This window comes from Erinaceus europaeus, chromosome X (genome assembly GCF_950295315.1).
Source record: "Erinaceus europaeus chromosome X, mEriEur2.1, whole genome shotgun sequence".
Taxonomy (NCBI): domain Eukaryota; kingdom Metazoa; phylum Chordata; class Mammalia; order Eulipotyphla; family Erinaceidae; genus Erinaceus; species Erinaceus europaeus.
Window position 1 is genome coordinate 71,158,093 of NC_080185.1, and position 72,089 is coordinate 71,230,181.

Sequence of the window (72,089 nt, forward strand, 5' to 3'; positions counted from 1 at the left end):
GGAGGCTCAAAACAGGATGCTTACGCTGGTCCTTGCACTTCCTGCCATGTGCACTTAACCTGCTGTGCTACACCCAGCCCCCTCAATTAAAGAATTTATGATGCCTTCTTTAGACACGTCAACCATTATTGAGCACTTTGACTTTGAGTTATATAATTTCCCCTTGTTTATGGATACATGTACATCTGTATCCGGTACCCTAAACCCTAGCCTAATCTGTTATCTGTTACTTAGTTCAGTGGTGTGCCATCTAATATAAGTGTAGGTAGTCCTATGTGTTAGGAAAGGTCTCACCAGATTTGAAGAGTTGTGAGGTTGACTTCTCAGGCTGGTATCTCTGGTTACAGTCCACAGTAGGAATTCAGTAGCAACATCATGTGGGGTGACAGCAACAGTAGCAATTTGGTTGAAGTCGACAAAGTTGGTATGGTGGTAAGGAATCATAGAGAAGGAATTTCAAGAAGTATGGGCATGTCCTAGAGATAATTAGGTAGACTTCTTGAAATAAAAATTATTTTAAATGGCTTTTCTCAGAACTATTTCATTAGGTTTGACATTTTAAAATTACTACTTTGACTAATTTCATTATTCTAAGTTTTTATTTGCTCTTTAAAACATTTCTTATTGTGAAAGTCATGTTTTTTTTAGATATAACTGATGAGTTAGCACTTACACTTACTGAAGTGCCTCCTATGACTCCAGTTATCTGCGAGGATCCCATACATTAAGAGCAGTCATGCTTTATTTTCATCATAATGGGTCAAATTGTTCTTAAATGTGATTTCTTTTATTTAGAGTGTTGTTTTATGATTAGTGTCATAGTTGGGGTGTTTTTATTCTTTTCACCAACATCAGTTATCTTTGTTTCAGACTTTCTAAAATTGCTTATGAGATACTTAACACTAGTTTGGACCACTTTTAATCTTTTGAGTTGATTTAACTACCTTGTAAGTTTCCTTTGATCAGTTCAAAAATCCTGGGTTCAAAATTTATACCACTCACAGTATCTTCTGATATGATTTTTAAAGATATCCTAAAATATATAATTATTAGTTAATTAAATAATAGCACATATTACTTTATGTTTGATACATAAAAATTGACAAACATCAACTAATCTATTACTGTTCATTTAACAAAGCAAATTAATTAAGTGCATTTGAGATGTTGCAAATAAAATCAAAGTGTATTAACAAAAAATAACCTACCACAAGCTGAAGTTCCCTTGTATTAATTCATAGATGTGAGCCCAACTTTCTAATATAAAAAGTGCCATTTTGAATAGCAGCTGTTTCTACCTATAATTTTATCTCCAGAAAGAATTTATATTTAGCATTTAATCTTTTAATATATTGAAGGGTCCAGGGAAGTAGCTCAGTGGTAGAGTGCCTGTCTTGCATGTGTGAGAGCCTGGTTTCATCTCCTACACCACAAGAGAACAAAAAAAAAATGAGTAAAACTCCGTGGATGGTGACGCTATACTTTGTGACCTCTCTCTTTCTTTATCTCTCTATTTCTGTCTCTGTCTCATAAACATTTTAAATATATATCAAAAGAAGAAAGAAATATATCACCAGGGTTAATCCTGGGGCTCACAACTCACCATTCTCCGTGACCATTTTTTTTTAATAGAGGGTGAGACGTAGAAAAAGATATGAAGGGAAACAGAGAAATATAAGGAGAGACACTTAGAGCACTATTGCACCACTATTGAAGCTTCCTCCTTGCAGGTAGGAATTAAGGATTTGTTTATGGAAAGTGAGCTCTATTGGGGTATTCCACCACATCCTCCCCCCAAAAAATCGTATCTGCTTATGTAATATGCAGTCACTTAATTTTTTTGGAGTTTAAAAAAATCAACAAAAACTGTGTTTCTATCTTTCAATTTTGACATCACCATGTTGAAAGGAATTGAGATAAAATTACATTATCAAACTTACTGGGGTTTTTTTCTAGATGCAGAGTTATTAAGGCACCATTGTTGGAACACAGTATACTACTGGTTATTCACAAATGTTGACTCACACCAAAAGATATACCAGATGGCCTTATTATCCACAATACTGGATACAACAAGTATGATGAAATTTTACCTTCATTTAAGTTCTGTTTTGTGTGTGTGTGTGTGTGTGTGTGTGTGTGTGTGTGTGTGTGTGTGTGTGTGTGTGTGGTCTTCTTTGGGGGAAGGAGTGGAAGTTAAGTTTTCTAGCTCAACATCTATTTTCTATAACCCTATGATATTAAGTTCTACTAGGATGAGATAGGATTTGCTCTGGGATATTGAATTTCTCCTAACCACCCTTTGATTCAATTGATGTTTCCTTGAGCATGCATTTTATGATCCCAATAATTAAGGAATTTGAATATTTTTCAAAGGCTCCATAATTATTTTTGATAGATATATTAACATAAAAGTAAATCATGAAAGAATATTTTGATTTCAGATTATGTTCGTGCAAGTTAACCCTGGAGAGACCCTCACCATTAGATCTGATGATGGGAGAATTCAGACTATTCAAGGTCAGTGATATCAAATAGAGTGATTCTTTTTTTAGTTCAGACAGTGAAAGGAGGGTTTCATACAAGATATTTTTTAATTATTTTGTTTTTATTTATTCCCATTTGTTGTCCTTGTTGTTTTATTGTTGTAGTTATTACTGATGTCGTCGTTGTTGGGTAGGACAAAGAGAAATGGAGAGAGGAGGAGAAGACAGAGGGGGAGAGAAAGACAGACACCTGCGGACCTGCTTCACCACCTGTGAAGCGACTCCCCTGCAGGTGGGGAGTGGGAGGCTAGAACCGGGATCCTTAGGCCGGTCCTTGCGTTTTGCTCCATGTGCGCTTAACCCGCTGCGCTACCACCCGAGTCCCATACAAGATATTTTTTAATTGAATGTTAATTCAATAATTTTCACTGGAAAAGTCCATATTTTTGAACTAATGACAACTGCCGGTAACTTCAGAATATTTTCCCATGGGAGTTAACCGCTGAGGTCTTCAAACAGTTCATGCATCCATAAATTTAACAAGCATTTCTTGTGTCTAATATGTGCCAGCACTATCACATACATAACAGACAGAAAATATACAAGAGGGATGTATTATTTATACAGGCATAGTAGTAATTTAACATATATATGATATAAGCACATGTATTATAAATATACATGTATATGTGCATATGTAGATATAGATAGCATATAGAATTGTTTCAGTAGTGTTATACATTTTTACTTCATATATTTACTACTAGCAATTTCAAAATGAGATAACTATTTCAATTTTGTGCCAATTTATATGTTAAACTTATTTTGAAATTTATGTAAAAAAAACTTTAAGAACATTCATGTGTGGTATGGTACAGGAGATGGCATAGTAAAGAAAGCATTGAACTCTCAAGCAGGAGGTCTGGAGTTTGATCCCTGGCAGCATATGAACCAGAGTGATGTTTGGTTCTTTCTCTCTTTCCCTCTTATGTTTCTCATTAATGAATAAATGAAATGTTTTTTTAAAGGACATTAATATTTAGTATGGGTGAAACTGGAATGAATCTAAGTGAAATAAAACAGAAGAAATATTGGATGGTCTCACTCCTAAGTGTGACTTAGAGCAAAGCAAAGGAAAACACAGGATAAATATGAATGAACTGTAATTTATCTCACCACGTCTGAGAACACAATAAAGGATTGCAAAGAGAGGAGAGAATTGTGGACACAGTACCCTACAGTGGAAGGAGACTATAATTTGGTAGTGGTTAGATGTGCTGACATCTATCTCAGAGAGAAGTGAAACTATACTCCTGTGACAACAGTATACTATAAATCAATATTTCCTTAAGAAAGTGATTTGACAAAAATATTGCAGAAAAAATCCATATTATACAAATATTATATAAATTCCATCTATTATACAAATTCTATCACATACCTATATTAATTCCTCCATTATGGAAACCAAACTACTGCACTGGGATTTGAATTAAGGTAAATGTTTTAGCTAGTATAACATAGTCATATGCAACTTCAGATGAACAAAAGAATGATGACACACAAAATTCTTCATACTGGCTAGTAAAAACTTGAAAATAACCCAGATGTCTAACAACAGATGAGTGGCTAAACAAGTTGTGGTGTAGAGACATGATACACTACTACTCAGTTGTTAAAAATAATGAAGTCATCCCCTTTGCATATTCTTGGATGGAACTTGAAGACATCATGTTATATGAGATAAGCCAAAAAAGAAAAAGGCAAATGCCAAATGACCTCACATGGACTGGGCATGGTGTATTGCATCAAAGAAAAGGACTTGTGGGGGAGCCGAGCAGTAAGGGCGGCTGGAAAGATCCCAGTTCGAGCCCCCAGCTCCCCACCTGCAGGAGCGGGTTGCTTCAAAAGTGGTGAAGGAGGTCTGCAGTTGTCTTTCTCCCCCTCTCTGCTTTACCCTCCTCTCTTCATTTCTCTCTGTCCTATCCAACAACAATGACATCAATAACAACAATAATAACTACAACAATAAAAAAACAACAAGGGCAACAAGAGGGAATACATAATTAATTAATTAATTAATTAATTAATTTAAAGTTTTTTTTTTAAAAAGGACTTGTGGAAGGAAGAGAAGGGAGGGACTGGAAAGAATCTTGGGGTTCTGACGCATGATGGTGTAAAAGGACCTATGCTAGTGACTGTTTCACAGGGAGATACGAACTTGTACCCTTGGGTCACTTACTACACTATAAACCATTAACTGCCTCAATAAAAATGATAAAAATAAAAATTGGAAAAAAAAGAATGTTATCACATGAGTAACATTGGGCCCATCATTATAGTAAGTTGCTTTAGAAGGTTTTTTTTAATCAATTTTATACCCATTTTTCTGACTTTGGGGGTACATAAATTCTATTAAATTGCTTTACTGGGGAAACTGAAGATTTACAAAACCGTCATTGTCACATGTGTACCATTTCTTTTTTTTTAATAATTTATTTCTTTATTGGGGAATTAATGTTTTACATTCAACAGTAAATACAATAGTTTGTACATACATAACATTCCCCAGTTTCCCATTTAACAATACAACCCCCACTATGTCATTCATCATCTTTCATGGACCTGTATTCTCCCCACCCAACCACCCACCCCAGAGTCTTTTACTTTGGTGTAAAACTCCAATTCCATTTCAGGTTCAACTTGTGTTTTCTTTTCTAATCTTGTTTTTCAACTTCGGCCTGAGAGTGAGATCATCCCGTATTCATCCTTCTGTTTCTGACTTATTTCACTCAACATGATTTCTTCAAGGTTCATCCAAGATCTGCTGAAAACAGTGAAGTCACCATTTTTTACAGCTGAGTAGTATTCCATTGTGTATATATACCACAACTTGCTCAGCCACTCATCTGTTGTTGGACACCTGGGTTGCTTCCAGGTTTTGGCTATTACAAATCGTGCTGCCAAGAACATATGGGTACACATCTTTTTGGATGGATGTGTTGGGTTCCTTAGGATATATCCCCAGGAGGGGAATTGCAGGGTCATAGGGTAGATCCATTTCTAGCCTTCTGAGAATTCTCCAGACTGTTCTCCACAGAGGTTGGACCAATTGACATTCCCACCAGCAGTGCAGGAGGGTTCCTTTGACCCCACACCCTCTCCAGCATTTGCTGCTGTTACCTTTTCTGATGTATGACATTCTCACAGGAGTGAAGTGATATCTCATTGTTGTCTTGATTTGCATTTCTCTGATAATCAGAGAATTGGAGCATTTTTTCATGTGTTTCTCTACCTTTTGGATCTCTTCTGTGGTGAATATTCTGTCCAAGTCCTCCCCCCATTTTTGGATGGGGTTATTTGTTGTCTTGTTGTTGAGTCTGGCAAGCTCTTTATATATGTTGGTTATTAAACTCTTATCTGATGTATGGCATGTAAAGATCTTCTCCCATTCTGTGTGGGGTCTCTTGGTTTGGGTAGTGGTTTCTTTTGCTGTGAAGAAGCTTTTTAATTTGATGTAGTCCCATAGGTTTATACTTGACTTAGTCTTCCTTGTAATTGGATTCGTTTCATTGAAAATGTCTTTAAAATTTATGCGGAAAAAAGTTTTTCCATTATTTTCCTCTAAGTATCTGATAGTTTCTGGTCTAACATCCAAGTCCTTCATCCACTTGGAATTTACTTTTGTATTTGGTGAAATACAGTGATTCAGTTTCATTCTTCTGCATGTTTCAACCCATTGTTTCCAACACCATTTGTTGAAGAAACTCTGCTTTCCCCATGTAATAGTCTGGGCCCCTTTGTCAAAGATTAGATGTCCATACGTGTGGGGCCTCATTTCTGGGCTCTCAATTCTATTCCACTGGTCAGTGTGTCTGTTCATGTTCCAGTACCAAGCAGTTTTGATGACAATGGCCCTAGAATACAGTTTGAGATCTGGGAGTGTGATGCCTCCGGTTCTGTTCTTTTTTCTCAAGATTGTTTTGGCAATTCTAGGTCTTTTCTGGTTCCAGATAAACATTTGTAGCATTTGTTCTATTTTCCTAAAAAATGTGCTTCGGATCTTGATGGGGATAGCATTAAATTTGTAGATGGCTCTGGGTAATATATTCATTTTGATGATGTTAATTCTTCCAACCCATGAACATGGAATATCTTTCCACTTCTTTGTGTATTTTTCAATTTCTTTGAGTAGTGACTCATAATTTTCAGTATACAATTCTTTCACTTCTTTGGTTAGGTTTACTCCTAGATATTTTATTGTTTTTGTTGCTATAGAAAAAGGAACTGATTTCTGGATTTCAATTTCTTCTAACTTAGTGTTTGCATAGAGGAATGCCACTGACTTTTGAATGTTAATTTTATAGCCTGACACATTACTGTATTGCCTGATGATTTCCAAAAGCTTCTTGCTGGATTCCTGAGGTTTTTCCATGTATACTATCATGTCATCTGCAAATAAGGAGAGTTTGACTTCTTCTCTTCCAATCTGTATGCCTTTAATTCCTTGCTCCTGCCTGATTGCTATGGCAAGAACTTCCAACACTATGTTGAATAGTAATGGTGATAGTGGGCAGCCCTGTCTAGTACCTGATCTGAGGGGAAATGCTTCCAGTTTTTCACCATTGAGTATGATGTTGGCTGTAGGTTTGCTATATATAGACTCCACTATCTTCAGGAATTTTCCATCTATTTCCATTTTTTGTAGTGTTTTGATCATAAAGGGATGTTGTATTTTGTCAAAGGCTTTCTCTGCATCTATTGATATGACCATGTGGTTTTTGGTCTTGCTTTTGCTGATGTGGTGGATCACATTGATTGATTTACATATATTAAACCAACCTTGCATGCCTGGGATAAACCCCACTTGGTCATGATGAACAATCTTTTTGATATACTGCTGAATCCGGTTGGCTAGAATTTTGTTCAATATTTTCGCATCTATGTTCATCAGAGATATTGGTCTGTAGTTTTCTTTTTTGGTTGTGTCCCTGTCTGCTTTTGGTATCAGGGTGATGTTGGCTTCATAAAAGCTGGCAGGGAGTATTCCAGTGTCTTCAATCTTCTGGAAGACTTTTAAAAGTAGAGGTATTAGTCCTTCTTTGAAGGTTTTGTAGAATTCATTTGTAAAACCATCTGGTCCAGGACTTTTATTTTTGGGAAGATTTTTGATAACTGTTTCAATTTCATTAGCTGTGATGGGCCTGTTCATGTTATCCACTTCCTCTTTACTTAGTTTTGGAAATTGGTAGGTATCTAGGAAATCATTCATTTCTTCCACGTTCTCTAGCTTGGTGGCATAGAGTTGTTCATAGAAGCCTCGCATGATATGTTAAATTTCTGCAGTCTCTGTTGTGATTTCTCTTTTTTCATTTACTATCCGATTTATTTGGATCTTCTCCCTTTTTAGTTTTGTGAGTCTGGCTAAAGGATTGTCGATTTTGTTTACTCTTTCGAAGAACCAACGTTTACTTTCATTGATCTTTTGTATGGTTTTCCTATTCTCAATGTTATTTATATTTCTGCCCTAACTTTAGTGATTTCTGTCCTTCTGGTTGCTTTAGGATTCATTTGTTGTTGTTCTTCTAGGTCTTTAAGATGTGCAATCAGGCTGTTTATTTGTGCCTTTTCTTGTTTCCTAATGTGTGCTTGTATAGCTATGAACTTCCCTCTTAGGACTGCTTTAGCTGTGTCCCAAATATTTTGATAGCTTGTGTCTTCATTTTCATTGAACTCTCGAAACATTTTGATTTCTTCCTTGATTTCCTCTTTGACCCAGAAGTTGTTAAGAAGTGTACTGTTGAGCTTCCACATTTTGGCACTGTTACTAATCTTTTGTTGATTGTTAAGTGTTAGTTTAATTCCACTGTGGTCTGAGAAGATGCTTGGGATGATTTCAGTGCTCTTGAATAGGCTGATGCTGTCTTTGTGGCCTAACATATAGTCTTTCCTTGAGAATGATCCATGTGGATTTGAGTAAAATGTGTATTCCAGTTTCTTGGGATGAATGACTCTGAAAATGTCCAATAGTTCTAGTTTATCTATCTCTTCATTTAGCTCCCTTATGTCTTTACTGATTTTCTTCCTGGATGATCTGTCAAGTTGAGAGTGTGGGGTGCTGAAGTCCCTTACTATGATTGTGTTACTGTTAATATATTGCTGTAGCTCTTTCAGTAGAAGTTTGATGTATTTAGATGGCTTCTCATTGGGTGCATAGATGCTAATAATTGTTAAGTCCTCTTGATTGACTGATCCTCTGAGCATTAAGTAGTGTCCATTCCTATCTTTTTTAATCTTATCTATTTTAAAGTTTATCATGTCAGATATGAGAATAGCTGTTCCTGCCTTTTTTGTGGGCCATTGGCTTGTATGATAGTTTTCCATCCTTTCACTTTAAGTCTGTGTTTGTCTTGTTGAGTTAGGTGAGTTTCCTGTAGACAACATATTGTTGGGTTGTGTTTTCTTATCCATCTTCCTACTCTGTGTCTTTTAATAGGTGAATTCAGGCCATTGACATTTATTGATATCAAAGATTGAAGATATTTTAACGCCATTCTTGTAGAGTTTTAGAGTGTTTTGATATATGTCCTATTTGTGGTGGTCTGGTTGTCTATAGGAGACCTTTCAGAACTTCTTTCAGGGCAGGTTGGTGATGGTTGCTTCCTTCAACTGTTGCTTGTCTGAGAAGGTTTTGATGCTTCCATCTAGTCTGAATGACAATCTAGCAGGATATAGTATTCTTGGCTGAAAGCCTTTCTCATTGATCACTCGATAGATATCTTGCCATTCTCTTCTGGCCTGTAGTGTTTGTATGGAGAAGTCTGCTGCTAATCTTATGGGTTTTCCTTTGTAGGTGACTCTTTGTTTTTCTCTTGCAGCCTTCAGGATCCTTTCTTTATCCTTATTCCTTTCCATTCTAAGTATGACATGTCTTGGTGTCTTTAGGTCTGGGTTAATTCTGTTTGGGACCCTCTGGGCTTCTTGAATCTTTATGTCTTTGGTGTTGTCTAGACTAGAGAAATTTTCAGCTATTATGGCCTGGAGAATGCTTTCTTCCTCTCCTTCTCTTTCTTCCTCTGGTAAGCCAATAATGCGTATATTGTTTCTTTTGAAGTCATCCCATAGTACTCTGTTGTTGTTTTCAGCATCTCTTAATCTCTTTTTGAGATCTCTTACTTCTTTTTTAGTTGTCTCTAATTCATCCTCAATCTTGCTAATTCTGTCTTCAGCCTCATAGATTCTATTCTCTCTGCCCTCTACTGCTTTCTGGAGTTCATCTATTTTGTTGCCCTGCTCTGATACTGTTTTAGCTTGTTCAGCTAGTTGCCTTCTTAGCTCAGAGATTTCAGCTTTCAGCTCTCTAATAACTATGAGATAATTAGAATTTTCTTCCATATTCTCATTTGTTGTTCCTGTATTTCTGATTACAATTTTTTCAAATCCTTTACTCACTCCTGTTATTATTTCCTTAGCTAATGTTTGGATGTTGAAATCGTTGTTTTGTGCTTCACCCTCTGGAGGACTTTTAGCTGGACTCTTGTCCTGGTTCGAGTCTACAATATTTTTTCTTGTTGTTTTAACCATTTTATATATTATGTTATGAGTTCCCTTTATCAGTACTTTTCAAATTATTGATCACTATTGCCTGGATTGACTTGTGTCTAAGTAATTTAATTAAAGGGTTTACCGTAGTGGAAGTTAACAGTTTTTTTTCAATCCCTGAGTTGGAGCTCAGTGGTGTAAAAGCCTCTTTTTTTTCTTCCCTGTAGGCTATGGGTGCCTGAGGGCTTTTAAACTATCAATAGGCTTCTTAGCTTAATCACTGACTCCTGACCAAGAGATAAAGCAGGGTGTGGCAGAGATAATCCAGTGGTTATGCAAAGACACTTTCACAGCCCCTCAGCTATGCCACCGAGGTATAGGTCTTCTCCTGAGTTTCCCGGTTAGATCTCTGTACCCTGGTGTCCCTCCCTGTTGCTGCTTCAGATTCTGAGGGTAGTAGCAATGGAGACTCAGAGTTGCACTTGGTGAGTCTCTGGGGAGTCCTTTCCTCCCTTCAGCTGTCCCCTTGTTGTGGAGCAGACTGGAGGTGGTGTCTCCACTGATAAACTGTTGAACTGTTAGCAGTCACTTAATCTCTCCTTAGGCCCCTCTCTCCTCTCTGTCACCAGCCACACGTGTTTGTACTCACGGGTGATTTAGTGGGTTCCTGTGGTCATTCTAGTCCCGTCTTGTTTCGGTCCGGGTGGTCTCCTTTGGTATTCCTAGTTGATCCGGGAGAGGAGAGGAGAGGAGAGGAGAGAAAGTGATCTGCTGCTCGTAGCTCCGCCTCCGGAAGTCGAATCCACATGTGTACCTTTTCATATCTCCCTATGATGGTGTCAACATGCCACAAATTCCACCAACTTGTCATCTTCCTCCACCATAGGACACTGGGTGCTTTTTTTTATTGTTGTTGTAGTTATTATTATTGTTGTTACTGGGACACTGGGTTCTTAATACCTTTCAAATTCCCTCCCACCTCCTACCTTCAGAGTCTCTGGATGTAGAGAAATAGACCACAGTGGGTTAATGTTCCAACCTGTGTTTCCCCTTTATTTACTATACTAATTTTAAAAATCAATTTCATTTTACTATTACTCAAAATAGAACTATAGCAGATAAGAAAGAATGATTAAATAAAAATAAAATGATTCTCCTTTAGGACCTGCTGATGTACCTATGATGTCACCAACTGGTTCTTTGCCACCGATATATCTTCCTTATGGCTACACGTCTCAGGTATACTACTGTGGGGGTTTTTTGTTTGTTTGTTTGCTTGTTTTAATTTTTTATTTATAAAAAGGAAACATTAACAAAACCAGAGGATAAGAGGGGTACAGTTTCACACAGTTCCCACCACCAGACCTTCGTATACCAACCCCTCCCCTGATATTATTTAGCCCTCTGGGATTATGGACCCAAGGCCATTGTGGGATGCAGAAGGTGGAAGGTCTGTCTTCTGTAATTGCTTCCCCGCTAAACATGGGAGTTGACAAGTCAATCCATACTCCCAGCCTGCCTCTCTCTTTCCCCAGTGGAAAGGGATCTGGGGAAGCAGAGCTCCAAGGCACATTTGTGTTGTTGTCTGTCCAGGGAAGTCTGGTCGGCATCACGCTAGCATCTGGAACCTGGTAGCTGAAAAGAGAGTTAATATACAAAGTCAAACAAATTGCTGGACAATCATGGACCTAAAGGCTGGAATAGTGCAGGTGAAGTGTTGGGGGGTCCTCCATTTTGTAGATAGCAAGTAGGAATATTTTAAGTTATATTTCAAAGGGCCTGTATCTATACTAGTGGGTTTGTTTGTTAGTTTGTTGCCTGAGCCTGAAATCTGATATGCAGGTGGATCCTAATTATTGTCTGGGGAGATGATGTCATGCCTGGGAAAAGGACCAGAAAGCTGGATCAGGGAAGAGAGTAGCTCACTAATATGGGAAAGGGGTATAAATACTGTTGTAAACCCCATTAATATGATGTGATCTGGGCCCATAATTAGCTTAGGAACCTGTGTGACCTCTGCATCCCTGTAGATCTGAGCTCACATTCTGTGGTCATGAGTAGGAACATTCCATGCTGCCCCAGTATTGACCCATCTTACCCAGGTGTAGCATAGAGTATGTTGTCCAACCTCCCTTCGGAGGATGGAACATTTTCTACCATTGTTGATCCAGGTTGAGGGCAAGGTCTTATAGGGGCCCACAAAGGGATCTATTTTGTTGTTCCTGATAGAAATGACCGGAAACAATGGAGAGAGGGATTTATTTGAGGTCTAGGCCCATCAACTCCATTTGGGAGACTCAGGACTCCCCGACTAGGGCCCCAGCTGGTGGAATGGCCTGATAGTGACTAAAGAGTCATTGTTAAAATATGCCAGTCTCTTGCCCTTATTCAGCTTTTGCAGTCCTTGCTTTGCTAAGGTTAGTTTTGGAGTGAGTGAGAAAACTGTAATAGGAAGTAGATGAGGAGGGTATCTAAGTCCAAGTAGACACTATTTCGTTATGAACTCTGACTCACTAAAGACTTGCTACTGACTCACTAAAGACTATTGTGTATTTTTGCTTTCAGGTATATACTTTGCCCTAATTTATAGATACATGTGGACATATGCTCTATCTTACGGGATCTGGCATATATCTAGGTTTTGGGATTTTGTTAGGAAGTGAACCTCCTGGAATGGAATTAGAGACTACCATGAAAGGAAAGCTCTCACCTGAGTGATAAGGGTAAAGGGTTGGCAATCCATGCCTGATGTCTCTGTACACAGTCTGAGGTGAAGCATGCTGAGGTGGTACTCCTTGCGTTGATTAGGTTGGGATCAGCGGATGCAATGTCATTTGGCCTGACTTGAGAGAAGCATGCAGGGAAGTGAGCCCCACCCCAGAGGTTCCAGGATTGGGAGAAACATAGGCTCTATAGACAAAGCGGGAGATTCCTGTTGCCTTAGGGTTTAAGAAGACAATAGATAGTTATTGCAATAATCACATTGTTTGGCAATTGGATTAACTTTGAAGAATCCCTTTGTTAGGATTTGCAGTATCATACACACCCTCACCATATTTTATGTCCTTTGACATTATTTGCATATAGCTATGCCACCAGTTGCTTTTGTTCTCCCTGGACTAAGATTCTAAGAGAGTCAACATATCAAAGACTCAAGCTATGTATTAAAAAGACAGTCTGTGCTTTAAAAAGTTTAAGATATTCAATCAATTTTCCCCTTTCATATTAATTAAATAGTGATTTATATGACTACAAATTGATAGGAGTGTACATAAACACCATTCCCACCACCAAAAGACTGTGCCCCATCTCTTCCCCCCCACCCCCCGCCCCATGAAGCTGAACATTCACCCTCACCCTCCACCCAGGGTTTTTTCTTTGGTGCCTTACTCCAAATTACTGTGGTTTTATTTGAGTTTTAGTTTTGTCATGTCATGATAATAAAACTTCTGGAGTACTATTTTTTTTTGCAAGTTCTTTTTTTTTTTTTTTTGCCTCCAGGGATATTGCTGGGGCTCGGTGCCTGCACTATGAATCCACTGCTCCTGGAGGCCATTTTTCCCATTTTATTACCCTTGTCGTTTATCATTGTCATTGTGATTGTTGTCATTGGTGTTGGATAGGACAGAAAAATGGAGAGAGGAGGGGAAGACAGAGAGGGTGAGAGAAGGATAGACACATGCAGACCTGCTTTACTTCTTGTGAAGTGACTCCCCTGAAGATGGGGAGCCAGGGACTCAAGCCAGGATCCTTACCCTAGTCCTTGAGCTTTGCACCATGTGGCTTAACCCACCTGGCCCCCTTTATTTTTTATATTATTGAATTACATGTCAACAGAAGTTTAAATCTAATTTGGTCTAAATCCAATCAATTAGAGAATTTATGATGTCTTCTTTAGGCACTTCAACCATTATTGAGCATTTTGACTTTGAGTTATATAATTTCCACTTGCTTATGGATACGTGTACACCTGTATCCAGTACCCGAAACCCTAGCTTAATCTGGTATCTGTTACTTAGTTCAGTGTTGTGCTATCTAATTTAAGTGTAGGTAAGGTCTCACCAGATTTGAAGATTTGTGAGGTTGACATCTCAGGATGGTATCTCTGCTTACAGTTCACAGTAGGAATTCAGTGGCAGCATAATATGGGGTGGTAGCGCCAGTAACAATTTAGTTGAAGGCAATAGAGGTGTTATGGCGGTAAGGAATCAAGAGGAGAAATATCAAGAAGTATGGGCATAGTCCTAGAGGTACCAAGACTAAAAGAAATGAGGATCTTAAAGAGAATGAAAAGTGTTTCTTATAGTCTTATAAAGAGCTTAGAGTATCAATAATTAATTATTATAACCAGGTTAGTTGGGGAGGTTGTTTTCTATGATAAACCAATGGTTAATATCTATATTAATATACTTGACTTCACCATGCTTTGAAGCCTCTTTGTATTTTAGATACTTACAAGGCTGAAAGATCTTGATCTTTATGGCCTAAAGTTGATTTAGATGTTTACAGAGCTATATTTGCAGATACATTTTCAGAGTTCCTTGAATAATGTAATTCTATTATGAGAGCTTGATCATCTTGCAACTCTAATATACTAAATCTTTAGGCAAAAGCAAATAATTGTGCTTAGGGCTATGGTCTATGCAGTTAGGGAACTTGAGATATTAAATTTATCCCCCCACATGTCATATTAATAGTGATAGGACTAAAATTTCACATCTTTCCCACCACTGAAAGTCTGTGCCCTCCCCCCTAGGTAACCACTATAGTCTTCCAATTTAAATATGGGTTGTGTTGCATCTGGTTGTTTATTTTAAGTGTGTGTATTCAGTTCTCTAAATTCCACATATGAGTGAAACCAACCTGTGGTTTTCCTTTACCTTTTTGCTTACTTCATTAAGCATAATGTCTCAACCTCCATATACTTTATCCCAAAGGTATAAGGGATAAAATGAGTAGTATTCCATTGAGTATAAGACCCATAACTTTTTATCCAACTATCTGTTGAGGGACATTTTGGATGTTCCCAAATTTTTGCTATTGTGGATAATGCGGCTATGAAAATGGAGGTTCGAATTAATAATATTATCTCTTTTGGATAAATGCCTACGAATGGAATTTCTGGATCATAAGGTATTTCCATCTGTATTTGCTTACAGATTCTCCATACTGTTCTCCATAATGCTTGTACTATTTTTCATTCCCACCAGCAGTGCATTAGAGTTCATTTCTCTCCACATTCTTACCAACATTTATCCTTTCCTGTTTTGTTGATTCAGGCCATTCTTATAGGTGTGAGGTGGCATCTCAATGTGGATTTAATTTGCATAGCTCTGGTGATGAATGAGTCATATATATATATGTGTGTGTGTGTGTGTGTGTGTGTGTGTGTGTGTGTGTGTGTGTGTATAATCTTGACAAGATCATAGGCTAAGAGAAGTATAATTCCACACAATTCCCACTACCAGAATGCCCTACCCCATCCCCCCCTTGAAATCTCTCCTATTCTTTATCCCTCTGGGAATATGGATCCAGGATCATTATGGGGTGAAGGAGGTGGAAGGTCTGGCTTCTACAATTGCTTCCCAGCGCTGAACATGGGTGTTGGCAGGCTGATCCAAACTCTCTCCCTAGTGGGACAGTGATCTGGGGAGGTGGGATTCCAGGACATATTGGTGGGGATGTCTGCCCATGGATCTGCATCATGGTAGCATCTGGAACCTGGTGGCTGAAAAAGTGTTAAGACAGAAAGCAGAAAAAATTGTTGATTAATCATGAATCTAAAGGCAAGAATACTGCAGATGAAGATTTGGGGTGTTCATTTTGGAAAAAGCTAGTAGGTCTATTTTAGGTATATTCCAAATGGCCCATGACTTTACTAGTTTTTGCCTGAGCCTGACATCTGATATGCAGGTGGACCCAAGGTATTGTCTGGGGAGATGGTGTCATAGCTGGAAAAAGGACTAGAAAACTGGATTAGGGAAAAGAGTAGCTCCCAAATATGGGAAAAGTATATAATTATCGTTAACCGTAAACCCTATTGATTTGATCTGGGGCTCATATTCATCACAGAAGCTGGGGGATCTCTGTTTTATAGATAGATAGTAGGCATATTTTAGTTATATTGCAAAGATCCTGTGGCTATACTAGTGTTTTGGGGGTTTTGTTTGTTTGTTTTTGCCTGAGCTTGAAACTAATATGCAGGTGGATGCTAATTATTGTCTGGGGAGGTGGTGTCATGGATGGCAGAAGGAACAGAAAGCTGGATCAGGGAAGAGAATAGCTCCCAAATATGAGAAAGGTGTATAAATATTGTAGACTGTAAACCCCATCGATTTGATGTCATCTGGGGCCCATATTCAGCACAGGAGCCTATGTAGCCTCTGTATCCCTGTAGGTCTGAACTCACATTCTGTGGTCATGGCTAGGAACATTCTAGGCTGCACCCATTGCCTGACCCATCTTCCTCTGGTGGTAGAGTATGTTGTCCAACATCCCTTCGGAGAATCGAAAAATTACCTACCATTGTTGATCCACATTGAGGGCCAGGTCCTGTAGGGGCTCACAAAGGAGTCCATTATGTTATACATAGTGGAGATGACCAGTGAAAGTGGATACAGGGATCTGTTAGAGGTCTAGGCCCATCATGTCTGTGTGGGAATCCCAGGACTCCCTGACAAGGGCGGCAGATGATAGGGTGGCCTGGTAGTGACCAAAAGATTCATCATTAAAGTTAGCCACTCTCTTGGCCTTATCCAGCTTTTGTAATCATTACTCTGTGTGACAAGGATAGCTTTACAGTGATTGAGAGAAGTGGAGTAGGCAGCAGGTGAGGAGAGAGTCTATGTCTAAGTAGAAACCATTTGATTAGGTACTTTATAATGTCTTTTTAGGCTCTTTCTACTTGCTTGCTGCATTTATTGACTCGCTGCAAACTATTGTGCACTACTGCTTTAAGGTATATATTTTCCCCTAACTTATGGATACATATGTACATCTACCATCTTTCATGGGCCCTGGTCTATATCTTGGTTTTGAGGCTTTTTTAGGAAGCGCACCTTAACCCTAACCCTAACCCTAACCCTAACCCTAACCCTAACCCTAACCCTAACCCTAACCCTAACCCTAACCCTAACCCTAACCTGTAGACCTGCTTCATCACCTGTGAAGTGACTTCCCCTGCAGGTGGGGAGCCAGGGGCTTGAACTGGGATCCTTACACTGGTGCCTACACTTCATGTACTCTTAACCTGCTGCACTACCGAATTTTTTTTATCTTTGTTGGCCTTTTGGATCTCTTCTGTAGTGATAGTCTATTCATATTATCTGCCCATTTTTGGATAGGGTCATTTGCTTTGCTGTTGCTAAGTTTGATGAGCTCTTTATATATTTTGGTTATTAGTCTCTTATCTGACGTATGGCATGTGAAGATCTCCTATTCTGTGAGGGTTCTCTTTATTTGGGTGATGGTTTCTTTTACTGTGCATAGGCTTTTCAATTGATGTAGTCCCATTGATTTGATTTTGTTTTAGTCTTCCTTCCAATTGAGTTTGTATCACCAAAGATGTCCTTGAGGTTTAGGTGGGAAAGTTTTCCACCAATATTTTCCTCTAAGTATTTGATAAGTTTCTGGTTGAATTAGTCTTTTGACAGGTGAATTTAGGCCATTCACATTTAGGGTGATTATTGACTTATGTGGTTTACTTATGTCCATTCTGATTTTTGTTTTGAGTTGATTTTAAATTATTGAATCTTTGCCCATTTGCTTCTATCTGACCTTTTATGCAGATGAGTTTCTGTGGTGAATTCCTTACTGATTTTTCTTGTGTTTTCTGTAAATCTCTGTTCCCTGTTTTGTTTTCTGGTTACCATGTGTGTAATAACTAGCATTGTGTATCTAGAAAAGTCTTTTTTAAGTTGATCTTGATTAACAAACATTTGATAGAGCTTCTATGTCTTTTAACTCTCTCCCGTTTGCTTGTTGTTCTTTCTTATTTTATTGTGTTCTTGTTTCTAGTCTACTGCTGTTCACCTTGCTTAGCAAGTGTGTTCCTTTGCTTCCTCCTTTCCTGTAGGACTATATTCAGTATTTCTTGTAAGGTGGGTTTGATTGTGGAAAATTACTTTAGGTTTTGGATATTTGGGGGGAAAAAACTTTATTTCTCCCTCATACACAAAGGATAATTTTGCAAGATATGAAATTTGTGGCTGCTGGGGCCAGGTGGTGGCACACCTGGTTAAGTGCACATGTTACAATGTTCGAGGACCCAGGTTTGAGCCCCAGTCTCCATCTGCAGGGGGATATCTTTATGAGTGGTAAAGCAGTACTGCAGTGTCTCTCTTTCCCTCTATCTCCCTCTACCCTCTCAATTTCTGGCTGTCTCTATCAATAAATAAAGATTAAAAAATTTAAAAAGAAATTGTTGCTGGAATTCCCTCTCCTTTAGTATCTTAAATATGTCATGCCACTCTCTCCTTGCCTCTAGGGTTTGTGAAGAAAAATCTGATGAGAGTCTGATAGTTCTGCCTTTGTCTGTAACTTCTTTCCTTTCCCTAGCAGCCTGCAAAATTTTTCCTTGTCATTGAGTTTTGATAATTTTACAGTAATGTGCCAGTAGGTCATTGGATTTACAAACCTGGGTGATTGGTCTGCCTCCTGAATAAGTATGTTCTGAGGATTGCATAAGTGAGGGAAATTTTCAGCAAAAATTTCTCTTAAAATTACCTCTGTACCTTTGAGATGGTCATCCTCCACAGGTATCCCTATAACTTATACATGCGAACTTTTTTTAGTTTTTTTATTTTCCCTTTTGTTGCCCTTGTTGTTTTAGTTATTATTGTTTTTGATGTCATCGTTGTTAGATAAGACAGAGAGAAATAGAAAGAGGAGGGGAAGACAGAGAAGGGGAGAGAAAGATAGACACACCTGCAGACCTGCTTCACCCCCTATGAAGCAACTCCCCTGCAGGGGCTTGAACCGGGATCCTTGTGCTTCACGCTTAACCCACTGCGCTACCACCTGTCTCCCACATTCAACCTTTTTATGGAGTCCGCAATTTCACAGAGAGTAGCTTCATCCTTTCTAAACCTTTCCTCTCTCTCATCTTTGAATTGAAAGAGTGGGATAATTGTGTTCTAGATTGGAAATTCTTTCTTCTGAATGTGTACATCTATTTCCTAAGCCTTCTACCTGAGTTTGAACTGCATTAAAGGTGTCTTTCAGTCCTTGCAGCTCTGTTAGAAATTTTTCTTTCATGCTTCCTAACTGCTTAGTGAATTGTTTGAAGTTTTTTCAAGCTTTGTAGCTTCTTATCAAATTCCATTCTGAGTTCCTTTTCTGTGTGTCTTAATTCCAAAGTAAAATGCTCTTTCAATTCTTGCTTAAGTTATTGTAGAGTTCTCATAATATGCTTTCTATAGTCAGTGGCTGATAGACTCTGCATCTGGGATTTCTTGGATTTCATCTGCTTTGCTTCTCTCCATATGGTGTGGCATATTATGGCGTTTCTTTCTTTCTTTTTTTTTTTTGCATGTATGGTGTTGGTTATTGTTGGCCAGCAGGTGATGCTGTTATGACCTCTAGGTTTCTCTTGTTTGTATAATCAGCAGCAGTGGGTGGAGGAGAGGTGTTTTGAGCTATCTTGTGGACTCAAAAACTATCTGAGTTTTCTGTCGTTGCCTTAAATTCAGGATGAAAAAAAAAGCCTGAGTCAAAGACTGAGAGGTTTTAAGCTCTGATTTCTTTTTTTTCTGGGTCTGATAACTGCACTACGATCCAAGATGATGCAGGCCAGCACTGTGCCACCTGCCAGGAGCTCTGGAATTGACTGTATTCCAACCTGCTCCCCTATTTTCCCCAACCACATGCGAGCACCCACCTGAGACTGTAGTTCTTTCAGCTGTAGATTAAGTGTCCAATTCTATCTCTTGTTGCGTTCAATTGTTGTTTTGGGGAGCGCACAGATCGGGTCACGGCTACTCCATAAATCACGTCTCCCAGAAGTTCTATTTACTTATTCACTTTGTTGTAATTATAATTTCCAAAAGCAAAAAAATTGCAGTGATATTTCATCAAACTTCCATTCTATTTCTTTGCAAATAATGTTTCTCATCTGATTAATTTATCTTACTATTTATTAATCCATTATTATTTAATTTTATTATACCTACTACAGGAATGATTTCTGTTTTTCCACTTTATCAGGAGGGGAGCGTTAGTCGTTTACAATATAGTTGCTGGAACATAAGTAGCATTCTTCATCTCCCTGTGGTAGGTGTCTAAAGGACAGTCTCACCCCCACCTAGGTCCTTTTACATCTTCATGCACCAGGACCTCAACATCCCAACATCCCAAACATTTCTCACCTTCAGCAGAGTCTTTCCATTGGTGCAATACATTACACCAACTCTAAGTTTCACCTTATATTTTCCCTAACTGCTTTTGTTTCCTTTTAAACATATTATTTTATTTCATAGGACAGAGAGAAATAATTTGGGTTTCCTACATTTAAAGCACAAGGTGTGATTCCAAAACTTAGTAGGAAAAACACAATAATTTGCATGAATTGTGATATGTTTATTTGATTTGTCTTCTAATTAGGTAGTAGAAGAAAATGGGATTCTCAAAATTATCATTGTACCTCAGACAACTGACTATTGCACACCCATGCCTGCTACAATACAAGTATCACAGTTCATATTACCACCTGACTCTATGCATCCACAAACTCCTCAATTAAGGTATCCCCCAGTTCAAGTAGACTATCCACCGTCTTACATCCAAGAATGTATGTCACAGCAGCTGCAACTTCTACCACCACCACCACTACCACCGCCACCACCAACTTTCATATACCACGAACACCACGGTAATATATTATTTTCACATGTTTTTTTTTTTTTACCAGAGCACTGCTCAGCTCTGGCTTATGGTGGTGCGGGGGATTGAACCTGGAACTTTGGAGACTTAGGCATGAGAGTCTCTTTGTATAACCATTGTGCTATCTACCCCAGCCAGTATATTATTTTTAATAGAAAATTTGAGTTTGTTAAACATAGAAGCTTTAAATAATTGTTAAATTGAAATTTTTAAGGGGGAAGGAGATGGAGTCAGTAAAGAGCATACTTTACCATGTACAAGTACCTGGGTTCAAATCCCTAGCTGCCACATAGGAGCATCTGCAAAGGGGAACTTCATGATCACTGGAGCAGTGATGTGGTGTGTCTCTTTGTGTCTCTGAATCTCTCTTCCTCCCTATCTCTATGTTTGTATCTCACCCTCTCTTTTAAAAGTTCACCAGGCTTGGTGGAATTATACAGACACAGAGTCTCAGCACAGGAATAACCCTGGTGGCAAATAAATACATATAGTAAAAGGTAGCAGTATTTCCATAAATGACTCCATTTCATGCATGTATGTCAGCAGTGATGACAGTAAGTACAGGCTGTTTCCTAACCCAAATGCTCATAAAATTTTCTGTAATATTTTGGATTTTGATATTGCATGTGATTTATGATATTTCAATCTATTGGAAAGCCATAAAAGAACATTTTAATCATTAATGCCACATGATGAAGATATAAATGGCACAATTATTTTTAGGAATTTTACAACATAAAAGCAGATTTACTCTCTAGGTCTACATTATCAGTATTTGCTCACACTTTTCTTTCTTTCTTTCCTTCTTAGCCGTACTTTTTAAAGGTCAACAAATTTTCTTTTTTTAATTTTTTATTATCTTTATTTATTTATTGGATAGAGACAGCCATAAATTGAGAGTAAGGTGGAGATACAGAGAGAGAGAGAGACACTTGCAGTACTGCTGCACTTATAAAGCTTATAAAGCTTTCCTCCTGACTGGGGACTTGAACACAGGTCATTTCACATAACATATTCACTTGACCAGGTGTGCCACCACCTGGCCCCTGCTCATATTTTTCTGTCTGACTATATCACTACATTGTAAAAACAAACATACATACACAGTTCTATTATCTGTATTAAAGTCAAGTATACTTTTGGAAAGTGTGACCTACAAGTGACTTTTTAAAAATTTGTATGTATTAAAAAGGAAACACTGACAAAACCATAGGATAAGAGGGGTACAACTCCACACAATTGCCACCACCAGAACTCCATATCCCATCCCCTCCCCTGATAGCTTTCCTATTCTTTAACCCTCTGGAATTATGGACCCAGGGTCATTATGACTTTTTGTTTGAAAAATGGAAATACTTTGAAATATGTAATTATATATATTGAACAATATTCTACTATCTCTTTCAGAAGCCTATTCTCATGGAATAGCAAACTATAACCAAGACCCTAAAAGTCCTGTTAAAATGGGAGAACATAAGAAGGAAAAATTGAAAGACTTCCAAGATGGTGGACATAAGGATGGCTATATGAGTAACAACACCTCTTTGCCTGAGCACAAAACTGATAACTTTTCCAGTATCTCTGGTATTCCTAGCGCAAACACTGTTGACAATACTCTGAGCATTCACATTGTGAATGATCTTCTGAGCACTGACACTGTAGACAATTATCCCTGCACCTATGCTGATGATAGTACTTCAAATACCAACAGGATGGACAATAATTCAAGAAGCACTGACACTATGGGTTATACTCCAAGAACCTACACTGTAGGCAATATTTGGGACACTTACACTATGGACAATGTTCCATGTACCTTTGCAGTTGAAAATAGTTTGAGTACCTACAATACTGACAATATTTTAAGCACCTATAGTATGAACAGTGTTCACACCATTGATAATCCTCTCAGTACTTACACTGACAGCAATTCTCCAAATCTTCACATCGCTGATGATACTTCCAACAACTTTTCCACTGACCATGTTCCTAGTATTTCCATAATAAACACTGCTCTGCACACTTACGAAGTTGATAGTGTTCCAAACTCTTCTAACTTTAACATTCCCAGGATTTTCAATTCTCCCAGATCATCACCTACAGATAGTACTCATAGCTCTTCTCCCTCTGATATTGATCCCAACACTCCTATTTCTGAAAGCATTCCTAGCACCTCAGCCATAGATGATTTTTTCAATATGTCCAGTACTGCCCATATTTCCAGTTCTGCCAGTATTCATATTGAGACTAGCTATGGGAACAAGCAGAGTATTAGAGAAAGTGGAAACCCCAATCAAAAACCAAGTGGAAAGCGAAGCAAGAGCCCATTATCAATTGTGGAAGAAAAAGGTAAGGTCAAAAGTTTGACTTTGTTGCTAATAATGAAACAATCTTTTAAAAAAAACTAGAGGAGGGGAAAGAGATAACGTCAAGAGTTTTATCCTTCAGTTTTATACTTTATGTTCAAGGATTCTTGTTGCTATAGCTCATATTTTGTGCCAAATTACCTGCCTTTCTCTGAAAGACAACTACTGGATGGTTTCACTCATATGTAAAATATAAAGAATTGTGGGGCCAGCTGGTGGCACACCCAGTCGAGAGCACACATTACCATGCACAAGGACACAGGTTTAAAACCCCTCTCCCTAACTATAGGGAGGACACTTCACAAGTGTGAAACAGGTCTGCAAGTGTCTCTCTCTCTCTCCCTCTCTACCTTCCTCTATGCTTTTAATTTCTCTCTATTCCATCAAACAAAACAAAACAAAATTAAAAAAATATATCACTGGGAACAGTGGATTAACAGTACAAGCACCAAGCCCCAACAATAATAAATAAATAAATGGCAGGGGTAGACAACATAATGATTATGTAAAGAGACTCTCATGCCTGAGGCTCCAAAGTTCCAGATTCAATTCCCCTCACCAACATTAGTCAGAGCTGAGCAGTGCCCTGGCTAAAAATAAGTAAATAAATATAAAATATAAATAAATAATTGTTAACACACAAACTTCTTTTTGAAAAGTAACCAAACTGATCTAAGACTTTGTGAAAACTGTAATGATTATCTTGAAGAGAGGGAAAAAATGGAAGTGGGAACACAGAATTGAAGTGGTGGCTATTATTATGGAACAGTACCTCTGTAAATCTTACTATCTTGTAAGCCATTATTAAATCACTAATACAATTATTTAATAATAATTATTTGCTTAAGACCATCAGCATATTTTCAATATCTAAGTGCCACTTTCTGCTTTAATGTCCCCTTGTCTCATACTGGAGAGATTATAAAATTTGTTGGAAGTATGACAGGTATCTTATGTGCACAACAGGTATGTTTTTCTAATTGCCTCTCATTAGTACAATTTACTCTAAAATATCAATGAGTTTATGTAGTTTTGTTTTAATTGGTGGGTTTTTGTTCATAGTCTCTTAGGGTTTTGAAGCTGAACAAATGGATCTGGTACCCAGTGCCACAAAAAGTCACACTACCATACCAGCTTTTACATGAAGGGAAAATTGCTTTTGTTGCAAAATATGAGGCTAGAGTTTATCAACTCATATAAGTCTCCACCTCCAAGGAGTAGCTATCTTTTACACAGGTAGATGTAGGATAAGGTGAGAAAGCCAGCATCTCTTCCTGCCATTAAGTCTATGGCTTTCCTTAGAACAAAAGTCTTTTGACTCTTCATTATAATAAGTGGTATGGTCACACCAGACTGTCCAAGCCCAGACTTTTTTTCCTTGATTTCATTTTATTTAATGGAATCCACTTTAAGTAGCTCTCTTCTTTTAAAGACAAGGAATATAAATTGTTACTAGGTGTTTAATAGGTGTATTGGTAGTAATATATTTATAGTTAGATAATACATATCTGATTCTTTTTCATTTTAAAATATTTATTTCTTTACTTATTTATTCTCTTTTCTTGCCCTTTTTCCTTTATTGTTTTAGTAATTATTGATGTCGTCATTGTTGGATAGGAAATAAAGAAATGGAGAGAGGAGGGGAAGACAGGGAGAGAGAAAGACACTTATTATTGATGTAGTCATTGTTGGATAGGAAATAAAGAAATGGAGAGAGGAGGGGAAGACAAGGAGAGAGAAAGATAGACACTTACAGACCTGCTTCACCACCTGTGAAGTGACTCCCTTGCTGGTGGGGAGCCTGGGGCTCAAACCGGTTATGCCGGTCCTTGCACTTTGCACCACCTGAGGTTATCCCGCTGCGCTACTGCCCGACTGCCTCTTGCTTTTTAATATATTTTGACTTTGTATTTTTAACTTTCAGAATGCAAAATAGAGCATAAGAGTTCATGCTGCTGCAGTACTGAAAAACCTACTGTAAGTAAATAAAATGAATAAGTATTTCGTTCCATTTATCTTGTCAATCTAAATCATGAAAATTCACTGATGTTTTTACTCTAGTGCAGTTATAATTTTAAATCTTTATCTGGATAAAATTCTGTAACTTTTTTTAGGGGATTATTATATAAAAAGTCAATGTGGGGGCCACACAATAGCACACCCAGTTAAGCACACATGTTAACATACACAAGGACCTGGGTTTAAGACACCACTCTTCACCTGCAGGGAGATGGTCCATGAGCAATGAAGCAGGTCTGCAGGTGTCTTATCTTTTTCTCTCACTCTCTGTCTCCCTCTCCCCTCTCAATTTCTCTCTGTCCTACCAAATTAAAAAAAAAATGGAAGGAATTAAAAGGAAAAATGGCTGCCAGGCATGGTGTATTCTTATGTTGCCACCAAGCCCCAGTGATAACCCTGGTGATAGTAATAATAATAATAATAATACTGTGACATTGCTAAAGGTAACTAACTCAGTGTTTAATCATAGTATTTAGGTATCTAATATGAGGGAAATGGTATGCAAGCAAGAGTTAAGGAAAGAGTATATGGTAAGTTACAAATTATATTTTAAGAACCTTAATTATGTTGTTATTTTTTAAGGTGTTGAATGTTCAAGAAGGTACTGCTCTTATTTCATGGAAAGCACATAACCCTGAGGCTTGTATTCATAATAGATCTCCTGCAACATTTGAATTGACAGTATCCAATAGTGGTAAAAATGGAAACTATAAAACTGTGTATATGTAAGTCTCTTAATTGTTTCTAATTGTTCATAATTCAGTCTAAATATGCTATGTCAACTTATACCTATAATGAATTCTAAAGATTTTTCTGTAAGTCTTGTCCAAGTTTTAAATCACCTACAAGAATAGTTTTATAAATGTTATTAGGTCTTGAGGTCAGTCCACAAACTTGATTGAATCATAATGTCAAAGGTGGAGGGAGTGGGTGGGATTAAATATCAGCTAGTCCACTCTCTTTAGTTTACATCTTTCCTATTTGAACAATATTAAGTTCAGGGAAGAAAGGTATTAATTCTAATTCTACTTTCTATTTTTTCATTTAGGTTTTTTTTTATTTAAGAAAGGAGACATTAACAAAACCATAGATTAAGAGGGGTACAGTTCCACAATTCCCATAACCCGATCTCCATATCCCAACCCCTCCCCTGATAGCCTTCCCATTCTCTATCTCTCTGGGATTATGGATGCAGGGTCGTTGTGGGTTGCAGAGGGTGGAAGGTCTGGCTTCTGTAATTGCTTCCCCGCTGAACATGGGCATTGACTGGTCGATCCATACTCCCAGTCTGCCTCTCTCTTTCTCTAATAGGGTGGGGTTCTGGGGAAGCGGAGCTCCAGTACACATTGATGGGTTCGTCTGTCTAGGGAAGTCTGGTCAGCATCTTGTTGGCATCTGGAACCTGGTGGCTGAAAAATGAGTTAACATACAAAGCCAAACAAACTGTTGAACAATCATGGACCTAAAGACTGTAATAGTGCAGATGAGGTGTTGGGGGGTATTCCCTGAATGCTCTTGTGTACTTTTGCTTTCAGGTATATATTTTCCCCTAGTTTATGGGCACGTGTGAACCTATGCTCTATCTCAGGGGACCTGGACTATATCTAGGTTTGGGGACTTTATTGGGGAGTGGACCACCTGGAATGGAGTTAGAGAATACTATGAAAGGAAAGTTCTCACCTGAGTGATGAAGCTGAAGGGTTGTCATTCCACACCTGAAGTCTCTGGACACAGTCTGAAGCGAACTATGCTGAGGTGGCACTCGTTGCGTTGATTAGGTTGCGATCCGCGGATACAATATTATTTGATTTGAATTGAGAGCAGCATGCAGAAAAGTGGGCCCACACTAAGGTTCCAGGACTGGGGGAAATATAGGCTCTATAGTAGAAATGTGAGGTTCCTGTTGTCTTAGAGTTCAAGAAGACAATGGATAGTTATTGTTATCATCACATTATTTGGTGATTGTGTTAACTTCAGGGTTTTTTTAAGGAAAAAAGAAACATTAACAAAATTGAAGGCCTTTGAGTACACAAGTGAAGTATCTGTTGGGTTGTCGGAAAATTCATGTTGCATTTTTTGGTTTTGTTTTGTTTTCTTTTGCAAAAAAAGATGTGTCAAGGCTTCTCCTACAACCCAACATATTGCAATGGAAATAAAAAGATTGGGGTTCTCCCAGTAATTTCTTGGTGAAAACTAGATATAAAGTGGAATTAAAATTATAGCAGAATGGGTTTAGAAATGTTTTCAGACTACAAGAAATAGGACTAGAAAAAGATACAGTAGACAATAGAGCAGGAATATAGACAATGACTTCAAAAAATTGATAAGGAGATGTGATCTGAAAGAGAACAAACTGAGAGAAACACAGTGGAAAGAAAATTCCAAATGGGGAAGAAAGAAGATAATTTTCCTAGGGGGTAGGCAGTAGTGCACTTGGTTGAGCACACACATTACCATGAGCAAGGACCTGGGTTCAAGTCCCTGGCCCCCACTTGCAAGGGGAAAGCTCCACAAGCAGTGAAGCAGTGCTAAGGTGTTGCTCTCTCTCTTTCTCTTCATCTTTCTGTTTCTCTCCCTACCTTCTCCTCCTTCTCAATTTCTCTCTGTCTTATCAAATTAAAAATAAAATAAATGTATGATAATATCATCATCTTCCTAACAAACAACTGGACAAGAAATAAATTACAGACTTAGAATTGTCCATTTTGCACTTTAAAAATCAAAACACATCATAAGCTTTATTTGCTATAAATTTTCATCTTTATTCAGAAACTCAAAGTATACCTTCAACAGAATTAGTTCTAATATAAAGTTTTGTTATATTTCTGGTATAATTCAAAGCTGAAAATTGGCATTTATGAATGACAGTACACAATCTTTACTGGACAAAGGGATAAGAAGATGTAAAATGTGATAAAATTGTTTTTTAAAGTTAGGTATTATATTAATTTACATGGTTAAAATTTCTGCTTTTAAATATTTTGCAAAGGGGACCGGGTGGTAGTGCCGCGGGTTTAAGCGCACATGGTGAGAAGTGCAAGGACAGCATAGGGATCCTGGTTTGAGCCCCTGGCCCCCCACCTGCAGGGGAGTTGCTTCACAGGCAGTGAAGCAGGTCTGCAGCTGCCTGTATATCTTTCTTTCACCCTCTCTGTCTGCCACTCCTCTCTCGATTTCTCTCTGTCCTATCCAACAACAGCAGCAATAACAATAACAACAACAAGGGCAACAAAAATGGGGGAATGGCCTTCAGGAGCAGTGGATTCACAGTGTAGGCACCGAGCCCCAGCGATAACTCCGGAGGCAAAAAAAAAAAAAAATTGCAGAAAACGTTTTACACATATTTGGCTGTACATCTCTCTCTTAACTCTACAGTCTTGAATTACCTTTAGCTGGTAGCTTCAGCCTTTACTAAAAGCAATAGTTTTAACCCCTTTCAGATTTTTTCAGAAGTTAAATTCTAAAATAGCTCCTTAATGTAGTAGAACACACCAGGCACTGTGGACTATTTGTTCATGAAGAAATAGATGTAGAGCTCACACCCATCCTATCCACTGTAGCAAATAGGTTCCTACCCCAGAAAGATTGTTCTATGTGACTAAAAACTAAATTGCATGATGTGTCTAAATTCTTTCAAATCAGCACTATCCATAATAAACTAGTTATAGAGAAATCTATCATATTGTGGTATAAAGAATATTTAAGGAGCCAGATGATGGCACACCTGGTTGAGTACACATGCCACAGTGCTCAAGGACCCGGGTTTGAACCCCTGGTCTCCACCTGCAGGGGGAAAGCTTTGCAAGTGGTGAAGCAGGGATGCAGGTGTATCTTTCCCTCTTTCTCTCCCTTCCTCTCAATTTCTGACTATCTCTATCCCATAAATAAATAAATATAATTTTAAAAAATAATATTTAAAATCAAACTCATTTATTAAAGTCACATGAAGTTGTATTAATTTGACACAAATGAAAATTTCTGAATCATTAATGTCAATTCATAAAATGAATGGTTATCTAAACTTTAACAAGAAATGTGCTTCTTTGTCTATCAGTTGAAAATATAAGATTAAGTCTACTGCTTAGTTTTAAAATATGTGTGCACTCCATTATAAACAAACGTTATCTTCACAGTGGTGATGAATTTGCATTTACTCTACTTGATCTACAGCCATCCATAACCTATTTTGTAAGGTAAGAACTCCCCTACCCCTTATAGCCTCCAGATTCCTCAATTTATATCAGTTTAATATTTATAATTTCTGCAGAAATTGTGTTGCTTGCTAGAAAAGTAACCTTTCTTTTAAGTTTCAAAACAACCTTCTCCAAATACTGCAGTAGTTCACTTCCATTTAGAACAGGTGAGAGTTGATTTCCAAACCATTATCTTCAAGGTTCCAGCTGCACCTCTATTGGAATTTATTTTTTCCTCCAGGATTATCTCTGGGGTTCACTGCAGGCACTTCGAACCCACTGGTCCTGGAGGCCATTTTTTTCTACTTTTGTTGGATAGGACAGAGAGAAAATGAGAAATTCACCACTTGTGAAGCGAACCTCCTGCAGTTGGGGAACCAGGGACTTGAACCGGGATCTGTGCAAAGGTCCTTATGTTTCACCGTATGTATGCAAGCTTAACCCAGTGCACCACCACCGGGCCCCTCTACTGGAATTTGTTATAGTTTCCCCATAAAAATATATCTGAAAACTCAATGCATAATTTTGTACATATGTTAGGATAAATATTTGAAAGCTTATAATTGTCATTAAATGTTTAGGGTTACAACTGTAAGAAGCTCAACACAGAGAACTGTGTCTGAAGTGGTTAGCTTCACAACTCCAGATTGCGAACCAGACCCTCCTCTTGCACCCAAATTGATTAGCAGATACAAGAGCAGTCTGAATTTGCAGAGTAAAGTAAGGAATTTTAAAATAATTTTTTTGTTTGTTTGTTTTTTTAATTTATTTCTTTATTGGGGAATTAATGTTTTACATTCAACAGTAAATACAATAGTTTGTACATGCATAACATTCCTCAGTTTCCCATTTAACAATACAACCCCCAATATGTCATTTATCATCCTTCATGGACCTGTATTCTCCCCACCCTAGAATCTTTTACTTTGGTACAATACTCCAATTCCATTTCAGGTTCTACTTGTGTTTTCTTTTCTGATCTTGTTTTTCAACTTCGGCCTGAGAGTGAGATCATCCCATATTCATCCTTCTATTTCTGACTTATTTCACTCAACATGATTTTTTCAAGGTCCATCCAAGATCTGCTGAAAACAGTGAAGTCACCATTTTTAATAGATGAGTTGTATTCCATTGTGTATATATACCACAACTTGCTCAGCTACTCATCTGTTGTTGGACACCTGAGTTGCTTCCAGGTTTTGGCTATTACAAATTGTGCTGCCAAGATCTTTTTGGATGGCTGTGTTGGGTTCCTTAGGATATATCCCCAGGAGAGGAATTGCAGGGTCATAGGGTAGGTCCATTTCTAGCCTTCTGAGAATTCTCAGGACTGCTCTCCACAGAGGTTGGACCAAATGACATTCCCACCAGCAGTGTAGGAGGGTTCCTTTGATCCCACACCCTCTCCAGCATTTGCTGCTGTTACCTTTTCTGATGTATGACATTCTCACAGGAGTGAAGTGATATCTCATTGTTGTCTTGATTTGCATTTCTCTCACAATCAGAGACTTGGAGCATTTTTTCATGTGTTTCTCGGCCTTTTGGATCTCTTCTGTGGTGAATATTCTGTCCAAGTCCTCCCCCCATTTTTGGATGGGGTTATTTGTTGTCTTGTTGTTGAGTTTGGCAAGCTCTTTTTATATGTTGGTTATTAAACTCTTGTCTAATGTTTGGCATGTAAAGATCTTCTCCCATTCTGTGAGGGGTCTCTTGCTATGGGTAGTGGTTTCTTTTGCTGTGAAGAAGCATTTTAATTTGATGTAGTCCCATAGGTTTATGCTTGCCTTAGTCTTCTTTGTAACTGGATTCGTTTCATTGAAAATGTCTTTAAAATTTATGCAGAAAAAAGTTCTGCCAATATTTTCCTCTAAGTATTTGATAGTTTCTGGTCTAACATCCAAGTACTTGATCCACTTGGAATTTACTTTTGTATTTGGTGAAATACAGTGATTCAGTTTCATTCTTCTGCATGTTTCAACCCATTGTTTCCACCACCATTTGTTGAAGAGACTCTGCTTTCCCCATTTAATAGTCTGGGCACCTTTGTCAAAGATTAGATGTCCATAGGTGTTTCTCAACTCTCAATTCTATTCCACTGGTCAGTGTGTCTATTCATGTTCCAGTACCAAGCAGTTTTGATGACAATGGCCCTATAATACAGTTTGAAATCTGGGAGTGTGATGCCTCCGGTTCTCTTCTTTTTTCTCAAGATTGTTTTGGCAATTCTAGGTCTTTTCTGGTTACAGATAAGCATTTGTAGCATTTGTTCTATTCTCCTAAAAAATGTGCTTCGGATCTTGATGGGGATAGCATTAAATTTGTAGATGGCTCTGGGTAATATATTCATTTTGATGATGTTAATTCTACCAACCCATGAACATGGAATATCTTTCCACTTCTTTGTGTCTTTTTCAATTTCTTTGAGTAGTGACTGATAATTTTCAGTATACAAGTCTTTCACTTCTTTGGTTAGGTTTACTCCTAGATATTTTATTGTTTTTGTTGCTATAGTAAAAGGAACTGATTTCTGGATTTCAATTTCTTCTTAGTGTTTGCATAGAGGAATGCCACTGACTTTTGAATGTTAATTTTATAACCTGACACCTTACTGTATTGCCTGATGATTTCCAAAAGCTTCTTGCTGGATACCTTAGTTTTTTCCATGTATACTATCATGTCATCTGCAAATAAGGAGAGTTTGACTTCTTCTCTTCCAATCTGTATGCCTTTAATTCCTTGCTCCTGCCTGATTGCTATGGCAAGAACTTCCAACACTATGTTGAATAGTAATGGTGATAGTGGGCAGCCCTGTCTAGTACCTGATCTGAGGGGAAATGCTTCCAGTTTTTCACCATTGAGTATGATGTTGGTTGTAGGTTTGCTATATATAGACTCCACTATCTTCAGGAATTTTCCATCTATTTCCATTTTTTGTAGTGTTTTGATCATAAAGGGATGTTGTATTTTGTCAAAGGCTATCTGCATCTATTGATATGACATTGTGGTTTTTGGTCTTGCTTTTGTTGATGTGGTGGATCACATTGATTGATTTACGTATATTAAACCAACCTTGCATGCCTGGGATAAACCCCACTTGGTCATGATGAACAATCTTTTTGATATACTGCTGTATCCGGTTGACTAGAATTTTGTTCAATATTTTCGCATCTATGTTCATCAGAGATATTGGTCTGTAGTTTTCTTTTTTGGTTGTGTCCCTGTCTGCTTTTGGTATCAGGGTGATGTTGGCTTCATAGAAGCTGGCAGGGAGTATTCCAGTGTCTTCAATCTTCTGGAAGACTTTTAAAAGTAGAGGTATTAATTCTTCTTTGAAGGTCTTGTAGAATTCATTTGTAAAACCATCTGGTCCAGGACTTTTATTTTGGGGGAGATTTTTGATAACTGTTTCAATTTCATTAGCTGTGATCGGCCTATTCATGTTATCCACTTCTTCTTGACTTAGTTTTGGAAGTTGGTAGGTATCTAGGAAATCGTCCATTTCTTCCAGGTTCTCTAGGTTGGTGGCATAGAGTTGTTCATAGAAGCCTCGCATGATATGTTGAATTTCTGTGGTGTCTGTTGTGATATCTCCTCTTTCATTTACTATCCGGTTTATGTGGGTCTTCTCCCTTTTTTTGTTTTGTGAGTCTGGCTAAAGTTTGTCGATTTTGTTTACTCTTTCGAAGAACCAACATTTGCTTTCGTTGATCTTTTGTATGGTTTTTTTATTCTCAATGTTATTTATTTCTGCCCTAAATTTAGTGATTTCTATCCTTCTGGTTTCTTTAGGGTTCCTTTGTTGTTCTTCTTCTAGGTCTTTAAGATGTGCAATCAGGCTGTTTATTTGTGCTTTTTCTTGTTTCCTAATGTGTGCTTGTATAGCTATGAACTTCCCTCTTAGGACTGCTTTAGCTGTGTCCCAAATATTTTGATAGCTTGTGTCTTCATTTTCATTGAACTCTCGAAACATTTTGATTTCTTCCTTGATTTCCTCTTTGACCCAGAAGTTGTTAAGAAGTGTACTGTTGAGCTTCCACATTTTGGGACTGTTACTAATCTTTTGTTGATTGTTAAGTGTTAGTTTAATTCCACTGTGGTCTGAGAAGATGCTTGGGATGATTTCAATGCTCTTGAATTGGTTGGTGTTATCTTTGTGGGCTAATATATGATCTATCCTTGAGAATGATCCATGTGGATTTGAGTAAAATGTGTATTCCAGTTTCTTGGGATGAATGACTCTGAAAATGTCCAATAGTTCTAGTTTACCTGTCTCTTCATTTAGCTCCCTTATGTCTTTATTGATTTTCTGCCTGGATGATCTGTCAAGTTGAGATAGTGGGGTGTTGAAGTCCCCTAATATGATTGAGTTGCTGTTAATATATTGCTGTAGCTCTTTCAGTGGAAGTTTGATGTATTTAGATGGCTTCTCATTGGGTGCATAGATGTTAATAATTGTTAAGTCCTCTTGATTGACTGATCCTCTGAGAATTAAGTAGTGTCCATTCCTATCTTTTTTAATATTATCTATGTTAAAGTATATCGTGTCAGATATGAGAATAGCTGTTCCTGCCCTTTTTTGTGGGTGTGCCATTGGCTTGTATGATAGTTTTCCATCCTTTCATTTTAAGTCTGTGTTTGTCTTGTTGAGTTAGGTGCGTTTCCTGTAAACAGCATATTGTTGGGTTGTGTTTTCTGATCCATCTTCCTACTCTGTGTCTTTTAATAGGTGAATTCAGGCCATTGACATTTATTGATATTTAAAATTGAACATAATTTAAAGCCATTCTTGTAGAGTTTTAGAGTGTTTTGATATATGTCCTATTTGTGGTGGTCTAATTGTTTATAGGAGACCTTTCAGAACGTCTTTCAGGGCAGGCTTGGTGATAGTTGATTCCTTCAACTGTTGCTTGTCTGAGAAGGTTTTGATGCCTCCATCTAGTCTGAATGACAGTCTAGCAGTATATAGTATTCTTGGTTGAAAGCCTTTCTCATTGAGCACTCGATAGATATCTTGCCATTCTCTTCTGGCCTGTAGTGTTTGTATGGAGAAGTCTGCTGCTAATCTTATGGGTTTTCCTTTGTAGGTGACTCTTTGTTTTTCTCTTGCAGCCTTCAGGATCCTTTCTTTATCCTTATTCCTTTCCATTCTAAGTATGATATGTCTTGGTGTCTTTAGGTCTGGGTTAATTCTGTTTGGGACCCTCTGGGCTTCTTGAATCTTTGTGTCTTTGATGTTGTCTAGACTAGAGAAATTTTCAGCTATTATCACCTGGAAAATGCTTTCTTCCTCTCCTTCTCTTTCTTCCTCTGGTATGCCAATAATGCATATATTGTTTCTATTGAAGTCATCCCATAGGACTCTGTTGTTGTTTTCAGCATCTCTTAATCTCTTTTTGAGATCTCTTACTTCTTTTTTAGTTGTCTCTAGTTCATCCTCAATCTAGCTAATTCTGTCTTCAGCCTCATTGATTCTATTCTCTCTGCCCTCTACTGCTTTCTGGAGTTCATCTATTTTGTTGCCCTGTTCTGATACTGTTTTAGCTTGTTCAGGTAGTTGCGTTCTCAGCTCATCGATTTCAGCTTTCATCTCTCTAGTAACCATGAGATAATTAGTATTTTCTTCCATAGTCTCATTTGTTGTTCCTGTATTTCTGATTACAATTTTTTCAAATTCTTTACTCACTCCTTTTATTATTTCCTTAGCTAATGTTTGGATGTTGAACTCATTTTGTGCTTCACCCTCTGGAGGACTTTTATCTGGACTCTTGTCCTGGTTTGATTCTCCAATATTTCTTCTTGTTGTTTTAACCATTTTATATATTATGTTATGAGTTCCCTTTATCAGTAGTTTTCAAAGTACTGATCACTATTGCCTGGATTGACTTGTGTCTAAGTAAGTTAATTAAAGAGTTCACAGTGGTGGAAGTTAACGGCTGTTTCAATAGTATTTTAATCCCTGAGTTGGAGCTCAGTGGTTTAAAAGCCTCTTTTTTTTTCTTCCCTGTAGGCTATGGAAGCCTGAGGGCTTTTAAACTATCAATAGGCTTCAGCTTAATCACTGACTCTTGACCAAGAGATAAAGCAGGGTGTGGCAGAGATAATCCAGTGGTTATGCAAAGAGACTTTCACAGCCCCTCAGCTATACCACTGAGGTATAGGTCTTCTCCTGAGTTTCCTGGTTAGATCTCTGTCCCCTGGTGACCCTCTCTGTCACTGCTCCAGATTCTGAGGGCAGTAGCAATGGAGACTCAGAGTTGCACTTGGTGAGTCTCTGGGGAGTCCTCTCCTCCCTTCAGTTGTCCCCTTGTTGGTGGAGCAGACTGGAGGTGGTGTCTCAACTGATAAGCTGCTGGACTGTTAGCAGTCACTTAATACCTCCTTATGCTCCTCTTTCCTCTCTGTCACCAGCCACACGTGTTTGTACTTACCGGTGATTTAGTGGGTTCCTGTGGTCATTCTAGTCCTGTCTTGTTCGGTCCCGGGTGGTCTCCTTTGGTATTCCTAGTTGGTCCGGGAGAGAAGAGGAGAGGAGAGGAGAGGAGAGGAGAGGAGAGGAGAGGAGAGGAGAGGAGAGGAGAGGAGAGGAGAGGAGAGGAGAGGAGAGAAAGCGATCTACTGCTGCTCGTAGCTCCGCCTCCGGAAGTCTTAAATAGTTTTTATATCATTTTATTGAGTTAATAATTTACATTATAGTTGTTGATACGTGGGAACTGTTTCCCACCTCCATGTGCAAGGAGTCTACAGAACATACTCCCAACTTATATCCTTTTCCAACATCATACAACTGAACTTGAGGCCCTGTCCACCCCATCCTCCTCCTCTTTCCCAAAAGTCCTTTCCCCTTTCCTTTAGTGAAATACATCACACCTAGTCCATGTTTCATTTTGTGTTTTCCCTTGTTATCCTTGTTCTTTAAGTATCATTTATGAAATCACTCAGTATTTGTCTTTCTCTTTTTTTTTTTGTTTTTACTTATCTCATTTATCTGTAGTTGCATCCAAAATGTGGCAAAGGAGATAACTTCATCATTTTTAGCAACTACATAGTATTGAATTCTGTATATATGCAACAATTTTATTAACCATTCATTTTGTCACTGGACATTTAGATTGCTTCCAAGTATTGGCTACTATGAATTGTGCTGCTATAATCATGGGTATATATAAATCTCCTTGAAAATATGTTTATATTTTCTATGGATAAATCCCAAGGAGAGAAATTGCTAGGTATTACAGTAGGTTCATTTCTAATGTTCCCAAAATCTCCAGGTTGTTTTCCACAAGGATTAGACCAAGTCACATTCCAACCAACAATATGGAAGTATATGTTTCCTGACAGTCTTTCCAACCTTTGTTGTTATTGTTCTAATATATGACATTCTTCACTGGTATAAAGTGCTATTTCATTGTTTTTATTTTAATTTCTCTGATAATCAGTGATTTGGAGTACTTTCTTTTTTTGATATTGATTTATTTCCTTTTTGTTGCCCTTGTTTTTTTTTTATTGTTGTTGTAGCTATTATTGTTGTTGATGTTAGATAGGATGGAAAGAAATGGAGAGAGGAGGGAAGACAGAGAGGGGGAGATAAAGATAGACACCTGCAGATCTGCTTTACCGCTTGTGTGAAGAGACTTCCCTGCAGGTGGGGATCCAGGGGCTCTATCCAGGATCCTTCCGCCCATCCTTGCACTTTGAGCCATATGTGCTTAACCCGCTGTGCTACCGCCTGACTCCCGATTTGGAGTACTTTCTTATGTGTCTGTTGGCCTTCTGGATCTCTTCCTTGGTGAAGGTTCTGTCCATGTATTTACACCATTTCTTAAATCTTTTATTATTAGTGATTTAATATTGATTTATAAAATTATAAAATAACAGGGGTACAATTGCATACCCTTTCCACCACCAGAGTTCTGTGTCCCCAATCCCTCCACTCGAAACTGCAGTCTTTCTCCCAAAGTGATAAATATCAGTTGACTTTATTTCTAGAACTATATGTCTGTCTATTTATCTATAATTTTGCCCATTTTTTTCTATGATGCTACCTGTTCTTCACTTCTAAGTCACACCTACACCTATTATTGCTTCTGAATGTCTTTCCTTTTTTCCTTTTGTCTCTGGATCCTGTAGTCATCTTCTCCTGTTCCCAGTCTGGGAGTGTGTAGTGTAAATCTCCATTCTATAGAGTGTCTTTCTGCTTTGGTGATGGTTCCCTTTGCAGAAGTTTTTCAATTTGATGTAGTCCTATTGATTTATTTTTGCCCTTTTTGTTGTTGTTGTTGTTAGACTTGAGTCTTTTAAGACACTTGCTCTGTCAGTGTTTCGTCTATGTATTTGGTAGTTTCTAACTTAATGTTCATGTTTTTGACCCACTTATACTTGACTTTAGTGCATGGTGACATGTGGAGGTCAAGTTTCATTATTCTGTATGTTTCAACTCAATTTTCCCAACATCATTTGTTGAAAATACTTTCCTTACACCATTTAATGTTTTGGGGCCCCTTGTTAACAATTATTTGCCCATAGCAGTGCAGGCTTATTTCTGGGTTTTAAATTGAATTCTACTGTCTGTGTGTCTATTTTGGTTCCATTACCAGGCAACTTTGGCAGTAACCCAGTGATATAATTTTGGGTCAGGAAGTGCGATGACTCCAGTCTTGTTCTTTTCACTCAAGTTTCTATAGCAACCCTAGGGATTTTCTGATTCCATAAAAATACTTTTGAAGCTTTTGTTCTATTCTTTTAAAGAAATTCGGTGGTACCTAGATAGGAATAGCATATGGCTCTGGGTGGGTCATTTTAATGTTGTTAATTCTTCCTATCCATGAGCATAGGATGTTGTTACATTCTTTTGTATCTTTTTCTGTTTCCTTGAAAAGTGATTCTTGACATTTGGTATACAGGTCTTTCACTGCCTTTGTTAATTTATTCCAGGGTATTTAATTGTACTTAATGTTATAGTAAAAGAGATCAATTTCCATATTTCTTCTTCGAGTTTAATGTTTACATAGAAGAATAACACTGATTTTTGCATATTTTTTGTTTTGCTTTTAATTGCCACCAGGGTTATCACTGGGGTTGGTGCCACCATTATGAATCCTGATGGCCATTTTTTCCTCTTTTTTTTCTTTCTTTCTATTTTGTTTTTATTTGATAGGACAGATAAATTGAGAGGGAAGGGGAGGTAGAGAGGAAAAGAGAATGATAGACACCTGAAGACCTGCTTTATCGCTCATGAAGTGCCTTCTCTGCAGTTGGGATGCAAGGGTTCAAACCCACGTCCTTTGTGCATAGTGATATGTGGGCTTAACCGAGTGCACCACCACCCCTCCCCTCGTATTTTAGTCTGCCACCTTACTAGATTTTTCAACAATTTCCAGAAGTTTTCTACTGGCTATTTTAGGAATTTCTAAATACATTATCATATCATCTGCAAATAGTGACAGCTTAACTTTTTTTTTTTAATTTAAGGGATGTGCATCCCTTAAATTTATTTCTCAGGCTAGAACTTCCAAGACTATTTTGCATAGTATTGGTGATAATGGGCTGACTGAAGAGTGAAAGCTTTCAATTTCTCACCATTGTGTATGATGATTGCTGTGATTTTGTTGTATATAGACTCAGCTGATTTGAGGAATTTCCCATCTATCCCCATTCTTTTTAATGTTTTGACCATGAAAGGATGTTGAATCTTGTCAAATGCTTTCTATGTATCTACTGAAATAATCATATGATTTTTCACTTTACTTAGTTGATGTGGTGGATCACATTTATTGATATGCATGTATTCAAACAGCTTTGCATCCCTGGTATAAAACCTACTTGGTCATGACACACAGTCTTCTGAAGGTACTACCTACCATATCTGGTTGGCTAAAATTTTGTTGACTATCTTAGCATCTGTGTTTACCAAGGATAACAGTCTGTAGTTTTCTTTTTTGTTGTTGTGTCTTTATCTGCTTTGCGCATCAGAGTGACTTTAAAAGGAGTATTCTTGTGTAATTGATATTTTGTAAGAGCTTGATAAATATAGGTAGTAACTCTTCTTGCAAGATTTTGTAGAATTAATTTATAAAACCTTCAGGGTCTGGATTTCTGTTGTTGAAAAGGTTTTTGATTACTGTTTCAATTGTTTTAACTCTAATTGGTATTGGTATATTCATGTTTTCCAGTCCCTCCTTGTTTAGTTTTGGGAGGTGATATGCTTCTAAGAATTTATCCATCTCTTCCAGGTTCTCTAGTTTGCTGACTTACAGTTGTTCATAGAAGCCTTTCATGATACTTTGAATTTATTCAGTAATTATGTGTCTGTTATTATTTCTCTCCTTTTATTTGTGATACAGGTTTTTGGAGTCCGCTCCCCTTTTTGTAGTGAGTTTGGCCAGGCGTTTGTCAATTGTGTTCACTTTTTCAAATAACCAGCTCCTAGATTCATTTTATATTGTTTTTGTCACTGTTATTTCCAATGTTGTTTATTTCTACACTAACTTTTTTCTCTTTCTGCTTGCTTTGAATTTATTTTGTTATTCTTTTAATTAAGAAATTCTTCTGGAGTGCAGTCAGGTCACAGTTTTTTTTCTTGCTTCCTGATGTGTGCCTCTGTGGCAATGTGTTTTCCTCTGTCCTGCTTTAGCTGTGCCCAAATATTCTGATAGCTTGTGTTGTCTTCATTTTCATTTGTTTTCTAGAACATTTTAAATTCCTCTTTAACTCAGTAGTTATTAAACAATTTACTTCTGGATTTCCACATTTTTGTATTTTTTCTAACTTCCTGGTTGCTACTGAATGTTAGTTTAATTCCACTGTGGTATGCAAAAATTCTGGGAATGATTCTAATGCTTCTGAATTTAAATATGCAGACTTTGTGGCCTAGCATATGTTCTACCCCTGTGAATTAAAGAAGAATATATATTCCATTTCCTTGAGGTAAAGAGATCTCAATATATTTTCTGGGTCTAACTTAGCCATCTCTTCATTTAATTCTACTTTGTCCTTATTGATTTTCTGCTTGATTGATCTGTCTGCTTGAAAGAGTAGGGAGTTAAAATCCTTTAATACAGTGGCTGGGTACTGGCACAGCGGATTAAGTGCACATGACACGAAGCACAAGGACCTGCACAAGGATCCCAGTTGGAGCCCCCGGCTGCCCACTAGAAGCAATGGATTCGTAGTGCAGGCACCAAGTCCCAGCAATAACCCTGGGGGCAAAAAAAATTCGTTAATATTACTGTATTGTAGTTAATGGATCTTCTTCAGTCTCTCAGTAAGTATTTTATTTATTTTGCTGCCCCTTCATTTGGAGCATAGGCATTAATTATTGTGAGTTCTTGGTTGACTGATTCTTTGAGCAATATGTAGCTACCAATCTTATATTTTATTGCTTTAATTATTTTGAAGCTGATTGCATTAAATGTGAGTATAGCTGTTCTTGCTTTTCTTTTTCTTTTCCTTTTTTAGGTCCATTAGCTTGTATAATGGTTTTCCATCCTTTCATATTGAGCCTATTTTTGTCCTGTTATGTCAAGTGGGTCTCCAGTAGATAACACATTTCATTCATTTTTCCACACTCCTACTCTATGTTCTTTTTTTAACTTTATTTATTTAATTTCATAGGACAGAGACAAATTGAAAAAGGAGAGGTGATAGATAGGAAATGACAGAGTGACACCTGCAGCAGTGTCACCACTTGTGAAGCTTTCCCACTGCTGGTGGGGATCAGGGCTTGAACCTGTGTTCTTGCTCATGGTAATATGTGCAAGTAACCAAATGCACCATCATCGGGCCCCCCACTCTGTGCTTTTGATGATTGAGTTCAGACCATTAGCATTTAAAGAAACAACACATTTGAGATATTTCAGTGCCATTGGTTTATATGGGTTTGGATATGTCTTTGCTTTTATAAGACTCCCTTTAAAACTTCTTGTAAAGCTGGTTTGGTTGTCATTGATTCTTTTTTTTTCCCTCAATCATTGATTCTTTCAATTGATCTCCCACCCCCCTTTTTTGAGATTGTCTTTATCCCTCTATCCAATCTGTATGAAAATCTGGTGGCATAGAGCATTCTAGTTTTTGTTTAGAAATCTGCAGGTAGCCTTATGGGTTTATATCTATATGTCATTGTTCTTAGGTTTCTGCTTTGAATATCTTTTTTTTTTTTTTTGCCTCCAGGGTTACCGCTGGGGCTTGGTGCATGCACTATGAATCCACTGCTCCTGGAGATAATTTTTCCCATTTTGTTGCCCTTATTGTTGTTATAGGGTTTTTTAAAATTTATTTATACAATGTCATTGTTATTGTTATTGCTGTTGTTGTTGTTAGGACAGAGAGAAATCAAGAGAGGGTGGAAGAAAGAGAGGGGGAGAGAAAGACAGACATCTGCAGACCTGCTTCACCTCTTGTGATGCGACCTTCCCAGCCAGGGGCTCAAACCAGGATTGTTACCGGGTCCTTGTGCTTTGCGCCATGTGTGCTTAACCAGCCCTGGTATCTTTCTTTTTTTTAATCTTCAATTTTCTCCAGTTTAATTACAATGTTTCTTGGTCTGTCCATGGGTCAATTCTATTTGGTATTATCTGAACTTTTTGTATCTGTATATCTTGCCAGTTACTCATTATGGGAAAGTTGTCTGCTATTATTTCATCCAGTATGTGTTCCTCACTTGGATTATTTCTTCTCCTTCCGACAGACTGAGGATTTGAGTATTGTTCCTCTTTAAGTCATTATTCATGTTTCTGGTGGTGTTTTCATTGTCTCTTAATCCCTTTTCTGGTTTTGGTTCCTGTTGTTTCTCAGAGTCTCACCCGTTCTTCCATTTCTGTTGGAGTTTTCTTCCATGAGTATTCTCATTTCAGTGGCAAATATGTGAACTCGTTTTTCAGAGTCTACCTCCAAAAATTTTATTATCTCTGGTTTATTTGACTTTTTCTGAGCTTTTGTCCTGATTTTTGCTGGGATGAATTTCCAAATCTACTCTGAACAGGCTAGTTAACATAAAAAGTTATAAATATTGTTATATATATATTTACCATAAATTTTAAAAAGCATTTCTTTAATGCTTATTGAAGCAACATTGGCTTATTATATTATTTAGGTTTTAGGTACACAGAATTACACATCAACATATGTATAAATTACATTATGTCCACCACCAAAAGTCTAGTTTCTGTCCTTAACATACTATTGATCCTTTTTACCCAACTAACCCAGCAACCTGCCCCCCCTCCCCAAGGCTCACTTCTGGTAACTACACTTTCTTTTTTTTTTTGGGGGGGTATTACCTTATTTATTTATTTATTGGATAGAGACAGCCAGAAATTGAGAAGGGAGGAGGTGATAGAGAGGGAGAGAGACAGAAAGACACCTGCAACACAGCTTTACCAGTCACAAAGCTTTTCCCAGTGGGTGGGGACTGGGGGCTCGAACCTGAGTCCTTGTGCATTGTAACATGTGCACTCAACCAGGTGTGCCACCACCCAGGCCCACCATACTTTCTTTTTTAAAAAATTTATTTATTTATTTCCTTTTGTTGCCCTTATTGTTTTGTTGTTATAGTTATTATTGTTGTTGTTGGATAGGACAGAGAGAAATGGAGAGAGGAGAGGAAGACAGAGAGGGGAAGAAAAAGATAGACACCTGCAGACCTGCTTCACCGCCTGTGAAGCGACTCCCCTGCAGGTGGGGAGCCAGGAGCTCAAACTTTCTTTTTTTATAGTACAAAATTTTGTTGAATTTTTACCTTATTTATTCATTTGTTTTGTTTCTTTTATCTACCACATATGAGGAAATAAAGCAATGAACATTATAAAATATTCTGCATTAGTAATATGCTGTTTCTTTTGTGCATTACTTCATTACACTATAATAAAAGGATCCCTAAAAGTCAAAATTATCTCCATTTTTAATATAGAGAAACTAGCATTCAGAAAGAATAAGGGGCTGGTTCAGGAGCATACAGATGGAAAATAAATTGAAGTCGGGACCCGAATATAGGCCAGCCTGATTTCCAAATTCATTGTCTTAAATTTCAAGGGGTTGGATTTTAAACCTAAATATAATGGAGAAGACCTAGCATTCACTATAACAAATCTTCAAATAAACACTGCATACAAGTTCAGGGTATGTGTTTATAATTTGTAAATTCGCATTGTATGTTAATATAAACGTATAATCCTCACTAAAGATGAAAAAATAAACGCTTTTAATTTAAGCTAAGCCTTGTTTTGCATTACGTTCTCATAACAGTTCAAATAACTTTCTTTATAGTATTGTTTGCAAGATATGCACTTTTAAAACTAAACATTTATTGCCAGTGGTCAGCCAAGTCACTCTCTGTTATTCGAACAGAATTCTACCTGTAACATGAAAGGAAAAAATAATCCTAGTAAACAAGTGAAATGTACTGCCTGTCCAGATAATTCTGAATCCCCTAGAGAACCATATATAAAGGAAAAGATCCATGCACATCATGTAAGAATTGGATCGGGTAAGTAATGCTTATATTTTTATATTCAACCTGCCCTCTGTGTTTTAATGGTAATGAGAAGAAATCTTCCAATTGCCTTCAGCATTATAGCGCATTGTCTTAACCATATGTATATCAAATATTTCACCATATAGATTACTTTAATTGTAAACTATATGTTTTCTGGTTTTTTATTTTTTATATTATAGAATTACATGTCAATAGGGGTTTGAATCCACACCATTCCCAACACCAGAATTCTGAATCTTCACTCTCCCCACTGCAATGCACCACAGTTCCCCTGAGGTAGTAGACATGGGCCAACCATCATCTCTACGAATATCTGGCCACAGTTACATATAATTGCCCCCTTTTCCTCCTGATTCAATCTTCTTACCCTCCAAGCCACTCATGAAAACATAACTACCTCCATATGTCCCTCTCCTTTTCTCTCTCTCTCTCTCTCTCTCTCTCTCGATAGAGCTGGAATTTAGAGTCCTTTTATCTTCATCCTATCACTTCTCCCCCACTGGGAGTATGGATCAAGGTTGCTTTGGGGGTGCAGAAGATAGGAGTTCTGGCTTCTGTAATTGCTTTTTTGCCTAGCATGGGCATTGACAGGTCAATCCATATCCCAAAACTCTGGAGGTACATCTCTATTTCTCTTTCTACCTATCTTTCTCTTTCTCTCTCTGCCTGTCCAATCTGAAAAACTGTGATTACTCCAATTAAGATTATATTGAATATAAAAACCACAATTAGAAGAAAATATCAAGGAGCTGGACTGTGATACATCCAGCTGAGAACACAGATTACCATATACAAGAACCAGGATTCAAGCTTTCCCAGTCCTGACCTGCATAGAGGAAGCTTCATGAGTGGTAAAGCAGTGCTGTAGGTCTATATTTCTCATTCTCTATCTCCTCTTTCTCTCTCGGTTTCTCACTGCCCTATAAATTTGAATAGATAAATAAATATTTTAAAGGTACTAACAAATATTTTTATTATTTTACTTTTTATTTTATTTTGGGTACAGACAAAGAAATTGTGAGGGAAGGGAAATATAATAGATAGATGATAGAAAGACTGATTGATAGATGATAGCTATAGATAGATAGATAGATAATACATATGTAGATGATAGATAGATAGATAGATAGATAGATAGATAGATAGATAGATGATAGCTAGATAGGACACCTGCAGCACTGCCTAACTGATTGTGAAGCTTCCCATCTTTCAGGCGGGGGCCAAGAACTTGAACCCAAGCCTTGAATACTGTAACATGTGTTCTACTGGGTGCACTGTTGCCCATCCTCCATAAATAATTCTATTTTTAAAAAAGAAGCATTAATGATACATGGAAACTTTACAAGAAATTACATTGACATAAATTATTTTGCCTTTAAACTGGCATAAACAGTTCCATTTCAAGATGGAGCTATATGGAGGTACACATTTCAATGAGTTTATTTAGCTTTTACAACTTTGTGTTGTAGAGGTTTTATATATTTCAGACACAAATTCATTTCTTTTTTATTGATTATCAATATTGATTTACAAAATTATAAGATAACAGGGGTACAACTCCACACCGATCCCACCACCAGAGATCTGGATCCCCACTCCAAAGCTACAGCAGTTCTTTCAAGGCTGCAAATATAGGTCAACTATTATTTCTACAACCATCTGACTATATCTGTATATATTGGGGATTTTTTTTATAAAAAGAAAACACTGACAAAACCATAGGATAAGAGGAGTACAACTCCACACAATTCCCACCAACAGAACTCCATATCCCATCTCCTCCCTTGATAGTTTTCCTATTCTTTAACTCTCTGGGAGTATGAACCCAAAGTCATTGTGGGATGCAGAAGGTGGAAGGTCTGGCTTCTGTAATTGCTTCCCCACTGAACATGGGTGTTGACTGGTCGATCCAGACTCCCAGCCTGCCTCTCTCTTTCCCTAGTAGTATGGGGATCTGGGGAAGTGGAGCTCCAGGACATTGGTGGGGTCGTCTGTCCAGGGAATTCTGATTGGCTAGCATCTGGAACATGGTGGCTGAAAAGAGAGTTAACATATAAAGCCAAACAAATTGTTGACTAATCATGAACCTAAAAACTGGAATAGCGCAGGTGAAGAGTTGTAGGGGTCTCCATTTTGTAGATAGCTAGTAGGCATAGTTTAGTTATATTCCAAAGGGCCTGTGGCTATACTAGTTTTTTTTAAAGAGCCCATCTTCTCTTCCTTTTCAAGTCACACATACACCTGTTATTACAACCAAATGTCCCTCCCTTTTTCCTCTTCTCTCTCTGGTTCCTGATGAAGTTGAAGTTCAGAGCCCTCTGGTCATCTCCCCCCTATCAATTCTCCCCCACTGGGAGAATGGATCAAAATTATTTTTGGGGTGCAGAAGGTGAGATTTATTGATTCTGTAATTACTTCTCAAGTGGACATGGGCATTAGCAAGTCAATCCATATCCCCAGCTGGTTTCTGTCTTTCCCTAGTGGGGCAGAGCTCTGAAACAGTGAGGTTCCAAGACGTATTAGTTAGGTCATCTGCCCAAAGAAGTCAGGATAGAATCATGAAAGCATCTGCAACTTGGTGGCTGAAAGGCAGCAAGATACAAAGTGGGACAAAAAGATTAATGAACAGGAAACAAAAAGTAGGAGTAGAACTGATGAGAATAGGGATCTTAGGGTGGCAAGAAGCTAGGAAGTCCATTCTAGGCATGTTCCTAGGGTCCCAAGAATATCTAAGTTTCTTGCTTGAGTTTTGACAAAAATATTGCCAGACAAATTTCTTCGCAGAGAAATGGCTTGCAAATAAAAAGACTTAACCATCATTAATAATATGTACTCCCAATATGCATGCACCAAGTTACATATATATATTATGTATATTATATATATAATATATTATTTACTGACCTTAAGGGAGACATCAACAGCAGCAGAGTATTAGTTGGAGACCTCAACACATCATTCACAGCAAGATACAGGTGGTCAAGATAAAAATCAACAAGTAAATAGAAACCTTAAATGAAGTTATAGATAGACTTCCAGAGGTGTAGCTGTGGAGTCGGTGCCATTTTAAATTGTACTCCTGATAAACTAGGGGGGGGGGATGAAAAATCAAGAAAATATAGCCAGGATTTTTTCAGAAACTCATTAAGCCACAAGTGAGTACAGACACATGTAGCCAGTGGGTGGAAAAGGAGTGAGAAAGAAATTCTTCTAACTCAAAAAGCCCTTCATGATGGCTGTCTCTAAACTAGAAATGAATCAGTCAAGCGCATTACCTGAGGTGGGAGAAGACCAAGGATATCACTCTGATTCCTGATAAGAGCTCATCTTTCTGAAGCCACTGGCTATCAATTCAATGCTTGGCAGAATCTAGAATTAGTTATTGGACAATAAGGGAGAGAATTTGTGGTCCATCCCCAATTTGTTCCTTCCTGCTGTGTGACCAATATTTTTCCTTTCCTAGTGACTGCTTTCTCTTTTCTCTATTCTCTTATCAAAAAAGTTCTTCAATCTGAAGCAGCGTACAGCATCGTAAAGATGAGCATCAGAGTTATTGTGACCCCTGAGGAAGAAGACAGGGAGAGAAGAATAGAAAACACATTCAAAGAAATTTTAGCAGAAAATTTTCCATACCTGGGCAATGTTCAAAGTATTAGAAAGTCTCTCTTATTGCCCCCTAGTTCTCTTCTTTATATACATATAATTAAAAAGCCCTCAAGGTGTTGAGGGAAGATAAATCATAGAAAATTACCCAACACAATAAAAAAGGAGTAGCAGCTATCTGCTTCACCATAGGGATAGAGATAGAGCAAAAAAAAAACACTTAAAATTTATAACTGGGAATTCTTTTTTTTAATTTATTTCTTTATTGGGGAATTAATTTTTTACATTCAACAGTAAATACAATAGTCTGTACATGAATAACATTCCCCAGTTTCCCATTTAACAATACAACCCCCACTATGTCATTTATCATCCTTCATGGACCTGTATTCTCCCCACCCACCCACCCACCCCAGAGTCTTTTACTTTGGTGCAATATGCCAATTCCATTTCAGGTTCTACTTGTGTTTTCTTTTCTGATCTTGTTTTTCAACTTCGGCCTGTGAGATCATCCCATATTCATTCTTCTGTTTCTGACTTATTTCACTCAACATGATTTTTTCAAGGTCCATCCAAGATCGGCTGAAAACGGTGAAGTCACCATTTTTAATAGATGAGTAGTATTCCATTGTGTATATATACCACAACTTGCTCAGCCACTCATCTGTTGTTGGACACCTGGGTTGCTTCCAGGTTTTGGCTATTACAAATTGTGCTGCCAAGAACATATGTGTACACAGATCTTTTTGGATGGCTGTGTTGGGTTCCTTAGGATATATCCCCAGGAGAGGAATTGCAGGGTCATAGGGTAGGTCCATTTCTAGCCTTCTGAGAGTTCTCCAGACTGTTCTCCACAGAGGTTGGGCCAATTGACATTCCCACCAGCAGTGCAGGAGGGTTCCTTTGACCCCACACCCTCTCCAGCATTTGCTGCTGTTACCTTTTCTGATGTATGACATTCTCACAGGAGTGAAGTGATATCTCATTGTTGTCTTGATTTGCATTTCTCTGACAATCAGAGACTTGGAGCATTTTTTCATGTGTTTTTCGGCCTTTTGGATCTCTTCTGTGGTGAATATTCTGTCTATGTCCTCCCCCCATTTTTGGATGGGGTTATTTGTTGTCTTGTTGTTGAGTTTAGCAAGCTCTTTATATATGTTGGTTATTAAACTCTTGCCTGATGTTTGGCATGTAAAGATATTCTCCCATTCTGTGAGGGGTCTCTTGGTATGGGTAGTGTTTTTTTTTTTTTGCTGTGAAGCTTTTTAATTTGGTGTAGTCCCATAGGTTTATACTTGCCTTAGTCTTCTTTGTAATTGGATTCGTTTCATTGAAGATGTCTTTGAAATTCATGCGGAAAAGAGTTCTGCCAATATTTTCTTCTAAGTATCTGATAGTTTGTGGTCTAGCATCCAAGTCCTTCATCCACTTGGAATTTGCTTTTGTATTTGGTGAAATACAGTGATTCAGTTTCATTCTTCTGCATGTTTCAACCCATTTTTTCCAACACCATTTGGTGAAGAGACTCTGCTTTCCCCATTTAATAGTCTGAGCCCCTTTGTCAAAGATTAGATGTACATAGGTGTGGGGCCTCATTTCTCGATTCTCAATTCTATTCCACTGGTCAGTGTGTCTATTCATGTTCCAGTACCAAGCAGTTTTGATGACAATGGCCCTATAATACAATTTGAGATCTGGGAGTGTGATGCCTACGGTTCTATTCTTTTTTCTCAAGATTGTTTTGGCAATTCTAGGTCTTTTCTGGTTCCAGATAAGCATTTGTAGCATTTTTTCTAGTCTCCTAAAAAATGTGCTTGGGATCTTGATGGGGATAGCATTAAATTTGTAGATGGCTCTGGGTAATATATTCATTTTGATGATGTTAACTCTTCCAACCCATGAACTTGGAATATCTTTCCACTTCTTTGTGTCTTTTTCAATTTCTTTGAGTAGTGACTCATCATTTTCAGTATACAAGTCTTTCACTTCTTTGGTTAGGTTTACGCCTAGATATTTTATTGTTTTAGTTGCTATAGTAAAAGGAATTGATTTCTGGATTTCAATTTCTTCTAGCTTAGTGTTTGCATAGAGGAATGCCACTAATTTTGTAGCCTGACACCTTACTGTATTGCCTGATGATTTCCAAAAGCTTCTTGCTAGATTCCTTAGGTTTTTCTGTGTATACTATCATGTTATCTGTAAATAGGGAGAGTTTGACTTCTTCTCTTCCAATCTGTATCCCTTTAATTCCTTGGTCCTACCTGATTGCTATGGCAAGAACTTCCAACACTATGTTGAATAGTAATGGTACACCCACTTTAAATGCATGTACATCAGTGATGGTTCTATCTCTTGATTAAATTATCCCTTGATTATTATTATATAGTATCCTAGTTAGCCTCTTTCTTTTTCAGCTGAAACTCCATATTTTTATATCATTTTTCCAACTTCACTGTCACTTTATTGGAGAAATGTTAATTTATAGGATTGTTGTTATCACAAGGGTATATTTACACATTTTCCAAAGATACATGTAAGTAGGTTTTACTTTCAACCAAACTACCGTCTTGCTCAACCACAGGAACTGAGATCTCCAACCTTTTCGTGTTTTGTTTTGTTTCACCCAAACACTTTATTAGCAAAGAAAAGTGAAGTAAATTATGGTGCTCTAATTTTCCTCGGTATTTATGAATCTTTATCCCATTAGTTCTACTGAGAGACATTTGTATTGTTTTTCTTCTTTTTCTTGTTGTTTTGGATTAGGCAATAGTTTATAACTTTTCAGACAATCAGGTCTTTAGCTGATTGGATACTTGATTATTCCATCCCTCTTTGTCCAACTTAGGTCATATACACAGGTTCTGGGGTTAGGCTAACTAAGTTTTGGCTTTGCTTAGTTTCGTTCTGAGTTTATTTTGTTTTCAGCTTCAAGTGACTAAAATTTAAAGGTTATTTTTAGCTAGTAGTTACTGTTTTGGACAATGCCGCTTAGATGACAGCAGCACTGCTGTGACATTGATGGTTGGATGTGAAGCCCCATGGGCAATGGAAATTTACAAACAAATCCAAAGTGCTAGGAGGGAGGACCAACCTCTCTTTAGTGCTCTTCCTTCCCCATTCTGAGTCCCCATACCTAATACAGTAGACCACATCCCACTGAGGATTCATCCTGTAGTATAATTTGCCTTGTTTCTTAGATCACATCTGTGAATCAGATCATCCAGTATCTATCCTCCCTTGAGTTTGCCTCAACAAAACCACTCTATTTTCATTGGTATTGTAGCAAAGGAAAATATATTGCCGTTTCTTTTTTTTAATTTTTTAATATTTATTTATTTTTCCCTTTTGTTGCCCTTGTTGTTTTTTATTGTTGTTGTAGTTATTGTTGTTATTGATGTCGTTGTTATTAGATAGGACAGAGAGAAATGGAGAGCGGAGGGGAAGACAGAGAGGGGGAGAGAAAGACAGACACCTGCAGACCTGCTTCACCACCTGTGAAGGGACTCCCCTGCAGGTGGGGAACCAGGGGCTCAAACCAGGGTCCTTACGCTTCCTGCCACTTGCACTTAACCCGCTGCACCACTGCCCGACTCCCCTATATTGCCATTTCTTACAGCTGTATAGTAGTTCATTATACATTTATGCCATAACTTCATTTTTTATCTATTATTATTTGGGGGTTATTAATGACTTATAGTAAATACAGTTGTTGGTACATGTGTAAAATTTTCCAGTTTTCCACAAAACACTCTCACCCACAACCAACATCCTCCTCAACCATCATGCACCAGGACCTGAAATCCCCAGCCCCCACCAGAGTTCTTTACAAACCCAGTACACAAACCCAGTCCAAGATACACTTTGTGTTTCTCCTTTCTGTTCTTATTTCTCAAGATCTGTCCATGAGTGAGATTATCCCATATCCATCCTTTTCTTTCTTGCTTATCTCACTTGATTCCTTCAAGCTCCATCCAAGATGGGGTGAAGAAGGGGGATTCATTATTCTTAATTGCTGAGTAGTGTTCCATTATGTATATATACCCCAACTTTCTCAGCCACTCATCTGTTATTGGACACCTGAGTTGCTTTCATGTTTTGGCTATTACAAATTTTGTTGCTATGAACATAGGTATATGCAGATTTTTTGGATGGATGTGTTTGGTTCTTTAGGATTATTTCCAGGAGAGGAATTGTCAGGTCATTTCTAGCCTTCTGAGAGTTCTCCAGACTGCTCTCCACAGGGGTTGAACCTATTTAATTCCCACCAGCAGTGCAAGGGGGTTCCTTTGTACCCACAACCTCTCCAGCATTTGTTGTTGCTGTCCTTTTTTTGATGTATGACATCCTTACAGGGGTGAAGTGGTATTTCATTATTGTCTTTTTAAAAAATACATTTTATTCATTTATTGATGGGAATAGTAGGAGAGAGAAAGAGCCAGACATCACTCTGGTACATGTGCTACTGGGGACTGAACTAAGGACCTCATGCTTGATAATCCAGTGCCTTATCCACTGCACCACCTCCCCAACCACTTATTGTTGTCTTTATTTTCATTTCTCTGACAATCAATGACTTGGAGCATTTTTTCATAGGTGTGTTGGCCTTTTGGATCTCTTCTATAGGTAATATTCTGTTCATATCCTCTCCCCATTTTTGAATGGGGTCATTTGTTTTCTTGTTGCTGAGTTTGGTGAGCTTTTTATATATTTTGCTTATTAGCCTCTTGTCTGATGTATGTCATGTAAACATCTTCCATTCTGTAAGGGTGTCTTTATTTGGGTAGTGGTTTCTTTTGATGTGCAGCTTTTTAATTTGATGTAGTCCCATTGGTTTAGTGTTGTTCTAGTCTTCCTTGCAGTTGGATTAAAGATCCAATATGATTGAAGATGCCTATAAAATTTAGATGGAGGGGGGCTGGGTGATGGTGCACCCGGTTAAGTGTACATAATATCAAGTACAAGGACCTACACAGAGATCCAGGTTAATGCCCCTGGCTCCCCACATGCAGAGGGGTCAGTTTATGAGTGGTGAAACAAATCTGCAGGCACGTATCTTTCTTTCTTCCTCTCTATCTCCTCCTCCTCTTTTGATTTATTTCTTTCCTATCCAATAAAATGGGGAAAAAATAAATAGAAAAGAGTGCAGGCAATATTTTCCTCTAAGTATTTGATAATTTCTGGCTTAACATCCAAGTTCTTGATCCATTTGGAATTTACTTTCGTGTTTGGTGAAATATAGTGGTTCAGCTTCATTCTTCTGCATGTTTCAGCCCAATTTTTCCAATACCATTTGCTGAAGAAACTCTCCTTTCCCCCATTTAATAGTCTGGGTACCAGTGTCGAAAATTAGATGTCCATAGGTATGGGGGCAGATATCTAATTATTTTTATTCTACTGAAAGTCTAATTCATCTGGTATGAGAATAACAGTTCTTGCCTTTTTCTCCATATTATTATATTGATTTGAAGTGTCTTTTTCTAGCCTTTCATCCTGAAACTACCTTTGTCGGGCCAGGCAGTGATGCATCTGGTTAAGTGCACACATTACAGTGCATGAGGATCCAGGTTCAAGCCCCTGGTCCCCACGTGCATGGGGAAAGCTTCATGACTGGTAAAGCTGTGTTGCAGGTGTCTCTCTGTCTCTCTCCCTCTCCATCTCCCCCTCCCTTCTCAATTTCTCACTGTCTCTATCCAATAATAAATAAAACAAAAAATTAAAAAAAGAAAATACCTTTGTCTTCATATAAAATGTAAGTTTCTTATTTATATAGAATTTTGGTGTGTGTTTTTTAAATTCATCCTACCACTATGTCTTTCAATTGGTTAATTCAGATTATTCACGTTTAGAATAATTGTTGTAATTTTTAACTTAAAAGGGGTTAGAGTGGCTGCGGCGTGTAAAAGGATTCACAGCGGGGAACTGAGAACAGGTTTAAATAATAGAAGGTTTTATTAGGGTGAAACAGGTAAAAGGCAAAATAAGCAATTATCATCAGAGGTTAAGAGTACACTAGTGGGAGTTGGGCAGCAGTGCAGCAGGTTAAGCACACGTGGCACAAAGTGCACGTGGCGCAAAGCACAAGGACCAGGCATAAGGATCCTTGTTCGAGCCCCCAGCTCCCCACTTCCAGGGGAGTCACTTCACAGGCAGTGAAGCAGATCTGCAGGTGTCTATCTTTCTCTCCCCATCTCTATCTTGCCCTCCTCTCTCCATTTCTCTCTGTCCTATCCAACAACAACATCAATAACAAAAACAATAATAACTACAAAAATAAAACAAGGGGAACAAAAGGGAATAAATAAATAAATATCAAAAAAAGGACTTGGAGCAGGCTTTGGCTGCTGCTTCTCAGTGAAGGTGCTTCAGGTATCCAGGTATGGCTACTTCTTCTGGGAACTGAACACGTGTGACTCTGCTAGCCGATAAACTTTTAAGACCTCTCTACAGCCATGAGCAACCTATACCTCAGCTGATAATTGTTTATCTTATGGGACTAGACTTTTGATAACTATACTCAGACTTTATGGACCTAGCATACTCTTTTTTTTACATTTATTTTCCCTTTTGTTACCCTTGTTGTTTTATTGTTGTAGTTATTGTTGTTGTTGTTATTGATGTTGTTGGATAGGACAGAGAAAAATGGAGAGAGGAGGGCAAGACAGAGATGGGGAGAGAAAGATAGACACCTGCAGACCTGCTTCACTGCCTGTGAAGCGACTCCCCTGGAGGTGGAGAGCTGGGGGCTCGAACCGGGATCCTTACGCTGGTCCTTGCACTTTGCGCCACCTGAGCTTAACCAGCTGCACTACCACCGGACTCCCAAGTCCATTCCTTTTATACCTTCCCTTGTGTCCCAGCCTCAGGCTGATGTCATTCATATGCTAATAGTTCCAAACTCCTGTTGGGGTCACAACAATTATTGATATGTAGAGCTTACATATGGCCTTTCTAGTTTTTGTTTTATGGCTGTATTTTCTGATTTCCACTTGTTAATCTCTATCATCCTTTTCATGTAGATGGCTTTATATGGCTAGGTCTCTGAGAATTGACAGTGTGGACATACTCTTTTCTTCTGAAGGCTAGAAGAAGGAGGATGTACTAGTCTAGCCAGTTGTGAGGGAACCTATAGTGAGTGCTCTGTCGGGTAAGGAAAGACCACAAGGCTTTAGTTGTTAGTGAGGTTTTCTTCTCTGACACTTTAGTGAGTTCTTGAAAGCAGTTTAATGTCCTAGCAAATCTTTTTATATTATTATTTGATAGGACAAAGATAAATAGAGGGTGACGGCATGGTAGAAAAGGAGAGAGAAATAGAGACACTTACAGCATGAAGCTTCCCTCCCCCAACCCCAGGTGGGGGCTGGGGTTTGAACCTGGATTTTTATGCATGGTAACAAGTGCACCCAACCCAGTGAGCCACCACCTAGCCTCTGCAATTCAATATCCTGATGTCTCTGAGGTCATAGTTTTTTGTTTGTTTGTTTGTTTTTGCCTCTAGGGTTATTGCTGGGGCTTGGTGCCTGCACTCTGAATACACTGCTCCTGGAGGCTATTTTTTTTCTCATTTTGTTGACCTTGTTGCTGCCCTTGTTGTTGTCATTATTGTTATTGTTGCCACTGATGCTGTTGTTGCTGGATAGGACAGAGAGAAATCGAGAGAGGAGAGGAAAACAAAGGAGGGGAGAGAAAGATAGACACCCGCAGACCCGCTTCACCGCTTATGAAGTGACTCCCCTGCAAGTGAGGAGCTGGGGCCTTGAACCAGGATCCATATGCCGGTCCTTGCACTTCGGGCTAAGTGCGCTTAGCCCACTGTGCTACCACCTGACCCCTGAGGTCATAGTTTAAGGGTCCAGAAATTCCCTGCCTTCCTGCACGCAGCAATGTCCTCCTTTATATAGCTACTAAGATGATGCTGACTGTCAACATACATGCCATCTTCTGTACTTAGAATCTCTGCCCACTGGCCACTCATGCCTACACCCACCTGTGGCTAAGTGTGTTTTTTCAGAAATTCTAGATGTGATTTGAGGAGGTTTCAGTGACTTTTCTGTTGTCTTTTCTAGTTTAAGGAAGCAAATGTGTGACTGTTGTTATTCCATAGTCATGCCTTTGGAAGTCTCTGTCTTTTTGCTTAAGTGATGGTTTCTTTCACTGTCCAGAAGCTTTTCAGCTTAATGTAATCTCACTGATTTATTTTCATTTTTGTTTACTTGGCCAGTGGTGTACATAAGTCTCTTTTTCATGATCATGAAACATTGTAGGCAGATTTCAACTTATACACGAAAATTTGAATTCTGTACACTAATACCTTGCTTTTTTTTTCAGCACCTAAATTAGATCAACTTAATAGCAATGCCTGTGAGGTTAAATGGGAGACTCTGGAGCCGATAAAAGGAGATCCCATTGCTTACAGACTTTACTTCATTAACAAAAAGGGAACTAACATGGTAAATTCTTGCAAAATTGTTCTTTAAAATGTTGTTTCATATTCTATAAATTTAGGCTTTTGTTAAGGAATAAGATTTTTCTTTAAGAACATTTAAAGTAACTAAATTTGATGCAAAAGTCTTACCTAGTCCCAAAATTTTATGGATATAACATGCATTTGGGGACAGTTAGCTTACTAACATATATATATCAATGAGAAAGACAGGAGGAGAGATGTTGGGAACATGTGTAAGCCTGATAGATCTTAGGGAGAACCACCCCCATCTTTAGATGGAGGTCTGAGAAGATAACCTCTTGGTAAGTCTCTCAACCGAGGTGAGCATAAGGGCGGAAACTCAGACTTGGTTCTTTCCTTCTTGACTCTCAGGCCCACAGTAACTCCAATACTTCTCTCCATTAACTGCAGGCCACATGGCCACAGATTCACTTATTCAAAGTCACCTTCTGATCACAGAAGAACACACCTTATCACACACTTCATCACACACCTCAGACCCCAGACAAGAGAAATTCCAAACTATATGGCCTTTTGATATCCATCTTCTTTCTGTCTCACCCTACAGGTTTAACCCCTATGCTTCTCTCAAATACCTTTGGATAATTAAGTTGCTTGTGTTATGGAGAATAACTGTCTTGTATCTCATCAATTCCTGTCATACCAGCCCCCTACCTTAAAGGCATGCTGACTGTTAAGAAACCTGTAATTTCTATCATATTTCAACAATAATTAACTTCATTGCTTTTCTATTTAACTCTGTCCACTTTGCTAATAAGGGGACTCTAGGATTCTGGGATTCTAAGGACTCAGGTTCTAGGCACGCTAAGAGTCCCCTGGTGTCTTTTACTTCGTGTCACCCCTGTCGTGAGCGAGAAAGAACCAGCCCGTTACCTTTCCCCTGGAGAACCAACCTGCCGGAGAAGGAGAAAGAGACCCCGAAAGAGAGAGAGAAAGAACCAGACATCATTCTGGTACATGTGCTGCTGGGGAGTGAACTCAGGAACTTATGCTTGAAAGTCCAATGCTAAAACCTCCCAGACCACCTTACTAACTTTTTATCACTGAATAATTTTGTAATTCTAGGTTCTACTGACCACAATGGAAGTACATCTAAATCAAAAGCAATTAAATATTAATAGGTATATGCTCTTAACATATTTTATATTTTATTGATTAGAGAGAGAAATAGAGAGAGAGAGGAAAGATAGAGAAGCAGAGAGAAACCAATGAAAGCACTATTCAGGGAGCCGGGCGGTTGCGCAGCGGGTTAAGCGCAGGTGGCGCTAAGTGCAAGGACAGGCATGAGGATCCCGGTTCGAGCCCCCGGCTCCCCACCTGCAGGGGAGTCGCTTCACAGGCGGTGAAGCAGATCTGCAGGTGTCTGTCTTTCTCTCCTCCTCTCTGTCTTCCCCTCCTCTCTCCATTTCTCTCTGTCCTATCCAACAACGACGACATCAACTACAACAATAATAAAAGAAAGACAACAAGGGCAACAAAAGGGAAGATAAATAAATAAAAATTACCAAAAAAAAAAAAAAAAAAAAAGCACTATTCAGCTCTGGTTTATGGTGGTTCTGGAGATTGAACCTGGGACCTCAAAGCCTCAGGAATGAGAGTCTTTTGCATAACCTTTATGCTATCTCCCTAGACCAAACCTGTAATTTCTTACATTGAACAGAAATAAACAGTACTGGACTCTCAGGACATTGGAGCAGGGACTAGGGGTGGCGCATCTAGAACACATATGTTACAACGCACAAGGGCACTGATTCAATCCACTGGTCTCCACCACCTGCAGGAGGGAAGCTGTAGGAGTGGTGAAGCACTGTTGTAAATCTCTCTCTCTCTCTCTCTCTCTCTCTCTCTCTCTCTCTCTCTCTCTCCTTTCTCTCAATTTCTCTTTGTCTCTATCCAAAGTAAATAAATAACTAAAATAATACATTAGAGTTACACCTATGAATAACCTGTTATGCTTACCATGTCTGAAAACAAAAAGATTCCTGGAATTTATTTTAAAAAGAAAACAAAAACATTAGAATCTATGAGAGTACAAATTTTTTGTTTGGTTATGAATATATCATATATATTATTTGAATATATTTTCATACAATATTATATTTGCTAAAATACCATTTTTCATTTATTCATTTTCCTTTAGATTAACAAGAAACCAAATACATCATCCTCCTTCTCCAGCTTTTATACAAATTCACATTATCACTACAAGACTTGTGCTGGACACCAATATCAGAATTCTGATGGGATACAAGATCTCTGGGGACCATTTAGTCCTAGTGCTCTTGTCTCAACTCATAAGAAACATGCAAGGTCTGGAAAAAACAGTGGTGGAAAAGGGAGAAACATCCCTAACGAAGAGCACGATGGAAATCCCAGAATAGAAATGAGTGAAAATACATTTGTTCTAATAGTTGTGATAGGACTTGCACTAATTACCATTCTATACACAGTTGCAATTCAACAATTTATAGTCAACTGATCTATTTCACATGTTTTTTGACCTCTCTAAGACTGCCTTAATAAATAACTCAAGAAAGTACGAGGTACATTTCAATTATTACTGAAAAATTTTATCTCACTTGGTAGCAATCCTTGCAAACATTTACCTAATATCAAAAGAATAATAAACGACATTTTCATGTTCAGAACATTCTTCCATACCAATATTTTAAAGTCTATAAAAGAATTAAATATTTAGAACTTGGAAGCATTGTGTTACTTCAGATAAGCCAAAAAGAGAAAAACACATACCAGATGTTCTCATTTATAGGTGGAACTTAAGAAGCAAGTGCATCTCATTGTTGTCTTTATTTGCATTTCTCTGACAATCAGTGATCTGGAGCAATTTTTCATGTTTGTTGGCTTTTTGGATCTCTTCTTTTTTATTTTTTAAATATTTATTTATTTTTCCTTTTGTTGCCCTTGTTGTTTTTGGATCTTTTTTGTAGTAAATGTTCTGTTCATATCCTTTGCCACCCCATCACCTAGGGCCCTAGTCAGGGAATCCTGGGGTTCCCACACAGATATGATAGTGTGTGTTGGGGGGGAACAGAAAACAAGAAGTGAAACAGAAAAAGACAGAGGGACAGAGATGATATTTCTGTTGTTATCTTGATTTGTATTTCTCTAATTTTCAGTGACTTCTAGCAATTTTTCCTATGCCTATTGGCCATTTGACCTCTTATTTGGTGAAGAACCTGTTCAGACATTTTCCCTATTTTTAATGAGTTTTTTGTTATTGTTACAGGGTTTTGTGAAATTTTTATGTAAAATTTTGGTTATGGATCCTTAGTCTGATGTGGGGCTTTTTCACATTAAATATAATTTTACTTTTTGGTGATGACCCCTTTCACTCTACAGAAGTTTTTAATTTTGATGTAATCCCATTTGTTTAGTTTTTTTTTCCTTGCTGTCAGATTCAAGTCTCTGAGGTCATTTCTGAAACAGACATGATAGAGTATTCTGACAATGTTTTCTTCTATGTATTTCATGTTCTCCTTTCCAAACTTTTAAGTCTTTATGCATTTTGAGTTCCTTTTTGTACACAGTGACATATGATGATCCTGTTCTATTTTTCTGCATGTCAGAACAGAATTTTCTGACACCATTTATTAAAAAGACTTTTTTTGTTTAAAAAAACAAAAGTAAAAGCTAACTACTGGCCTTGATTGTGATAGTGGTTTCACAAGCATATACTTATCATCAAACTCATAAAGTTGTATATGTTAACTATGTAAAGTATTTCTGTAAATCAATTATCCCTTATAAATGTGCTTTATTTAATTTTTGTTATTATTAATAGTATGTTACAAGACTTTAAGATTCCACACCACACACAGCACCAAAGTTCTTTTCCCCATCGTCCCAAATAACGAAAATAACCACCATAGTTCTCACAAGTTTTAGAAATAGTTTGCTTGCTTCTGTTACTTACTTATTTACTTATGTATTTATTTATTTATGGCAAGTTCATGTGAACCAGATCATTAGATTCCACGTATGAGTGAAACCATCTGGTAGTTGTCTTTCATCTCTTTACTTATTTTTCTAAGCAAAATCACCTCCAGTTCCAATCAGTTTGTCCCAAAGGACTCAATATCATTTTTTTATTGCAGAGTAGCATTCTATGGAATATATATATCATAACTTTTTTAAGATTTTTTATTTATTTATTAATGAGAAGGATAGGAGGAGAGAGAAAGAACCAGACATCACTCTGATATATGTGCTGCTGGGGATTGAACTCAAGACCTCATTATATCTATATATAAATTTTTTAATATTTATTTTATTTTCCCTTCTGTTGCCCTTGTTTTTTTATTGTTGTTGTTGTTATTATTGTTGTTGTTATTGATGTAGTCATTGCTGGATAGGACAGAGAGAAATGGAGAGAGGAGGGGAAGACAGAGGGAGGTGAGAAAGACAGACATCTGCAGACCTGCTTCATTGCTTGCGAAGCGACTCCCCTGCAGGTGGGGAGCCGGAGATTCGAACCAGTATCCTTACGCCGCTCCTTGCACTTTGCGCCACCTGAGCTTAGCCCGCTGCGCTACCATCTGATCCCCAAGACCTCATTCTTGAGAGTTCAATGCTTTATCCACTGCGCCACTTCCCAGACCACTTTTTTTAAAAAAGGTTTTATCAATGAGAAAGACAGGAATAGAGAGAAAAAGAACCAGACATCACTCTGGTACATGTGCTGCCAGAGATTGAACTCAGGCCCTAAAGCATTAGAGTCTAATGCTTTAGAGTCTAATGCTTTATCCACTGCGCCACCTCCTGGACCATCCCGGACCACTTTTTAAAGATTTTATTTATTAATTAATGAGAAAGATAGGAGAAGAGAAAGAACCAGACAGCATTCTGGTACATGTGCTGCTGAGGATTGAACTCAGGACCTCACGCTTGACAGTCCAATGCTTCATCCACTGTGCCACCTCCTGGACCACTATGTCATAACTTCTTTAGCCAGACACCTGTTGATGAGCATTTAAGTTGCTTCCACTCCTTGGCTATTGTAAATAATGCAGCTATTAACATAGGGATGAATATGTCCCTTCTAATTAGTGTTTGAGTGTCCATTGGATAAATGCCTAAGACTGGTATTGCTGGATCAAATCCCACTTTTATTTGTTGATGGACTGACCATACAGTCTTCTAAAGGGTCTGTACCAGTTTGTACTCCCACCAGCAGTGTAGCAGAGTTACTTTTTCTCCATAATCTTTCCAACACCTGTCATTTCCTAATTTGTTAATGTAAGCCACTCTCTCAGGGGTAAAATGGTATCTCAGTGTACTTTTAATTTGCACTTATATCTCTCTCTTTCTCTCTCTCTTTAGTTGTGTTTAACTGGGTATTCCACTGTCCTGCCCCCTGGTGCCAGAATAGCCTCGCGGGCAGGAGAGAGAGATGACCAGGGACTCATGCCTGAGTTGAGAACTCAGTTAAATCTTTATTCACGAGGGTGGATGCAGTCCAACAACCTAATCACAGCATAATTCTGTCCTGTCTCTCTCCTACCTCCCTCCTCAGGCAGAAGAGTCAGGAACAGAGGAACTACATAGGATAGGGGGCGGAGAGAAGGGAAAAGTGCGAACCAGCAAGGACTAAACCAAATGTCCCAGAGGCAGGGGGAGCGAGGGCCAAACCAATATCCCAGAGGCAGGGGAGTGCCCAGCCAACAGTGGACATGCAAATAGAACACATTGGAAGCAACACAAAGCGAACCCAATGTGATGATAAAAACAGAAGTCTTCACAAGCAGAATCCAGAAGCATACCAATAATTCCTCCTTTCTTTTTAACTAATGGTCATAGTATGAGGAGTGTGGGGTGAACAGAAACCTATATCGTACAGGCATTTTCAAAAAAACTGGCACAAGACATGGAGGAACAAGAGAGCAGCAAGAACCAGTGTGATGCCAAGGGAAGGCCTGAGGGGGGTGTTTGTTGCCTCTGTGGGCAAGGCCTATTAGGCTAAAGGACATTTCCTGCCTCTGTGGGCATCTCTTGCCTCTGGGGGCGCTTCATGCCTCAACAGGTGTTTCCTACCTCTGTGGGCATTACCTAGCAAGGGGCGGGGGGTTGTGTGGCCTATAGAGTCCAAAGGCAGCTGGCTGCAGTCAGTCTTTGAGAAACCAGCAGCATAAAGGGAAGCTGCTGTAAAATTGTGTAAAGTGTCCAAGAGGTGTACCAGTAAGTCCAATAGAATTGCCAGTCCAAAGTAGATGGCTAGGGGAAGAAATGCCAGGGGATGAAATGTTGCACATCTGCCTCGATGGGGAAGATCAGCCACCAGAATTCTGCTTTTCTGTAGAGAGTGAGCTTTGGAGTCTGTGAATCTGTTTCTTCAGGTCGTGCCAGGTCACATCATTGGTTTTGGGGGGGGGTGTTGTCCGGCAGTGGCCTCTTGCCCAACTTCACCTCCAGGAAGTGCAGGAGTGCAATCACTGCACAGATATCTACGTATTCTAGCTCCTCAGCCATCAGAGCCGAGCTGGGGATCTCAGCCAGGAGGCCCAGTTCCAGTAGGGAGCCCGCAGTCACCGAGGGCTCTGGGATCTGCCAAAGCATCATAGCAGGAGGGCAGGTGGGCCAGCCGTGTAGAAGGCACGGCACAAAGCACCCCAGGGCAGGGGCCATGATGCGTCGCAGCCCTGCCTGCCATGTCCACCGCCCTGCTCCCAGCAGCCAAGCAGCGTGGTGGAGCCCGCGCCCAGCACCCATGTCCTGTGGCGTTGAGCGGAAACCAAAGTGTGGCCCGGAGCAAAATGTTCCAGAGACAGAGAAATTGTCTCATGAAGAAAGGGTAGAGGCTTTTGGAAACCTCTCCATAAGTAGAAAGGCAGACTATGGCGGCTTTACTTATTTGGTCTCCTTTGGTCTTCTGTATGCGTGTGGAGCCGAGATTCTTGTCCCTGTTCGGGTGCCATTTTGTAGTGCTAGCTTCGCGGGTGGGAGAGAGAGATGACCAGGGACTCATGGCTGAGCTGAGAATGCAGTTCAATCTTTATTCACGAGGAGGGATGCAGTCCAACAACCTAACCACAACACAATCCTGTCCTGTCTCTCTCCTACCTCCCTCCTCAAGCAGAAGAGTCAGGAACAAAGGAACTGCATACGATAGGGGGCGGAGAGAAGGAAAAAGTGTGAACCAGCAAGGACTAAACCAAATGTCCCAGAGGCAGGGGGAGCGAGGGCCAAACCAATATCCCGGAGGCAGGGGGTGCCCAGCCAACAGTGGACATGCAAACAGAATACATCGCAAGCAACACAAAGCGAATCCAATGTGATGATAAAAACAGAAGGCTTCACAAGCAGAATCCAGAAGAAGACCAACACCCTGGAATTTTTTTAAATAATTTATTTACTCACTGCAATTTTTCTAAGTGAGTGAAATGGGAATTGTCATGACTCTAACAAACATCATTTAGTTTGGGACTTTTCATAACAATTTTCTTGTTGACTGGGGTAAGTTAAACAAAACAAAAACTTCAAAATTAACAAAACCTGTTTCGTAATTAACTATGACTAAAGAGATGGACAGATCTTAACATAAACATATAAAGATAAGTTTTAACAAAGTTCAGGCTAAAAACTATGATTATCTTTCTGAGTGTTTTGTGAAGATATTTTGTTGTTGTTGTTTTCAACATTAATACATCTTCCTCTCTTGCTACTAAATATTAATTTTTGTTTTCCTGGCATGATTACATATAAAATGTCCGGTATCTGAAACTTTTACTTTCTACACTTCTTTTCCAGTTAGTAGTCTTATTCATTTCATGTCCTTATTATGGCTGAAAATAAACTTGTCATATCGAGAATGGGAATACTAAAAATGACTCACTCCATACAAAATCTGCTCAACCAGAATTGTAAAGGGGTGGACTGCTTCTAGGGTAAAAAGGAATAGTTGGAAGTTGAAATCTAACCTAAATGAATGTTTTGTTTGGGGCACATAATGTTTATTTACCCACTCACTCATTTATAAGTTAGTTGAGACTAAAATCAAGATTCCATGTAGTACTAACATCTGGCTTTCTGGAGAAACTGAAATCTTATTGAACAGCAAGTACCCTGGTTAGGCTGCCTGTGGCTCCCCAGTTAGCTGTCCCTTGTCACCACCCTTTCCCTGAGGCAAGAAGAGCTGAATTGCTAACTGACAGTAAATTTGCATTGAACTGCTATTTATTTTTTAAAACATTTCTTTTTTATATTTATTCATATTCCCTTTTGTTGTCTTTGTTGTTTTCAAACTACTATTTATTTATTAAAAGTATACTGCTTCTCAATTCGAGGAGGTTCCATGAGTGTTGACTACATGCCAAGGCTGTTGTGTAACTTTACCTGTAGATCTCAGCTAAACTTTCCAGCAACCTCATCATGAGACAGCACTTTTGTCTCTATTATAAACATGGCAGAAGTGAGGCACAGAGAATTTAAATACCTCCTTTTAACATTACAGTCACGGGGCTGGGCCATAGCCCAGCAGGTTAAGTGCAAATGGCGCAAAGCACAAGTACCGGCCCAAGGATCCTGGTTCAAACCCCCCAGCTCCCCACCTACAGGGAGGTTGATTCACAAGTGGTGAAGCAGGTCTGCAGGTGTCTATCTTTCCCTAACCCTCTCTGTATACCTCTCCTCTCTCGATTTCTCTCTGTCCTATCCAACCACAGCAATAGCAACAATAATAACAACAACGATGATAAACAACAAGGGCAACAAAAAAGGGAGCCCGGCAGTAGTGCAGCAGATTAAGTAAAGGTGGCACGAAGCACAAGGGCCAAGCCTAACAATCTGGGTTCGAGCCCGGTGAAGCAGGTCTGAAGGTGTTTATCTTTCTTTCCCCCTCTCTATCTTCTCCATCTCTCTCCATTTCTCTCTGTCCCATCCAACAACAATGACATCAATAACAACAGCAATAATATCTACAACAACAATAAAACAAGGGCAACAAAAGGGGGAGAAGCAAATTTTAAAAAATTAAAATTAAAATTAAATAGTCCTGGAGTAGCACAGCAGGTTAAGCACACGTGGTGCAAAGCACAAGGACCTGCAAAAGATCCGGGTTAGAGCCCCCACCTCCCCAACTGCATGGGGAGTCATTTCACAAGCAGTGAAGCAGGTCTGCAGGTGTCTGTCTATCTCTCCCTCTCTGTCTTCCCCTCCTCTCTCCATTTCTCTCTGTCCCATTGGACAATAACATCTACAACAATAAAACAATAAGGGCAACAAAAGGAAATAAATAAATATAAAAATATATATAATAAAAGAATCCTGGTTTGAGCCCCCCAGCTCTCCACCTGTGGGGGGGGACGCTTCACAAGCAGTGGAGCAGGTCTCCAGGTGTCTATCATCTTTTTCTCCCCCACTCTGTCTTCCCCTCTTCTCTCTATTTCTCTATTTCTTTCTGTCCTATCCAACAACAATGACAGAAATAACAACAATGATAAACAATGGCAACAAAAGGGAAAAAATAGCCTCCAGTCAACGAGCCCCAGTGATAACCCTGGAGGCAAAAAAAAGGGAGAATATAGCCTCCAGGAGCAGTGGCTTCATAGTTCAGGCACTGAGCCCCAATGATAATCCTAAAGGCAAAATAAATAAATAAATAATACATATATATCATTTTAAAAACTTTATTTACTTTATTTGATAAAACAAAGAAATTGAGAGGGAAGAGAGAGAGAAAGAGGGACCTGCAGCACTGCTTCACCATCCCTGAAGCTTTCCTCCTGCAGGTGGGGACCAGAGGCTTGAATCTGGGTCCCTGTGCATGATAATGCATGCACTTAAGGAGGTGCACCGCAACTTGGCCCCAGTAAATATGTTTGTTAGAGAGAAAAAATGATTGTATTGTTTTTCTCTATCTGCATCAAATAATTATCTTTTTTTATCATTGCCAAGGCTTCATCATTCTGGAATGTTTTTTTTTTCAGCGAGAAAGACACAGAGAAAGAGAGAGAGGAAAAAGTATGACAACACTAAGGTTTCCTCCAGTACAGTAATGAAGTCAAACTTGGATTATGAAGCACAACTATACCCTGTAATCTTACAATCTTGTAGCCTACTATTAATCACAAATAAAATGGAAGAAAAGAAGACAGTCAGATAGTCCACAGACACATGTATTAATATGTAAAATTATTAAAAGTTAAGGGCAAGAAAAATACTGCAAGTTGCTAGGGAAAAGAAGAAACAAATCTGGCATATTTAGGTTCTCATCAGAATTTTAAACAGAAAACTAGAAGGCCAATAGCCAGTGGAATGACATTAAAGGTATTAAAAATAGACCTGCAGCTAACATCATTCTCCATCAAAAGTTACCAAAAGTAATTCATAAATTCTGTAAAGTAGCAGGATACAAAAATCAATACACGGAATGTCAGGATGGCCGAGTGGTCTAAGGTGCCAGGCAAAAATCAATACACATATCAACCAAATCAGTGCAACCAGTGCCACCTCAACATGTTTCACTTTGGACAATATCCAGAGACTCCAGGCCTGGGATGTCAATCCTTCACTTCAGTACTCAGGTGAGACTTTCCTAACTCATAGGATTCCTTCATTTCATTTCAGGTGGCACACTTCCTAACAAAGTTACAGAACCTAGATATAGACCAGGGCCCATGAGATAGGGCACATGTGCACATGCATCCATGTTAGGAGAAAATATATACCTTAAAGTGAAGCTGTGTAATACAGTGACTCAAAAAAGTGCAGCAAGCAAGTAGAAAGACCTAAAGAAGACACCATAAAGTACTTAATCAGATATTTTCTACTTAGACCTAGGTAATATCCTCATCTACTCCCTATTTCATTTCCCTCAATCAGTCTAAGCCTAACCCTGTGAGATAAAGTAAGGACTACAAAAACTGGATAAGGGCAAGAGACTGGCACACTTTAATGATGGCCCTTTCAGACACTACCAGGCCACTCCATCATCCAGGACCCTAGTCAGGGAATCCTAGGATTCCCACATAGATATGATGGACCTAGACCTCTAACAGATTCCTCTCTCCACTGTCACTCACTGGTCATCTCCATCAGGAACAGCATCATGGACCCTTCTTGTGAGCCTCTACAGGACCTTGCCCTCAATGTAGAAAAAACAATGGTGGACACTGCCCCACTCTCTGAACGGAGGGTGGATCAACATACTCTGCTACTCAAGGAAGACTGGTCCTGAAATTAGTGCAGCCTAAAATATTCCTACCTATGACCATGGAATGTAAGCTCAAACCAGTAGTGTTGCAGAAGATACGCAGGCTCCTATGCTAAATATAAATAGACATGGACCCTAAGTCAGATTGATGGGGTTTATAGTTAACACTATTTATATACTTTTCCCATATTTGGGAGCAACTCTATGCTCTGATCCAGCTTTCTAGTTCTATTCCCAACTCTGACACCATTTCTTCAGACTATACTTTCAGCACACCTGCATATTAACTATGGGGCTCAGACAAAGATTAGTAAAGTCATGGGCCCCTTGGAATATACCTAAAATAGACTTCCTAGCTTCTTTGAACATGAAGACCCCAAATCTTACCAGCTATATTCTTTAAGTTCCTGATTATTTAACTATTTGTTCTGCTTTATATCTTTATGCTTTTCATCTACCAAGAAGCAGATGCTTCTATGATGCCAACATGACTTCCCTGGGCTGATGACCTCACCAATGTGTCCTGGAACCCCACCTCCCCAGAGCCCTACCCTAGTTGGGAAAGATAGAAACAGGCTGGGTGTATGGATTGACCTGTCAACACCCATGTCCAGCAGAGAAGCAATTACAGACACCAGACCTCCCACATTCTGCACCCCCATAGAAATCATTGGCCCATACTCCCAGAGGGATAAAGAATAGGGAAGTTTCCAGTGGAGAGGATGGAACTCTGATGATGGGAATTGTATGGAATTTTACCCCTCTAATACCACAATCTTGTTGATCATTATTAAATCACTAATAAATATATTTTTTTAAATCAATACACAGGAACCGGATGGTGGTGCACCAAATTGAGTGCACAAGTTATAATGCACAAGGATCCAGGTGTCTCTGTCTCCCTCCCTCTCTATCTCCCCCTTCCACTCGATTTCTGGCTTTCTCTATCCAATAAATAAATAAAGATAATTTAAAGAGAGACTGACCCTGAAGGAAGAGTCACCAACAAAGCTGATGTTGAGTTTGCCACTCATGAAGAAGCCATGGAGCTATATCCAAACACAGGGCCAACATGCAGCACAGATGCATAGAACTTTTCTTGAATTAAACAAGGGTCAAGAACGGGGCACATAGCAAGCAGTCAGATGATGCAAAGCATGGGAGTTTCAACCCAGTCCACTTACAGTGGACTTGAGAGACAATCTATAATAGACTGTTATGGGGCTGGCTAAAGTGACCAGAATAGTATGGGTGACTACAGTGAGTCTTGTAGAAACATTTGAATTATTTCAGTTTTTTTTTTAATGCAACCAACAAGAACTGAAAAGGAGAAGTTACTCTAGAGGAAGCTGTGGGACCCATTTTGCACTATGAGTTTGTGAAATCTGGATTTAAAATTTACCACTTCTGTGTTTTCTCATGCAAACTTCCTTCTAGTGTGTGATATTGAGTAAATTAAAACTATCCTCAGCTTTTCTCAAATAACATTTTGGTAGTGTGCTTCAGAGTGATGCTATCTGAGTTAAAGTAGTTTTGAACTTGTTAAATGTGGATCTTTGACATCACATCACCAAGAACACACTGGAGAGACATGTTGCTAGATCCCTAATTCAAAGAGGAACATTTCTCATAAATGTTCATTTTAGCTTTTTAATTTTATTAGTGATTTAATATTGATTTACAAATTTACCAGGTAACAGATGTACAACTCTGCACTTTTCCCACCGCCAGAGTTCTATATCCCCATTCCCTCCATTGTAAGCTACAAGTTCTCCTAAGGTTGCAGATATGTGTTAACTATTATTATATATTATTATTATTATTATTATAGACTATCTGTCTATATTTGTATATATTTGCCCATTTTTTCCTATGCTCCTATCTTCTCTTCCTTTCCAAACCACACATACACCTATTACTACATCCAAATGTCCCTCCTTTTTCCTCTTCTCTCTCCAGGTCCTGCTGAAGTTGGAATTCAGAGCCCTCTAGTCATCTTCCCCTAACACTTCTCCTCTAAGTGTATGTGCTAAAATTATTTTTATTGGGGGGATTAATTGTTTATAGCTATCAATAAAATACAGTAACAAAAATAAAATACAGTAGTTTGTATTTGTATAACATTTCTCAGTTTTCCACATAATAATTCAAACCCCTTCTAGGTCATCTGACATCATGCTCCAGGACCTGAACCCTCCCCCCAACCCAAGTCCTTTATTTTGGTGCAATACACCAAGTTCAGTCCAAGTTCTGTTTTGTTTTTTCTTATTTTTCAGCTTCTTCATTTTTTAATTTATTATTGGTTATTTAATGATGATTGACAAGGTTGTGGATTAAAAGGTGATACCATTCATACAATTCCCACCACCAGCATGCCATATCTCATCCCCTCCATTGAAAGTTTCCTGATTCTTTTTTTTCTTTAGTCTTTTTTTAAAATATTAATTTATTCCCTTTTTGTTGCCCTTGTTTTTTATTGTTGTAGTTATTGATATCATCATTGTTGGATAGGACAGAGAGAAATGGAGAGAGGAAGGGAAGACGAAAGGGGGAGAGAAAGATAAACACCTGCAGACCTGCTCTACAGCCTGTGAAGCGACTCCCCTGCAGGTGGGGAGCTGGGGGTTCGAACTGCGATCTTTATGCAGGTCCTTGCACTTTGCGCCACATGCACATAACCCACTGTGCTACCACCCGACTCCCTTCTTTAGTCTTTTATATGAGTTTATCAATACCAAAATGGAAACCCCAAATATCATCTGCTAAATTATTATCTTGGGAGTCGGGCGGTAGCACAGTGGGTTAAGCGCACGTGGCACAAAGCACAAGGACCCGCGTAAGGATCCCGGTTCGAGCCCCCGGCTCCCCACTTGCAGGGGAGTCGCTTCACAGGCGGTGAAGCAGGTCTGCAGGTGTCTTTCTCTCCCCCTCTCTGTCTTCCCCTCCTCTCTCCATTTCTCTCTGTCCTATTCAACAACGATGACATCAATAACAACAATAATAACTACAACAATAAAAAAACAAGGGCAACAAAAGGGAAAATAAATAAATAAATATTTTAAAAATAAATAAATAAATAAATTATTATCTTTAGATTACTGATTATTAAACAATTTGTTATGCTTTTCATCTACCAAGTTGCAGATGCTACCATGATGACAACCTGACTTCCCTGGGAAGACGGCCTCACCAATATGTCCTGGAACCCCACCTCACCAGAGCCCTACCCAAGTTGGAAAAGATAGAAATAGGTTGGGGGTATGGATTAACCTGTCAATGCCCATGTCCAGCAGAGAAGCAATTACAGATACCAGACCTCCCACCTTCTGCACCCCATAAAAGTCTTTGGTTCATACTCCCAGAGGGATAAAGAATAAGGAAAGTTCCAATGATGGGAGGGCATATGGAATTCTGGTGGTGGGTATTGTATGGAATTTTACCCCACTTATACCACAGTCTTATTGATCATTATTAAATCACTAATAAAATTAAAATTAAAAAACATGCAATATATTTGAAACAGAGAAATTTGTTGAGGCATTTAGGAGACTATTGTTTTATAGATACGATTCACCTATGTGTGGAATAAAGAGTATAAGTTTGTTTCCAAAATCTTTTATTATTTTTATTGATTTAATAATGAATAACAAGATTGTAAGATAAGGGGGGTACAATTTCATACAGTTCCCACAACCAGAATTGTGTATCCCATCCCTTCCATTGGGACCTTTCTTATTCTTTATCCCTCTAGGATACATGTGCACATGTGCCCTGTATCTATATCTAAGGTGCTATAATTTTGTTAGGAAGTGTGACACCCAAAATGGAATTAAGGAGTCCTGTGAGCTAGGAAAAGCCTCATCAGCATATTGGAGCTGGAGGGTTGACATCCCAATCTTGGTGTCTCTGGATATTATCCAAAGTGAAACATGTTGAGGTGGCACTGGTTGCCTTGATTTGGTTAAGATCAGCAGGTGCGATATTAAATGGCATAGATTAAGAGAAGCATGAAGGAAAACAAGCAAAGCCCCAGAGGTTCTGGGACTGGGGAAAATATGGATTTTACAGAGAATGAGGAAGGTCGCTTGTTATCTTAATGTTTAAGAAGGCAATAAATAATTATTATTCTAACCAAGTAATTTGGGAACTTAGTTTAATTTGAAAACCCCATGGTTAGGATTTACTGTACCATTTAAGACCTTACCATGATTTATGTCATTTAGTGCTATTTACAAATAACTGTATCTTATATACTGACAAGACCAGTTGCTTCTGGTCTCCCTAGTCTAAGATTATAGGTGATATAATATATCAGGGAAAAAAGTCATTATCAGAAATGTATTAACGATTTAAGCTCAGTGTTAAAATTGGATCATTTTACTAATCTGAAAATTTAAACGCTTGGATTGAAGTGTTCAGTCCTTAAACTCAGGACTGAAGTCTATGTGTTAAAAAGCTCAAGACATTCAATCTACTTTTCCCCTCTCATATTGATTAAACAATGATTTATAAGACTGTAAGTTAATAGGAGTGTATATTAACACCATTCCCACCTCCAAAGGTCTGTAGCCTTACCCCCACCTCCTATAGTGGAAGTGAAAAATCTACCCTTTCCTTCCCCTCAGAGTTCTTTACTTTGGTGCATTACTCCGTAAAATTCTGCTTTGTGTTTCCCTTTCTGTTCTTCATTCTCAACTGCTGTTTATGAGTGTGACCATCCCATACTTGTCTTTCTCTTTCTAGCTTATCTCACTCCATCCAAGATGGGTCAGATAGGTGGGCTCATTATTCTTAACAGCTGAGTAGTATTCTATTGTGTATATGTACCACAACTTTCTCAGCCACTCGTCTGTTGTTGGAGACTTGGTTTGTTTCCTGGTTTG

General features: G+C 38.5%; 1 protein-coding gene across 1 annotated transcript; it reads left to right on the top strand.

Moving 5' to 3' along the window:
• The first annotated feature begins 1,958 nt into the window (after positions 1-1,958).
• On the top strand, positions 1,959-58,578 carry LOC132535853 (fibronectin type III domain containing protein 3C1-like). Its single transcript, XM_060183296.1, has 12 exons — positions 1,959-2,076; positions 2,445-2,520; positions 11,191-11,267; positions 20,628-20,895; positions 22,314-23,255; positions 25,197-25,249; positions 25,874-26,016; positions 29,425-29,484; positions 30,066-30,204; positions 43,825-43,963; positions 55,901-56,022; positions 58,180-58,578. The coding sequence occupies exons 1-12, from the start codon at positions 2,014-2,016 to the stop codon at positions 58,516-58,518; spliced, it is 2,421 nt and encodes an 806-aa protein (XP_060039279.1). The 5' UTR covers positions 1,959-2,013; the 3' UTR covers positions 58,519-58,578.
• The last annotated feature ends 13,511 nt before the right edge of the window (positions 58,579-72,089 follow it).

Bases quoted from the DNA above. Each gene is read 5' to 3' on its own strand.
- LOC132535853 (XM_060183296.1), top strand. From the start codon at position 2,014: ATGTTGACTCACACCAAAAGATATACCAGATGGCCTTATTATCCACAA. The intron at 26,017-29,424 runs GTAAGTCTCTTA...TTATCTTCACAG, and splicing joins AACTATAAAACTGTGTATAT to TGGTGATGAATTTGCATTTA. The intron at 29,485-30,065 runs GTAAGAACTCCC...TTAAATGTTTAG, and splicing joins TCCATAACCTATTTTGTAAG to GGTTACAACTGTAAGAAGCT.